This window comes from Megalobrama amblycephala, linkage group LG1, assembly GCF_018812025.1.
Source record: "Megalobrama amblycephala isolate DHTTF-2021 linkage group LG1, ASM1881202v1, whole genome shotgun sequence".
Classification (NCBI taxonomy): domain Eukaryota; kingdom Metazoa; phylum Chordata; class Actinopteri; order Cypriniformes; family Xenocyprididae; genus Megalobrama; species Megalobrama amblycephala.
Window position 1 is genome coordinate 67,451,011 of NC_063044.1, and position 64,917 is coordinate 67,515,927.

Genomic DNA, 64,917 nt, shown 5'->3' on the forward strand with positions numbered 1-64,917 from the left:
ATTTTTCTAATCTGTAATACAATTTAATGTTGTAAATACATTGAATTTTAAGCTTCTTATAATGCCTTTAAATGCATATAATATGATTTATACATTTGTGTGTGTATATATTATATATATAGCTGTAGATTAAATTATTATTATTGTTATTACTATGATTATTTTATATTTTTCTTGTGCACATTTAAGGTGGCCGTATACACACACACACACACTGTTACGATACACAGGAGGTCGGAGACACAGGTAAGTTTACAATGTTTATTGAGACAACCAGAGCGGTGAACAGGTGAGTATTTCAGATTAAGTTTCCAGACAGAATATATATCAAGACAGTGATACTTGACTTGATCTTCACACCAGGTTCGATGAAGGCAGAGACACGAGGAGCCAGACAGAGGACATATCAAGACAGGAACACTGAACTTGATCTTCACACCAGATTCAACGATGACGAGGAGACTTGGAACAGAGAGAGCACAATGACACTCATGGAGGACTGGAGAACACAGAGGATCTAGGAGACACACTGGAGACAGGTAAGGAGTCCATAAGGTAAGCATTCAGGTTAGTATGCATTAACAAGACCGGACAATGACTGAGTGACTGTGAGTGTCTTTTATAGAAAACTCTTAAAGTTTTCACAGATCAGAATAGTGATGTTAGTGACCCAGGGAAGGGTCAGCTGACCCGTACTGAACTGTGAAAGTTTTCACAGATCAGAATAGTGATGTTAGTGACCCAGGGAAGGGTCAGCTGACCAAAACTCAACTGTGAAAGTTTTCACAGATCAGAAAAGCGATGTTAGTGACCCAGGGAAGGGTCAGCTGACCCGTACTGAACTGTGAAAGTTTTCACAGATCAGAATAGAGATGTTAGTGACCCAGGGAAGGGTCAGCTGACCCGTACTGAACTGTGAAAGTTTTCACAGATCAGAATAGAGATGTTAGTGACCCAGGGAAGGGTCAGCTGACCAAAACTCAACTGTGAAAGTTTTCACAGATCAGAAAAGCGATGTTAGTGACCCAGGGAAGGGTCAGCTGACCCGTACTGAACTGTGAAAGTTTTCACAGATCAGAATAGAGATGTTAGTGACCCAGGGAAGGGTCAGCTGACCCGTACTGAACTGTGAAAGTTTTCACAGATCAGAATAGAGATGTTAGTGACCCAGGGAAGGGTCAGCTGACCAAAACTCAACTGTGAAAGTTTTCACAGATCAGAATAGCGATGTTAGTGACCCAAGGAAGGGTCAGCTGACCAAAACTCAACTGTGAAAGTTTTCACAGATCAGAAAAGCGATTTTAGTGACCCAAGGAAGGGTCAGCTGACCAAAACTCAACTGTGAAAGTTTTCACAGATCAGAATAGCGATGTTAGTGACCCAAGGAAGGGTCAGCTGACCCTTACTGAACTGTGAAAGTTTTCACAGATCAGAAAAGTGATGTTAGTGACCCAGGGAAGGGTCAGCTGACCAAAACTCAACTGTGAAAGTTTTCACAGATCAGAATAGCGATGTTAGTGACCCAAGGAAGGGTCAGCTGACCAAAACTCAACTGTGAAAGTTTTCACAGATCAGAAAAGCGATGTTAGTGACCCAGGGAAGGGTCAGCTGACCAAAACTCAACTGTGAAAGTTTTCACAGATCAGAATAGCGATGTTAGTGACCCAGGGAAGGGTCAGCTGACCAAAACTCAACTGTGAAAGTTTTCACAGATCAGAAAAGCGATGTTAGTGACCCAGGGAAGGGTCAGCTGACCCGTACTGAACTGTGAAAGTTTTCACAGATCAGAATAGAGATGTTAGTGACCCAGGGAAGGGTCAGCTGACCAAAACTCAACTGTGAAAGTTTTCACAGATCAGAAAAGCGATGTTAGTGACCCAGGGAAGGGTCAGCTGACCCGTACTGAACTGTGAAAGTTTTCACAGATCAGAATAGAGATGTTAGTGACCCAGGGAAGGGTCAGCTGACCCGTACTGAACTGTGAAAGTTTTCACAGATCAGAATAGAGATGTTAGTGACCCAGGGAAGGGTCAGCTGACCAAAACTCAACTGTGAAAGTTTTCACAGATCAGAATAGCGATGTTAGTGACCCAAGGAAGGGTCAGCTGACCAAAACTCAACTGTGAAAGTTTTCACAGATCAGAAAAGCGATTTTAGTGACCCAAGGAAGGGTCAGCTGACCAAAACTCAACTGTGAAAGTTTTCACAGATCAGAATAGCGATGTTAGTGACCCAAGGAAGGGTCAGCTGACCCTTACTGAACTGTGAAAGTTTTCACAGATCAGAAAAGTGATGTTAGTGACCCAGGGAAGGGTCAGCTGACCAAAACTCAACTGTGAAAGTTTTCACAGATCAGAATAGCGATGTTAGTGACCCAAGGAAGGGTCAGCTGACCAAAACTCAACTGTGAAAGTTTTCACAGATCAGAAAAGCGATGTTAGTGACCCAGGGAAGGGTCAGCTGACCAAAACTCAACTGTGAAAGTTTTCACAGATCAGAATAGCGATGTTAGTGACCCAGGGAAGGGTCAGCTGACCAAAACTCAACTGTGAAAGTTTTCACAGATCAGAAAAGCGATGTTAGTGACCCAGGGAAGGGTCAGCTGACCCGTACTGAACTGTGAAAGTTTTCACAGATCAGAATAGAGATGTTAGTGACCCAGGGAAGGGTCAGCTGACCCTTACTGAACTGTGAAAGTTTTCACAGATCAGAATAGAGATGTTAGTGACCCAGGGAAGGGTCAGCTGACCCTTACTGAACTGTGAAAGTTTTCACAGATCAGAATAGAGATGTTAGTGACCCAGGGAAGGGTCAGCTGACCCGTACTGAACTGTGAAAGTTTTCACAGATCAGAAAAGCGATGTTAGTGACCCAGGGAAGGGTCAGCTGACCCGTACTGAACTGTGAAAGTTTTCACAGATCAGAATAGCGATGTTAGTGACCCAGGGATGGGTCAGCTGACCCGTACTGAACTGTGAAAGTTTTCACAGATCAGAAAAGTGATGTACATTATCTGTACAAGGTCATATATATATATATATATATATATATATATATATATATATATATATATATATATATATATGTATATTTGTATATATATGTATATATGTATATGTATATGTTTTTTGTATATATATATATATATATATATATATATATATATATATATATATATCATATTAAACAAAAAACAGGGGGCAGAGCAAAGAGAAACACGGCCACGAGATAAAATGCTATTGTGAAAGTTTTCACAAATCGAGCTCTACCTAAAACAATGTTATTTTATTCCAGCAGTCTGCGTGTTCATTGGTAATAGACGTTAAACATGAAGAACGCCTTTCTTTCACATTCCTTACTGGCGGACTTACCAAGGGGTTTACGGACAAGAGCTTTGCTGTGAAAAAATTCACAGATCAAGCTGGTGAAGATGACACCAGTTTCATTCCTCTAAGTGTCCAACATTTGGAGCTATAGCCATTATAAAATTAAGAGTCGCTACGAAAAAAAACCCTGATTTCGGCCCAAAGGACAGCGTCACCTTAATTCACAAATCATGGAGAACGATATTTGGTATTATTTGCATGTCTATGACAGCGCACTGCGTAATTATAGCCAAAAGAAATCTGAATATCAAACCGCAAACTATCTTTACTGCGGTGTAAAACGTGGCTTATACTTATTTATTTATTTATTTATTTATATATTTTTTTTTTTTTTACTAAATAGTGACAAAATAAAATGGTAAGAATGAATGAATTTCACAGACAGGAGAACAATACAACAGGGAAACAGATCAAAACATGGTAAAACGTGGCTTATACTTATTTATTTATTTATTTTTACTAAATAGTGACAAAATAAAATGGTAAGAATGAATGAATTTCACAGACAGGAGAACAATACAACAGGGAAACAGATCAAAACATGGTAAAACGTGGCTTATACTTATTTATTTATTTATTTATTTATTTAACTAAATAGTGACAAAATAAAATGGTAAGAATGAATGAATTTCACAGACAGGAGAACAATACAACAGGGAAACAGATCAAAACATGGTAAATTCAGTAAGAAAAAAAGAGGAAATATGACAAAGATGTTTCTGCTTTCATTTCACACACAAATGCACAAACCACAACAGGCGAAACTTTGTCCAAAAAAAAGAATGACAATAATAATCATGCACTTACCTTCGTGTTGCACTTTACTTCAAACAGAACAATCCATGGTTTGAGAATCACTCTCCCAGTCTTTGCTGTAGCTTCAACTTATATTCATGCAACTGTGGCATAGCCTATTAATCACTTTAATGTAGATACAAGTTCATTATCTGATCTTTTATCTCACTAAAAAAAATGCCACTCATGAATCATCATGTCTGTTAATTTTGATTGGCTGAAAGTGTGGTGTAAAGTTTGGAAGTGAGTTGGTTCATGACTATGATGGTGTGTCCATTCAAACAGTTCTCAATCCATGATCTTTATTCATCAATAGAGGCATGATGCTCAGGATTCAAAACAATAAAAAACAAACACTTTTTAAATTTAATAAAATTAAAATGGAAAAATCAAACAATGATTTACAAATCATATAATCCAATTAATTCAATACCAAACACCTTAACAAATAGGAACACTGATACATATCACATGGAACATTTCACAGTTAAACCCAAACAAACAGTGTTCCAGCAGGCCATTCATCTCAAGGATAAAACCGCGGCGCTCACAGATGTCTGGAGCTTCAATTTAATGAGGAGATGTGCTGCCAGAGAGATCAGCAATTTTGACAGTGTCCTTCAGTGTTCATGGACTATGGAAGCTTGAAAACATCAACTATCATAAGTTCCTCTTCATGAGTAATTTGCAAGATTGGCATCAGAGTACACTGAAAAAAATGATACTTTGGACCAACTTAAAAAAATTGCTGTAATTTGTTACAGCTAAATTTATTAGTTTTTCTCAAACTATATTTTTAATTTGGTTAAAACTTTAAATTTTATTTTAATATCAATCAAAATAGTTCTTCAGCCCAAGGTAAAAAAATTGTTTTTTATGGAGACCAAATCATTATTTTTACCATAACATCCAAGTATAATTTTTACTTTGGACTAAACTAAAAAAATTGCTGTAATTTTGTTACAAGGAATTTTATTAAGTTTACTCAAGTTAAATTTCTGATTCAGTACAAACTAGATTTTTAATAACACCTAAATCAATTTATTCTCTTTAGTCACAAGACAAAATGTTACTTAAATAAAGACATGAATATTCTATTCAATAGACCTGTTTTTATTGTGATGTCTTTAAAATATGCATCAGTTTCTCAGTCAAAAAAAAGAAAAAGAAAAAGAAATAAATAATAAAAACATACAGTAATAAATACAAAAATAAAAATAAATAAAGCCAAATGACTTTTGCTGCCAGTTAGACTAGCCTTTATAAACAATAGATGGAAAAACATTAAAATAAAATGGTTTTAAAAAGTTTTTTTTTTTTTTTTTTTAAAACATTGTCAACTTGAACCACATTAATGTAAAACTGTTTTGTACACCTCTCCTTGAAAACTCAACCTTTCTGTAACCTTTACCACATTAAAGTGGTATGTTAAACTTTTCAACAACTTTACTTTAGTAAAATAAGTGATAAATTGAGAGAAATGACGAGGATTTAACAATGGCCTCTTCCATTATTCATGGAATGTATTTGAATACAAGATCTAACACAATAAAACATCCTGTATCCAAATTTCTCCAATATTTAGAGCTTCACACTTAGACTGAACACAATAAAGCACAATAAAACATCTAACATCAGATATTGGGATGACCTTGACAGTTGCCAAATCCTCAAGTTCCACAGTAGATGTCAAGTTCACTAGTGCATCTCCAAAGTCTCTGTCTTGGTACTGCAGTCTTAAATTGCCATTTAACCCACACACTTTCCTAACTTCATCCATAAGCTGCTCCATTGACTCTGGAATTCCACCAGGCAAAACTAGCTTCCTGGTGTCATCAGGATTCAGAATAACACGCAACTTAGCTGGCCTTTTGACTGCCATGTCTGCCCATCCAAAAGGATCTAGTCAAAACAAGAAAACAATAGTATTAGTTGCAGTACAAAATTGGTCATAACTTACATTAAATTCATATTCACAAATTAAATGATTAACAACACTGTCTTTTGACAATTCTGGTTAAAAAAAAGAAAAGAAATTTCACAGTCAATATTATTTAGTAAATTCTGAATATTTGTTTAAGTCAAATTGATAAGGCCTTATGCTGTCCTAGCAGTTTTTTTTAACCAGAATTGTCAAAATAGAGTTGTTAATGAATTTGTGAATATGAATTTAAATTTGTTTAAAATAAACACGCACGTCTTTTACCCCTGTTGAAAAAACGAGCATATGCTGGTAAAGTAGGTTTTGAAGCTGGTATGCTGGTTTGAGCTGGTTTATGCTGGTCCAGGACCAGCTTAGGACTAGTATGGACCAGCAGGACCAGTTTAGGACCAGCATTTGACCAGCATACAGCTTCAAAACCTACCTTTCCAGCATATGCTGGTTTTTTCAACAGTACACAATGGATGTTTGAGCATTTATTTATTTATTTATTTATTTATTTATATTTCAAAATTTATTTCATTGAGATAGCCAAATCATATTTAATGTTTTTAAAATAGGCTATATAAAATAGTAAAATAGTTCCAACAGATTTTACTGTGGTACCGAAATTGGTACCGAGAACCATAAAATTTTCATGGTATCGGTACCGACTACTGGAATTTTGGTACCGTGACAACACTACTCTGTGGTAATTTAAAAGCTATTCTCTAGTGTTAGTGATTCCTATTTAAAACATAAAAATAATGTTCACAGATGTTTACGTTGGTACTCACCAAATTCAGCAATTAGGGCAAAATTCTGGAATTTCCAGGGAACAAAATCCAACCTGTAAAACAAAGGAAAAGGTGAGATTTCACATCTTAGTTTTTTGTTGGGGCAATTAGCACTATCCATAATCACTAGACTGTAATTATTAATTAGTCCCTACTTTTGTAGTGATATTGTACTAAACTGCATTATGCTGACAGGAGAAACAATGGAATATGAATTCTTCCTTGTCAATCAGAACTCATTTTCTAATTCAGTAAGTTTTATTAATAACTTTCATTTTTCTTAGTCATTTTGCTTTCCAGATTCAATCTCTTAATGTTACTTGCATACTAGAGCACGTACACACATGCACACTCTTCAAAAACGGTGCTTAAAATCTCTTGACAAACTAAAATATGTAAATTACATTTGTATATATTCAAAATAAAAGATATACATTGCAGACATCCCAACCTGCAAAAAGTCATTTCAGGGAGGTAAAAGAAGGAGCTATAAGCTATAGGCATATGCAATTATTCGTTAATTATGTTTAAATATGTAGATTACTTTTACTATTTATATAAGCTGCTTATACTATTTATGTAAACTGCTTTTATTTATTTTCCATTGCAACTTTAAACAGGTCTAAGGAGTTTGTTGTTTTCATGTAGCCTTGGCAACTAGCCTGAATAATATGCACATGAAATGAAACTTGTCAACTCACCTCACTGATAATTGATTGGTTGATTTGCCGAAAAAGGCCATTCGGGATGCTATCTGTCTTACATGCGCTTCGCACACACGCACACACACACACACACACACACACACACACACACGCGCAAGGTCTCTCTCTCGCTCCCTCTCCCTCTCTGCCGTGCGCGCGCTGGTTTGAAACACAGTCTCTATGCGCGCTCTTGCTCGCTCGCTCTAGATTCCGGGAGATTTTAACTAATTTGCGGGCATCAGGGAGCCGCTATCAATATGCGGGAGACTCCCGGAACTTCCGGGAGACTTGGGATGTCTGACATTGTACTTAATGAGAGCTTGCTTATTTTGCTCAAGATAATGATTAAGTCCACATGTCGTAAAAAACAAGAATGCTGTCGTTCCAACCACACAAGTTTGCGATGCTTTTTGTGAATGTTCGTTTTAACTATGGTTTCGGGAAACACCGAATCATTTAACTATGTTAGTAACGACAGAACTTGCGATGTCAGTTGGATAACGATGTTTTTTGGAAACGCACCTCCAACAACTGGCACCGCTTCAGCCGTTTTCCTATGTGAAATCCGAATAATTGTAGTCCGTTTTAAAAAAAAACAATTACCGACTCTATACACAAATAGGCTCAAACGAACATTAACTGATTCCGACATTATCATTAACGTCTCATATAACGTTACAGCTCCCGCGGTCAATGTTTAACCAACGTTAGATTATTTGACGGCTGCAGTGTATGTGAGAAAGCCGTTGTAGTTTATTCGAGCACTAACTTTGTTAGAGACAAACGAGCCTTATCACACTAAATTACCATTATATTTTCCTTACATCACAGTGAAATAATAACTAAATGAACCCTGCCCACATGGAAAGAACCTATATGTGGATATATGCGCATATATGAAACCTATATGCAGTGTATATGCACATATATGCTGCATATATGCACATATATGATAATATATATGCTGCATATATGCGTATATATACTGCATATATGCTGCATATATGCCGTATATATACTGCATATATGCTGCATATATGCATATATATGCCACATATAGGCAAAATTGAGGTGCATATATGTACATATACAGGAAATATAGGTCTCCTGTATTGCTTCTTCATATCCACATATAAGTCCTATACATACAAGATATGTCTTCTATATAGCTAATGGCAGGATCTGGTTATTTTGTAGCTCATATCTCATTTATGACTGTCATACATGATGCCTAGCTCATATTTTCTATTATCAAGGCAAAAACTAAGAATTAACGAAAAAAATTATGCAAGAACTTATGTATGTGCGAACACGTGAAATTGGTATCACATGTAATTGGCATGTTATGGAATTTAACTACCCACATGGAAAAAACCTATAAACATATATGTTTCGATATAGGTTTTGATATAGGTTTTTAATATATGTGACATATATAAAATTGGCCGTTTTCCTATATTATATGTACATATATGTACATATATGCACACATATATATATATATATGTACACATATATGTACATATAATATAGGAAAACGGCCAATTTTATATATGTCACATATATTAAAAACCTATATCAAAACCTATATTGAAACATATATGTTTATATAGGTTTTTTCCATGTGGGTGTATTTGTCACACTGAGGCAACTTGCGTATTGCGATAGCATGGTTTGGTTTGGCTAGCTTTAGCTAACATGTGCACAAACACAGTTGTCTGTAAAGTAATAACCTAATTGTCCATCCTGCCACTAACCATAAATGTGAATGAAAAACACTTATTTTCGTTAAAATAACACATTTTCGAATGCTTACCTTGTCTAAAAAGATTTCCTGGGCAACGGACCGTCTTCACACTCGAAGCGATAATGGCGGATGGCAAAATGCTGGCTGGTGGCGCGGGCAGTTAGTTAATGTGACGTCATGTGGTCACGTGACATGAAAACATCTGGTTTAAAGTAAAAATACTACTTAAGTCAAATTGTTGTTTTTAATTTGTTCTAGGGGCTTCGTTATTTGCTTTAAGGCAAACTGAAAAAAACAGGTTTAAACCAGAAACCATGATTTTCACTTAGTCCAATGTAAAAATGCACTTTAAATGAACAACACAGTAGTTTCACTTTTTTTCAGTGTAGGATACAAGTCCGATAAAAATCATTTGCTCATTTGCATGGTGGTCACTGGGCCATTGTTAAAACGTTTTCTTTGCAGACACTGGGCCATTGCTGAGCATCATCTGGAAGCACAGATTAGTCTCAATGCCATAAAATGAGGAGAATAAGAAACACAACATGGACAATTTACATGACATGCCATAGATAGCTGTCCTGCTAACTGTAGTGGTCAACATTTGAAGCGGATCAAAACCTTTCATCAAAGTTGCCCTAAAACCTTCTTCTTCAACAAATGATCACCTTCCAAGTGCTTCCGCCAAAACCGCACTTTCGTATTCTTCAAAAAGCTTACGCTGTATGTCCTACACCTTCCCTATTCTTACGGAAAAAAAGTAACTGGCGCTGAGTCATTTTGTAAGAAGTTCCAATCATTGGGTGTCGCGTACTGAAAGGCTTGTTTTCCAAATTCTGTTCGTATAGATGGAACTGAAAGGATGTACAAATCTTGTGAACGTTGAATAGGGAAGGCGTAGGACATACAGTGTAAGCTTTTTGTCCTTGAAGAATATGAACGTGTGGTTTTGGTGGAACCACTTGGAAGGCGATCATTTGTTTATATAAAGCATATACATTTACATTTTTTTCTCTTTTTTCATTTACCCTTATTCCTCTCTTGTATCGTTTAAAGCTCTTTGAAGCTGCACTGAAACTGTAACCGTCTGGAGGCCATTGAAGTCCACTATAAGGAGAATAATCCTGGAATGTTTTCATCAAAAACCTTAATTTCTTTTCGACTGAAGAAAGAAAGACATGAACATCTTGGATGACATGGGGGTGAGTAAATTATCAGGAAAATTTTATTTGAAAGTGGACTAATCCTTTAATAGTAATGTTTTGTTCTTTGTAGTTTCCATCATTGTCCTCCTGAGGGCAGAAACGAGCTGATAAAGAACTACTGGGTTTCAGTATCTTGAGTATTTCATATTTATTATATAGTATCAAATCAGAACATTGCAGTTGCTTATTCTGTCCCACAACTTATTTACATTATGAACTGTTTTGCAGCAGCTGTCTGTATTTGTGTTCATACAAGTAAAAATAAGTCAAGTCATCTTCATTTAGAGCTTTTCACAATACAGATTGTTTCAAAGCAGCTTCACAGTGACAATAGGAAAAATATTTGACAGAGACTGTTTTGGATTTACAGCAGTGCTAAAAAAGGGCTTGTTTAGTTTTGAAATATGCAGCTCTGTAAGGAATATACAGTACAGTAAGTGCACTGCAGAGCTTAGAAACAAAGTAATTGTGGTTTGAACGTGGTCAACAATGAAGGTGTTTATTTCTGTTTCTCACAGGCCTTGACACAAGATGGTTATGAGTATGAAACACACACTAACACGCCCACGCTGAGGTGCTCAGGCTTCACTGCCAAACGAGGAACTGCATCTCCAGTTGTTTAGAGACAGGTTTCTCAGAGAGGTGTGGAACTGGATTATGGACACAGAGTTGGATGTTCAGACTTGTGGAGAGTTATTATCTTAGTAATCTGTGAACGGTTGAAGAAAATGTCTCTCAAATTTGTTTTTTTCTGTTTGTGTCTGTGGCACCTGCTTGGTAAGTTCAGTTTTTAATATGACAACATTGAAAATGACTACTAAATAAATATACAATGATATCTATGAAATTATTGTATAAAAACGACGTACTAACAATGTGTTTCCGCATGTTCTCAAGGTGTGTCTGCTGTTAAGATGGATGAGATGAAGTCAGCAGAAGTGATGGAGGGAGATTCGGTCACTCTACACACGGATGTTACTGAAATACGGAGCAACGATCTGATTCTCTGGACTTTTGGACCTAAAGACACGCACTTAGCTAAAATCAGCAGAGCACATCATGAGATCTTTCATGACAGTGTTGATGGGAGATTCAGAGACAGACTGCATCTGGACAGTCAGACTGCATCTCTGACCATCTCAAACACCAGCACAGAACACTCTGGACCGTATAAAATAGAAATCGTCTCTGAAAACAGGGTCTCAAGCAAGACTTTCAGTGTCACTGTATATGGTGAGTACAGCATAACACTGGAATTACCTGCAATAATATTTGAAGTTTCTTTATCTGTCTGAGGTGGAGTAATATGAACCTCCCACTATAGAGGGTGTATGTAATGTATTTTTTAATGTGTTATTTAAAGGTGCCCTAGAACTTTTTTTTAAAAAGATGTAATATAAGTCTAAGGTGTCCCCTGAATGTGTCTGTGAAGTTTCAGCTCAAAATACCCCATAGATTTTTTTAAGTTGATTTTTTTAACTGCCTACTGTATTTTGCGGCATCATTAAATATGAGCCGATTTAGGCTGTGCTGCCCCTTTAAATGCTGACGCTCCCCGCCCACGCAGCTCACGCTTGCCTTAAACAGCATAAACAAAGTTCACACAGCTACTATAACCCTCAAAATGGATCTTTACAAAGTGTTCGTCGTGTAGCATGTCTAATCGTGTAAGTACAGTGTTTATTTGGATGTTTACATTTGATTCTGAATGAGTTTGATGGTGCTCCGTGGCTAAAGCTAACATTACACTCTGTTGGAGAGATTTATAAAGAATGAAGTTGTGTTTAACGAAACATTTAGAAAGACAGTTTACAAATATCACTAAAAATATCATGATATCATGGATAATGTCAGTTATTATTGCTCCATCTGCCATTTTTCGCTATTGTCCTTGCTTGCTTACCTAGTCTGATGATTCAGCTGTGCACAGATCCAGACGTTACTGCCTGCCCTTGTCTAATGCCTTTCATAATGTTGGGAACATGGGCTGGCATATGCAAATATTGGGGGCGTACACCCCGACTGTTACGTAACAGTCTGTGTTATGTTGAGATTCGCCTGTTCTTCGGAGGTCTTTTAAACAAATGAGATTTATATAAGAAAGGAGGAAACAATGGAGTTTGAGACTCACTGTATGTCTTTTCCATGTACTGAACTCTTGTTATTCAACTATGCCAAGGTAAATTCAATTTTCAATTCGATGGCACCTTTAATGAAAATCCTGAGCTAATTGGACTGTTCTTTTTGCTACTCCTACAATTTTCCACAATTCTCATCAGATTTCACTCAAATGATCTGCCAGATAAAACCTAAGATGATTGGAAACCAAACTGGCCGTAGCAGCAACACAATTCTATCAATAATCTTTTGTGTGCAGACATTGAACTCTGGATGTCTCTTTGGCAAAATCTTAAATGCATTTTAAAGGAAATCTGTCATTAATTACAACACCCGTAAGACCTTCATTCATCTTCAGAACACAGATGAAGATACTTTTGATAAAATCTGAGATCTTTCTGTCCCTCCATAGGCAGCTACACAACTTAGATATTCAATATCCAGAAAAGTAGTAAAGACATCATTAAAGTAATCCATAGGTTTCACCTCAGTTTTTTGAAGTGACACAAATGCTTTTTTTTTTTTTTTTTTTTACACAATTCCCACTTTATCTACAAAACAATATCATCCAAACCGAGTTGACCTCTGTGGCCTGTTGCACAAAGCCGGTTTCAGTTGCTACCCCGGTAAGTTCAAGATTAGTTTGAACAAACTCTGGTTTTTCGGGGTTATGAAGGTGGATTGGTTTTTAGCAGGGTTCATTGCTATGGTAACTTATGGACACTACACAGCTAACCCGCTCCGGAGCAGGATTTATTCTGAGTTAGAGATCACAAACCCAATCAGCTGTGAGTAAAGTGACATGTGTCTGATGCAATAAAGCCACTCCCCCTGTATCTCTTGCTCCAAATTAAATCTGTTTATAGTGAAAACATTTTAGAGACAAAATTGCTTAACATTTGCTGTTAATTATTCATTATATTTATATTAAATAAATTATAATTATGTATAATTCATGACATATTCATATAATTAGGCCTATTATATTAATTGACAATATTAAACTACTAAACATTTAAATTAAAATAAATATAATACATGCATAATATATAAAGCTTATAAACAGATTAAGCTGACATGTATTCTTTTGAGCTCTTTTGTGAAACTATATTAATTATTCAGTCTGTTTGATTCACATGCATTGATATAGTCAGATATTTTCTTTCAGCTGCCTTCTCAAACTTTCACTGCAGCAGTGTTTATTCCTGCTTTGGAAATTTGTTTAATTTCATATTTTTCATGACAATCTCTTAATCTTCGGAAGAGATGTGAATTGCGCGGATCTCTCTAGAAGTGAATCAAACTGATGTTCTCCTTGTTTCGTGTGATTGGCTGTTTGCCGCACGTGTCAGTCTTTCAGGTGCACGCGCTTTGCAAACTCTGGATTAAACTTGAGTTGACAGAGAAGGTTTATACTGAGCGTTGAGCAACAGTTGATCCTGATCTAAACCAGGTTGGATTTATCTGGATTTGTCAACTCCAAACCTATTCTGAAACTCAGAGTTTGTTCAGCTATCTTCATACAACAGGCCACTGCTCTTGAATCATTACAACACGTTGTGTCGAGGTTCTCCCCCTACTGAACTTCAGGTCATTATTTTAGTAAATAAATGATAAATTATGTTTTTTTTTTTAGTCAAACTAACCCACTTACTTTTTTCTTTCTTTTTTTTAGCAAAGTCATCATTGAGTTTTACATTCTGTCTCGTTTCTCCTTTCCTAGATGACAGCTGAAGTGAAAACAGGCTCACCTCACCCCCACGCTCTCCTTCATTTCAGATGCTGTTCATTTCTTTTTATTAACAATTTACCCTCTTTGAAAGGAATTTGTTGCACAGAAACGTCTTAAATTTGATCGAAGGTAGAACAAAGGTACGCACAAAAAAAGCACATTCGCCTCTCTTCCAGATGTGAAATGTACAAAAATGAATTGAAATTGTCTGAGCCTAATGGTTTCAGATCTACACACTGTAAATGCCTCCTAATTAATTAATGTCATGAAAGAGCACCAATCAACATCCAAATCCTTTACTCTAGAATGACGAGCTACAAGAATTACTTAAATTTCCAAATACCTACATTACTCTGACTCTCTGAATGCCATAAGGAAAAGTGTGTACGTTTGCTTACAACCTGATGTAGTACTAAGAATTTTTTCCAAATCAAAGACAGTTTTTATAAATATGAACGAGGCCCTTGGATTGTCAGTATCAGTGCTGATTTCGATGTGTGATGAGACAGAAAGATGCACTAAATTAATTCACAATCTCTCACTGAACACATTCAATCACAGACAATATCATTGTCTCTCTCTCATGTTCCAGCTTCTCTCTCCATTCCTGTCATCACCAGCTACTCTCCATCATCTGAAAGACCGTCAAGCTCCAAATGTGTGCTGCTGTGTTCAGTGGTGAATGTGACACAGGTGACTCTCTCCTGGTACAAAGAAAACAGTTTGCTCTCCTCCATCAGCATCCCAGAGCTCAACACCACCATCTCTTTACATCTGGAGGTGGAATATCAGGATAACAACACCTACAGCTGTGTGATCAACAATCCCATCAGTGACCAGGCTCAACATCTCAACATTTCTGATTTCTGTCAGCCACAGAAAAGTTCTTGTATTCGTAAGTGTGAACGATTATTTGTTTCCTTCTCAGATCATTCATTGGTTTATAGACACAACTCACCTCAGGTACATATAACTCACTAAGACCACACAGCAAAATCTCCAGAGTTAAATCAACTCTGCTCAGAGTAGATATGGTCCCTCTCTAAATAGTGTTAAAGTAACACTGAAGCAGAGTTAAAGTTAATGAGATAATTAACCCTTTCAAGCGTGAGTTTAAAATATTCTAATCTCCCCCCAGAGTGAGTTTTTTTAAGGCGACCGTTATTTTAGAACGTTTGCCTTTAATGTTTCCATAGCGACGCGCCATGCGTGTCACGAGCGCTGAACGCAGCCACAATAACACTGTATGACAGATGGATCGCTATTATTTTGTTTTTCCTTGTTTATTTAAAATATTCACAAACTTGCTTACCATGTTATCAACTATCTGATATTCCGATCCTCAAATATGTGTAAGGGAGTGTGTTTTGTTGTTTAAAAGCCTTTATAAATTATCTTTATCTTGATCTATAACGCGAGATGGGCGGCGCCATCTTAGTTTGCCCCGAAGTTCGCAGAGTCCTGTCAGTCGGATTTACAGCAGGTGAATTCATCCATTTCTCCCGAAATATATGCAAGTAAGTGGCTGATGGTGAACTGGAAGAATAATAGAGTAAACTTTATAGTTACTTGGGCCCATTATGTGTGTCTGATATGAATAAATGTCGGCAAATTGTATATGAATGGATTGTTATTGCTCCTTCCACTGATGTCTGACATCAGTGTATATTTTATAAACTCTAAATATATTGTTTTAATGGTGCTTATGCATATTTAAATGTCTGAAACCTTAAAAGAGACGTTATGTGGCTGAAAACACTGCATAGTTGTGATATATGACAAGAGCTGCGCGCGTCCGTCTCACAGTAAAAGCGCGAAAGCACAGTTTGAATCTGGCAGTTATGTGATGTCGCTGAACGTTCGAAATCCCATATGTGGGACCGTACGCCCAGGGGCACTGAAATAAAAATCCCATATGTGGGACCGTACCGCTCAAAGGGTTAAGCAATTAATAAGGTGATGATTGAGCATTAGTGATGAACACCTGCTGTTAACAAGCAGAATCACTGAAGAAAAGAGAAACACAAGAACTACAGTACAACTGACTTCAGTCACAGCCTTATTAATTGCTTAATTATCTCATTAACTTTCATTCTGCTTCAGTGTTACTTTAACACTATTTAGAGAGGAACCGTATATACTCTGAGCAGAGTTGATTTAACTCTGGAGATTTTACTGTGTAGTAACATATTTTGTGCAAATGCAGATGATTGCAATGCTTCTATTACTCAGGCAGGGAAAAAAAAACGTTTACTAAATTGAACTGAATTTCCACAAAAAATCTATGCAAACACACACAACTTCCATAGACTTGTATTGGAATAGACCAAAAGTTTGGTACTGTAAAGGGACTGATATACTTTAAGTGAAATCATAGAACAAACTGGTGTGATATCATTAAAACAAACTTTAAATTCCTCTGGATGTTTGCTAACAGTATATCGCTGATTATATATCTTAAACTTCTTTAAGCAAAGATTGAAAATGAACTTCGCTGTGAGTATACCATGCCTTTATATTTCAGTAGCGTTTTATGGTGAGGCTTAGAGAAGCGCTCTTAATCTTCATATGTGCATAACCATACAAAGCACTTGATATGGACTTGCAGCCTTGTGGACTTGATGATCATCTGCACAGCAAACTACTACCTAATAGTCTATGTGGCATTACATTAATGTGCCAGGGGATTTGAGTTCCTATAACTCTTAGCAGAAGTAGCTGGTTTTTGCTATGTGTTCATACCGCAGGAACTGGGAATGATTTTAGTTACAGAAACACCTTTTGGGGAACTAAATTAGCTCCTACTTCAGAGTAGGGTTTTACAACCCGGCTCAGTCACAACATAAAGACACTTCACAAAATGGGTTTCAATGAAGGAAATAGTTTATTTTAAACAGCAGTCCGTAAGTTTTGCCTCTTTGTCACCTTTTCTGTTTGAAATCTGCAATTGCAGTTATTTGCGGTATTATTATTTACATGGGTTGAAAGGTTTCATGCTCTCATTTATGTCATGTTTTGGCCAGTAACTTCATAAAATAAATGGTGCTCCACTGGAATTCATGCTGTTCCAAACCCTTTCATTCATCTTCGTGGTGTATCCGCAAAGGACTCTGGCATTCAAAACTTTAGCTCAATATCACAAAGCTGCTCAGGATGCAGATAGTGGCGCATTTATGAAACCAAAAGTCATAAGTCACTGACAGAAAGTCAAATGATTAATTTCATTTTTTTTTTTTTCTTTTCTTTTCTTTTGGAACCATTAACAACACTTTTTTGTTTTGGGTAACTGGAGTACTAAGTCTTAAAGTATGTGTAAAAATCAGTTAGAGTAAAAAAAAAATAAGACTAAGAAGTTTGTCTTCTCTACTTAGACCGTGTCCACAGTTTTACTGAAGATGTGATCCGATTGGTCATCTCTGTCCTGGTGGGTGTGGCTACTGTTACTGTACTGATTTATGACATCAAATCCAGAAGAGTGTGACAGGACAGGAGAGCAAATACATCACAAAAGCTCCTCTGATTAGTCCTATTCTTCTTCTTACAGTTGTTTTTATGTAATTATAGCTTATAATGGTTCCCATGTTTTATTGAATTTGTATAGTTTACTGTATTACATAACATTGCATTAGGTCAAATAAAAAAAAAATGTTTTATATATGTTCTTTTTAAATATGTTTAAGTTATCACAGAGCTGATTTGCACATAAGTTGTTCATAAATGTGTAACTTACTGATTTGTCCTTGCAGAACAGTAGCTACCTGAATATAGATTTTTGTTGTCTTTACTGTATTATTACATTTATTTTTATTAAAATATAAACAGAGCCGAATATTGCTACATTGTGTAGTTCAGTGGTAATAAATCTAATGCTAGCTTTGGCGAGTTATAATTCAATTGAATGTATTCCGTAATATATAATATCTGTCAATAAATTTCTTCATTAAAAAAAAATTATATTAATTATATTGTGTTGCATTCATTATACGTGATTAACTGAGTGATGATTGAGCATTAGTGATGAACACCTGCTGTTAACAAGCATAATGGAAAGAGAAACAACAAGAACAGAAAAAAAAGAGAAACACAAGAATTACAACTGACTCACAGCCATATCCATAGATGAAAATCAACTGAAGATAATAGAATACAAGTCTCTCAAGATCTCAGCAGAGGAGGATTAAACAACTCGACAAACAGCATTAACAGCTTTATTACTAACCAGTTTAACTTTATTTTATTGTCTTTGCTCTTGGCTGGCAAGTGGCATTGTGACAATAAATAAGCAAACAGTGATTTATTTAATGATAATGTTTTTAAGTTTTATGATATGTTTTGGGGAAATTATGCATCCAGTGTTGCCAGCTCATTTTCCTGTGAAGTTGCTATAGGGACATTAATTTGTTGCTAAAAACTGCAAAATGATGTTGTAAAACTTTTTCTAATCAACAATTGTACTCTGAACTGAATGTGTTTAAATGATTTGATTTAATTAGCTGCATCACATGAGTACTTGTCTGTATGTAGATAAGTACTGTGATGGAATTTTTGAACTAATTAATAATGAACTAACATTTCTTTTCTTCTACAGGCCTAATAATAATAATCTAACTTTGAAATAGAGAAATAGTCACTAGGACTGAGTGTTGTGATTCAGAAAAAATTCTGCTGTGATGGCTAGACAGCATCCTTTTGAGGATAAAAAATAGTCTTTGAGGAATTGTTCTAACCTATTGAGTAATCTGAACTATTAACCCTGAGACATTTTTTTATGATCTTGTGATTCAGTTGTTCTAATCTAAATTTATGCGGGACGGAGGAACTGAGATGTTTTCCTTAAATCTGAACCAATTGTATTAAGACTGATGATAATGAGTAATAGATCATGCCATACTGACTGAAAGTGTACCTGAAATCCTATAAAACCTGCTGTATTCCTTTGTTCGGAGAGAGATTCTCTGGAATGATGAGAACTCTCCCGGCCGTGATTAAAGCATATTCTGAGGCATAGACTGGAGTCTGTCTGGTTTTTAGGCTGCAGCAAACCTCAGCACTAGAGATCTTTTTCTATACTATAGTGATAGTGTTTAGTGGAGGTGAGGAGCACTAAAGAGCTTAGTATCAGGTGATAGTGCCCCAAAATAGGCCGAGACGTCGGCCGACTCGAACAGGTATTAAAAGGACGCTCAGTAGACTATAAATTTATAGGTTTATGGGTGTTTGGGACACCCGGGTTTAACTAAGTCAGGTGCGTAGGAAAAATATACCACAGTTTTGGCGAGCTTCCAGGAGCCCAAGGGATCCTCCCTCCGTCCGTCGGTGGGGGTCAGATAGTTTTAAATTTGAGTAAGAGGAACTTGATTATTATTTTTCCTATTTCTGCATTCTGCCAACTTTCAATTTGAAGAAAAGACCCCGAGACCCCGATCGACGGAGGGATCCATCCGAGACGGGCTGAAAGGACTTAAGGTTTGAGGTAGGGTACACAGACTCCAGTTCTTTTCCTTTGATTTGCTTATTATTATTATTGGGACAAACAAGATGCAGTTTTGCAATTTCTAAAGTTTTGAGGAAAGATGAATTGAATTGGATTGGAGCAAATTCTGTGAAATTCTGTCTGATGTTGGATGTTGTTTGTTTGTTTATGTTCTTTGTTTGCATGTTGTGTTGTGTTGTGTTGAGCTGTGAATAAGTAAGAGAGACACTGGCTAGTCCCAGTTTTAAGAGGTGTATCCCATTAGCCTATAGGGATGATGAAATTCAACTGAATTTGCCACAGCGATATCCTTTCAATTTAACAAGATATACTTATGTAAGACGTCGTGTAGGATTGAGATTGAGTGGCCAAGTTGAACAAATATTTGAGCAAGATTTTGCAGTTTTGGGGATTGGTTTTACTAAAGCATGGTATTATGATTACAATCTAGACCCATATTTAATGGTAGGTCAAACATCCTTGTATTTGCTGACTAGACCTAATTTAAGACCATACATAGATAGAAGCACAGGAGAATTGGGAATGAATCCTGTTCCTCCGATTCCAGGAAATCCCATGATTTGGGCTTGGAGATATAGCTCAGATATTTATCCAGTAAACTGAATTTATAAGATTGTCTTTTCCTATTTCTCTCCTTCTAGCAACGAAGAATTTGCTTATTCTGTCTGCCCTCTTTTTGCTGTTGCTATTACTCTCGTTGAAATAAGAGAAGAAAATATATAGGAAGAATATCTTGCTTTTGCTATTGTTTCTGCAAAGACGTACTTGCTTGCTTAATTAACAATAGGGAATTGCTGCGGTAAAATAAAAACTGAAAAAACTGAGATCCGGGGTCCTTTCCGAGAATTGGTTAGAAAGTGGAATTTGCGAGAAGAGCAAATTGCTCAAATTCAGTTGTGGTCAAAGTTCACAAAAGGACAATTTGAGAAAAACTGTGGTACTTTGAGTGTGTCAGTTTTAGGAGAATCAAGGCGTATCTTGGAGAATCTATCCCCAAAGAAGCGGAGACGGATTGACTGGACGCTGTTCAATAGATGGGAGTGGGAAGCGGAGGCTCGATACGAGAGGCAAAGAAAAGGTGAGGAGGAAAAGGTTGCTCTTATTGCCTTACAGACCAAGAAGCAGAAGCAAGAGCTCGATGATATGCAGGCAGTGAGTGGGTGCAGGCGGCCCCCGCCATACAATGCTGCGGGAGAAGAGGAAGTTGGACAAGTGCCAGTGGCTGGGGGCTCTGCAGAGCCGTGCTCCAGGAAAGGGGAAGTGAAGACAGAGGGTGAGAGCTCAGATGATGATGAGGATGAGAGGGATGCAGGGGTTTATCAGGAAGTTCGAAGACTCCTGAACGAGGCGATGACACCTGAGTTGCATGAGCCCCTAAGCCGCGTATTCAAGGGGGTGAAAAGAAAAGCTGGAAAACCACCTCTCACACACCCAATGAAAACTCAGTCGGTCTCTGTGATTGGGAAAAAGACTGAGAAAACTTGTAATTTGCCTATGCTTCAGTTTCCAGGTGCTGAAGGGCCAGTGTGGGTGGAGAGACCTTGGGATTTGGAAGAGCTTCGAAATGTGACAGCTGCACTCCCAGATCCAGAAAAAGGGGTAGAACGGTTCATAAGTGCAGTTACAAATGTTGATGTAACTTATAAACCCACAGGTCGAGACTGGTCAGCAATATTCAGTGCAAGACTGGGATTGAAGTGGACAGAAGTGCGTGAAGCAGGTGAAGACGCTTTCAACCCCGCCCTGCAGCGTCTGGATGAAGGAGGAACTGAAACTCAGGAGTGGAGAGTTCAATGGACAGCAATGCTTGAGAGACTGAGACTGGCTTACCCACTATGGCCAGACTGGGCAGCAATTGCCAACACGAAGCAGTTGAAAGGTGAGACTGTCACTGCTTATCTTGCGAGACTAAAGACTGTTGTTGATGAATGTGCAGGTCTTCCAGAAGGAACCGACAACACAGGAGTTCTGAAACACCATTTTGTAAATGGCCTGCTTCCAAACATACAGAAAGCTGTCAAATTGACCTGCATTGGAAGGGAAGCTCAGAATCTGGAAGTGGTGATGCAACATGCCAAACAAGCTGAGCAGAATGATGAAAAGAGGAACACAGAGAAACAGCAGAAGTTGGAGAATGCTCAGTACATGTTTTACCAGTCCCAGTCCCAGTCCAACAACCAAATGCCAAGAGATGACAACTATCAAGAGGCAAGAAGAGGAAGAGGAAGAGGCAGAGGCCGTGGCAGGTGGAATGCACAGAATGGCAGGATTGGGGACAGAGACAGGTGTAGAATCTGCGGCCAGAGAGGTCATTGGGCCAGGGAGTGTCCAGAAAATCCGAACAACTTCCCCCAACAGCAGCAGTACCAAAATAACTTCCGACAGCAGCCACAGCAGAGCTATCCGCAGCAGAGGCAGAACTACAGAGAGCAACAACACACTTCTTCTTTTCCTCCCCCTCCGCCAACGGCAAGCTCCACAGCATAGGATGAGGAGGGAGACACTCAAACCCGAACAACTCAGCTTATTCAACTGACTAAAGACCCAAGCTCAAATCCAATGATGACGATACTTGTACAAGGACTTCCAATCTCCATGTTATTGGACACTGGGGCCACGAGGTCAACACTTACGGTAGAGACTGCATCTAAATTTGATAAATTGCCACTTTCTAACCAAACTTGTACTACTTATGGTATATCAGGGATAGCACAGATTGATAAAGTGTCAATGCCATTAGCAGTAGTTAATGGGGAGAAAAAGTGTACACATTCATTTCTGATTTCTCAAACATGTCCTTTAAATTTGATGGGCAGGGATCTAATTTCTAAATTAGGATTAACAATCAATGTTTCCTTGAGGGGAGTTGAAGTGACAACTATGAGTGCTAATTTTGCTCAGATATTACCAAACTGGTATTATAATTGGGCTATAACTCCTTCATTTGATCCGTATTCAGAATATAGTTTTATACCTGCTGATTATGAAAAACCATCTCATTTCCATTGCACTTCATGGTTTGTGGGTCATGAAAGAAATAGCGAGTATGAAGAAAGTTGGTTCGATGGATCTCTGGGTGAGACATTAAATCTTGAGTATCTATTAATATCGCAGCATTTCTCAGCATTCACTGTAAAACTAACACCATCTCAATCTACTCTTTTCCAACAGATGCAAGTCCAGCCTCACGTCTCAGTGGGGAAAAGAGGAAGCTCCTGGGCGGAAGTAGGAGTGTGGCTCACAGAGCAAGTGGAGAAGGGGGGCTGGACTTGGCATGATGATGGGTATTATACAAATGAAGCAGGGGTAAGAGCATATCCAGCAATGCAGACAGTGACGGTTCACAGGTTGTGCAGTGAAGAGAGAAATAATATTTCTAGTACTCCAATTGAAAATGATTTAGATTTATCAGGGGTTCCAGAGACTCTTTGGGCAAAAGATAAATTTGATATTGGTCGGCTAAAGAATGCAACGCCTCTTGTAATCACGCCTAAAACTCAGTACAGGCCATATAGGCCTCAATATCCTCTCAGCAAAGAAGCTGTAGAAGGAATTTCTAAAGTTCATGCAGCGCTCGTCGAAAAGGGGGCTATTGTGCCTTGTCCAGATTCACCCATCAATTCACCGATACTCCCTGTAAGAAAGGCATGCGTTTTGTGCAGGATTTGCGATTGGTGAATGCAGCTGTTCAGCCTCGTTCTCCAATCGTACCTAATCCTTCTATAATTCTATCCGAGATTCCAAATAATGCCACTTACTTCTCAGTAGTTGATTTGGCAAATGCATTTTTCTCGATCCCAGTCCACCCAGAGAGTAGATTCTGGTTCTCATTCCAATTCCAGAATAAGCGCTGGACTTGGACTGTAATGCCGCAGGGATATACAGAATCTCCCACTGTGTTTACTGAAGAACTTTCCCGAAATTTAGAAAGTTTCATCCCACCTAAAGGAAGTACATTAATTCAGTATGTGGATGATTTGTTGATTTGCTCCCCAGACAAAGCCTCCTGTGAAGCCGACACACGTGCATTGTTGAATTTCTTAGCAGAAAATGGACATAAGGTGTCCAAAAATAAGTTGCAGTTAGTAAAACAGGAAGTAAGGTATCTTGGCCATCTAATCTCAGCAAATGGCCGAGCTTTAGGCCTAGATCAAATTGAAGCGATCCGAAAAATTCCGAAACCAGTTACAAAATTGCAGATGATGACATTTCTAGGGATGACGGGATACTGTAGACCATGGATCCAAGATTATGCTGAGATCTCAAATCCCCTTCTCATGGCAGCTCATGAGGTCAAAAAAATGACAGATCTGATCACTTGGACAGACGAACGTCAAATTGCATTTGAGAAATTAAAATTATCATTGACCACTGCACCCAGCTTAGGGCTGGCTGATTATACAAAGGTTTTTGAATTATTTGTCTCTGAGAAAAAAGGGTTCATGTCTGCTGTTTTAACTCAGTCCCATGGTGACCGTCGATGCCCGATCGCATATTATTCCAAACGATTAGACACTGTCGCAAGAGGAATGCCACAGTGCCTACGTTCTGTAGCCGCCACGGTCAAAGCTGTATTAGCATGTTCGGATTTGGTGGCTTTCCATCAATTAACTGTTTATGTTCCTCATGCAGTACACGCTTTGTTATTGCAGTCAAGGACAGCTCATCTGACAGCTGCACGTTCACTGCACTGGCAAAATGTCCTGCTCACAATGTCAAATGTCACATTGAAAAGATGCACCATGTTAAACCCATCGACACTACTTCCCACAGAGGAAGATGGGGAACCCCACGACTGTACACAGGTAGTAGAGATAATGACGAAACCATGACTTGATTTACAAGATACACCTTTATCCAATCTTGAACTGATTTATTATGTGGATGGGTCGTGTCTCCGGAATCCACATACGGGATTGCTTTCAACTGCATATGCCATTTGTACTAAATTCGAGATAGTTGAAACCCAATGTTTACCTCAACATCATTCAGCTCAAGCAGCAGAACTTGTTGCACTCTCGCGTGCATGTGAATTAGCTAAAGGCCGTTCTGTCACAATATATACTGACTCACGTTATGCTTTTGGTGTCTGCCATGACCATGGAGCAGTATGGAAGAACCGAGGTTTCCTTACTGCTAATGGAAAACCCGTGGCACATTCAAAATTGATTGATAAGTTACTGGAGAATTTATTGTTGCCAAAAGAAATCGCTATTTGTAAATGCGCGGCTCATATGAAAAGTTCTGACGAAATATCGAAAGGTAATAATTTTGCCGATTCCATAGCAAAAAACACTGCACTGACGGGATGCGTGCCAACTGAATTTATAGGTTTTACATCCCTCGCTACCGATAGCACCCAGCTACCACCATCATTAAGCGAGGTTCAGAAACTGGGTACTGACCGTGAGTTGAAAATTTGGTCAGAGAGGGGTGTAAAAGATGATGAAGGTGTCTGGAGAGATAACGAAACAGGTAAGCCATTTCTGCCTAAACAGCTATATTCAAACTTTGCAAATTGGGCTCATGGGGTAGATCATGCCTCAAAATTGGCTATGAATGATTTATCAGTACTTCCTGGGTGGCTCCAGGATTTACAGCAGTGGCAGAGAAGTTTTGCCAGAAATGCCACATCTGCGCCGCGAATAATGTGGGAAAGCAGAGTAAACGGATTGATCCCTCTGCTCACCCTGTACCAGAATTTCCCTTCGAGCACGTCATGATGGATTTCATTGAATTGACACCATGTCAAGGGTATAAGTATTGTCTTGTAATTATTGATATGTTTTCAAAGTGGGTTGAGTGTTTCCCAAGCAGAAAAGCTGATGCTGCGGCTGTAGCAAAAGCTCTAATACGAGAAGTAGTTCCTAGATGGGGAGTGCCTGGAAAATTGTCTAGTGACAATGGAACACATTTTGTAAATAAAGTTATAACTGAATTGGCAAGAGGATTAAGAATAAATTTGAGAAAACATTGCTCCTACAGGCCGGAAAGCGCAGGTGCAGCTGAGAGAGCTAACCAGACGATAAAGAATAAATTGTGTAAAGTTATGGCAGAAACTGGAATGACATGGGTCCAAGCCTTACCCATTGTTATGATGGCCATGAGAGCCCGAAAAGGGGCAAGAACAGCCCTCAGCCCACATTAAATTCTTACAGGTCGTCCCATGCGAGTAGGAATTGAACCTCCTCCCCAGGAGGGTTTGGCGGGTGTGGATGAACAAATGAGAAAATATATGTTATCCTTAACCAAAACGATCAAAACAATCCATTCGCAGGTTAAAGCTGCTCTGCCAGTTCCAGGTGTTGGACCCCAGCACTCTTACGAGCCAGGACAGTGGGTCTGGATCAGAGATCTCAGGCGAAAGGCGTGGAACAACCCAAGGTGGCTAGGGCCATACGAGATCATTCTAACAACAAACACCGCAATCAAGGTCGCTGAACGTGACACCTGGGTTCACATGTCACATTGTAAGCCCCACCAACACGCAGATTCAAGCCAAAAGTAGAGGGAATCAGGGCGTACTAGTGACGATCCCTCCTCTGCCAACGAAGGAAAGACCTTGCTACGGCTCGCAAAGAGTCATCAAGGTGAAGATGGAACGCTTCAGACGTCTGTGGGGCCAACGGGATGATCAGCGCACATGGGAGCGGCTCTGGGCCGACAAATTGTTTAAGTGTAGCATATGTGTTATTGCATTCATAAGTGTGGTGATTTTGGTTGTGCTTTTGCTTCTCTTTGAATTTTCTACAGGGAGTGTTGCAAGTAGAGGGAAAAGGGAGGTGATGTCAGTTCCTGTTCATCATGACCACTCATCCAATGTGAACCAGCACCATTTTGGGTTGAATATGTTTTGGAAATATGCTAATTACACAGCCAAACAGCATGCACCTAACAAAAATTGCTATGTTTGTGCACAGGCCTCCTTCTCTGCCGCATACCCATATCCATTGTCTCCAGAGCCGGTAGAAGATCATGAATTAAGGTGTATTATGATTCGTATAGCTGGACCGGGATCGGAGTGTTCTCAAAAGATTTTCCGAAGGGGAGAGCCCCTTGAGTGTGGGAATGTAACCTCTGCTTCGCCAATCCTCTCACTTAGCAGTGGAGGAAAGAAAAAGATTTGGCCTAACCCTGGACAAAAATTTAAAGAATGCTACCAATCTCGAAAGGGGGTTAATTTTATGGGGATTCTTGAGGGGTGTAAGGTAATCCATAATGTAAATTGCGACAGTCCCACTGGGATGAGTGATCATATAGCGGGAGGGGCTTTCCTTCTGTATGATTATTACTGGTTATGTGGCCATACTGCTTACCCAAGTCTGCCTGTGTCATGGAGAGGTGTCTGTGCTTTAGTTAAGCTCAGAGCACGAATTAGAATTGGATATGTGAGTAAGAAAAGAAGGCAGAAGCGGAATTTGGGTAAGAAGGATGGCGATACCTGGTGGAGACATGATATTTCTGATATTCCGACTGAACACAGGGTGATTGCCAAGACGGCTCAATTTTGGAAGGCCTTTTTGATTCACAATGCTGTAACTGACTCCATGAATTGGATTAACAGAATTCATTATGAACTATTCCGATTTGCAAATGACACTCAATTGGCTTTGACATTTTTGAAAACTGAAGTAGGAGCTCTGAGACAAATGACTCTAGAAAATAGGATGGCTCTGGATGCGATCCTAGCAGAGGAGGGGGGAGTTTGTGTGAAAATTGGTAAGGAATGTTGTACTTTTGTTCCAGCTTATGATGCTGATGATGGTAGCATTTCAAAGGTGCTGACTGACATGACAAAGGTTCGGGATGATTTGTGGCAAGATGAACAGGCCAAGAATAAGGGGATAGGATGGAGTTTAGATTGGATCTCTGATGCCTTCCGCAATGCTTTTGGCAATATCTTCGGACCCATACTAAAGTTTTTGGCAATGATATTCGCAACCTTGCTTGTTGCAATGATGATAATTGGGTGTTTGATGAAGTGCATTCGAGTTGTGTTGGGAAGATTTGTCCAAAGCATTGTGGAAGCAAGGGAAGAAAGAGAGTATGTGGAGTTGTTGCCATCTAACAGGAAGGAATACCAAAATCTGCAGGATAATAATGTGCATCGATTTTAATCAAATTTGATCATTTTTGATTGAAGTAAAATATGATCAAGAGAGGGGAATGTGATGGAATTTTTGAACTAATTAATAATGAACTAACATTTCTTTTCTTCTACAGGCCTAATAATAATAATCTAACTTTGAAATAGAGAAATAGTCACTAGGACTCTAATTCTGCTGTGCTGGCTAGACAGCATCCTTTTGAGGATAAAAAATAGTCTTTGAGGAATTGTTCTAACCTATTGAGTAATCTGAACTATTAACCCTGAGACATTTTTTGATGATCTTGTGATTCAGTTGTTCTAAATCTAAATTTATGCGGGACGGAGGAACTGAGATGTTTTCCTTAAATCTGAACCAATTGTATTGAGACTGATGATAATGAGTAATAGATCATGCCATACTGACAGCGAAGTGTACCTGAAATCCTATAAAACCTGCTGTATTCCTTTGTTCGGAGAGAGATTCTCTGGAATGATGAGAACTCTCCCGGCCGTGATTAAAGCATATTCTGAGGCATAGACTGGAGTCTGTCTGGTTTTTAGGCTGCAGCAAACCTAAGCACTAGAGATCTTTTTCTATACTATAGTGATAGTGTTTAGTGGAGGTGAGGAGCACTAAAGTGCTTAGTATCAGGTGATAGTGCCCCAAAATAGGCCGAGACGTCGGCCGACTCGAACAGGTATTAAAAGTACGCTCAGTAGAGTATAAATTTATAGGTTTATGGGTGTTTGGGACACCCGGGTTTAACTAAGTCAGGTGCGTAGGAAAAATCTACCACAGTACTCAAAGCCGAAAAGTAAAAGTAGTTAGTAAAAAGCAAAACGCATCCATTGAGTATCACTCACAATAAACTCTTGCAACCTGGAAAAAACTACTACTATATATTACTATATGCATTACTTTTTTTGTGCGCTTCTTGGTCCATCCGCCCCCCCCAAACGCCTCAGGTTTGTGCATGTCACTGCTGAGAAACCGTGTAGCTTTGTATAGTCTGAAACATGCTTCTTACAGGATGTGGCTTAACAATGAGAGATGCATATTTAAAACGAGTTCACTTATGCAGAGAACAAATAGAAGATGATACACCTTTAACTACCTATACTTACACCACTCTTCAGTAGCTATGGAATTATATTAGTAAAGAATATTATGTGAGAATTAAAGTGGTTTTGTGTTTAGAGCGTGTATTTGAATTTCTTTTTTAATTTCTTTTCTTTTTTTAAATTAAATGTGACAAGACACAATCGACCTTGGCTACTGCGATCTAGGCTTACAGTGCTTTTGGGAAATGCGGCCCAGATTAGTTTTGATTTTATGGTGCTTCAGCAGTTTTTCAGCAAACTATTCCCCCTCTGTGAAAACCACACTGACATTCAAAAGTCATGCTTCTGCTTTTTGTCATATTAGAGAAGTGCAAACCTTTTGGAAACAAAGAGAGCAAGAACAGACCCTGGGGTCAGGTTGTTTCTTTGAACTGTGAGAGATCAGAAACCCCCCACACCATAGAAGAAAAAACCCCTCACCTCTTGATGGTCATAAACCAGCTGAGATTTGTGATATGAATCAGATATTCTCACATCAATAACCACTAGCTCCCAACAATCAAATCTAACCATGTTCTTGTAAGCTGCATTGGGAAGAATGTGAAGTCAGGGAAAATACACTTTAAATGTAATATAAGCGTATGTGATGGTTATTACCTGTATGTGGAAAAAAGTTCTTACAAGGCCAGCCAGCTTTTTGCTTTTTTTAACTATAGTTTTAATATATATTTCACAAAACAATCTGTAAAAGTGAAAATTGTTCATATTTTGAAAACAAGGAAAATGTATGATTTATGTGTGATCTTGGAGAGTCTGACTTTTATTGCATTCTACTAAACAGACCTACAGCAGTTTCCAGTGTGTTTCAAGAGTAAAATATGGTCCAGTCAGTTCACAGTGATTCTAACACCTCTGTTTGTGAGTCAAAGTGAAACTGCTGCTGTGGTTTGAGTTACACAGATCTAGAAGGAAAGTGGTTTATTCTGATGGGTGGACAAACAGTTTGTGCATAAGACAGTGTCTATTATTACATGTTTGTTCTGTGTGCGTAATGTGTAAAGACTTTATTTCCTCTCCTACACTGTGTGCAGAATTATTATGCATGCTGATTTTATGATCATACTTTTTTTCCAAGAACATTTTACCAATTCCAAACCACATCAACCTTAATAACAACTACTATTAATTTTGTATTTAATCATTTATAAGTGATATATAATTGTTCATGAAGGGTAGAAGTGAAAAACGTTGTATATTCAGCTCTGCAGAATTATTAGGTATGTTTACTTTTACAGATAAAATGAGCCAAAAAAGAGATTTAATTCAAATATTATTAAATGCCTATGAGAAGGATGCAATACTAATGCAATACTAGAAATTGCAGTTAAGGCATGACCATTGGACAGTGAAATGCTCATTGGGTCAGCAGGGTCAGACAAAAACAGCTGGAGAGGAAAAGACATGTTAACTGCAAAAGAATTAAGAATTAAGGTGAAGAAGTATGTGTGAAACCATCAGGGACACTTTAGTCTCCAGCGCCACCATTTTCCAGAACTGCAACCTACCTGGAGTCTCCAGAAGTCCAAGGTGTCAGGATCTCAGAGACTTAGGTTAGGTAAAGATTAATATGTTCATGTTTTTTTTTTTTTTTTTTTTTTTTTTGTGTTCCAAGTCTGTTACATCTTTGTTTATTATGCGTTTTTAATGGATTATGTTTGATGAATAAACTGCTCTTGAGTTCATTCAGCTTTCCTCCAATGGACATTTATTACAGAAAGCTAGACCAGAAAGATGAACCCAGCAGCAGAGATGAACAAATGAAGCCTCGTGAAGCACTGATTATTCCAGGAAAAGATTCAAAGTTTTGAGAGTGTTGAAACAGTGCCATCTGGTGTTTAGTAAAAAAAAAATAATAATAAATAAAATAAATAAAGCAGCCAAAAACGAAGAAAGACGTTTCTTCAGACAAAGCAGACACCACACATAGTAATTAAAGGTAGTATAGTGTAGGGGAATATAATGTACAGTTTGTACAGTATAAAAACCATTACGCCTGTGGAATGTCCCCTTTTAGATAGCTAAGTAAACGTGTGTGTGTGTGTGTGTGTGTGTGTGTGTGTGTGTGTGTGTGTGTGTGTGTGTGTGTGTGTATGTATGTATGTATGTTCTGTGATAAATTAATTTACCCTTTAAACTGTGGCATTTAATGCCAGTACGAATATCAATATTATGTAATAGACAGTGATTGAAGTGGGAAAAATAAAGTGCAGGTTCTCACCAAAGGAGGCAGGGCTTTGTTAGGGAGTGGCGGGGTTATGAGTCACAACCTCAATTATAAAAATATAAAAATGGCAAGTAAAGAAAAGGAAGAGTTCAGACAGTGTGTGCATCCCTACCCTAGATTCTTGAGGGGTGGGGACACACATCAGCTCTGTGTGCACTGTTTGGGAGTGTAGCACACTTGGGCAGCCCTTGAGGGGGCTGCTTGCGGTGAGTGCGAGAAACTCCCACTGAGAGTAATGCATTCTCGTTTGGCCATGTTCAATGAAGCCAGCCAGGCACACGCTCCCCAGGGTTCTGTTCCCACATCTGCTGAGGTGGTGCATTGTCTCAGATCCTGTGGTTCGCATACAGTGTTGGCAGATGAGATCGAGACTGCTGAGGCACGTTCTTGGCACGCTCTTCCTCCTCGTACAGAAGCCCATCCGAGGGCGGCCTTTTTGCGTGCAGAGCCCTATGCATGAGATATCTGCCTCTAAGGAGGTGGATGATGTTCTCAGCATTGAAGCAGAGGACGTTGAAGCAAACTCGCCACTTCATGTCACCAATTATGAGGAGCTTGTTGAGGTTGTGACTTAACATCAGCTGGCCACGTGAAAGACAAGAAGCGCAAACAAAAAGCAAGTTGGACGAGTGTTTCCTGACGCATAGAGCACAGCCGCATCACCGGGGCTTGCCAATGAGTTGTTTAAATTGTGGAACAGACCCTATTCCTCTCGTGTGTCCAACATTCCTGTGATTGATTACAGTAATATCGTGAGGGTGAGAGAGAACCACTATGGGGTGACGCCATGATTGGAAGAGGCTTTGGCCAATTATCTTTCACCTGATGCTGCATCATCTCCTAAAGCCCCTATTTGGCTGCGGGTCGGGCTGGTGCGTGCTTGCACACCACATCTATTTTGCAAGTGTTCCAGGTTGATCTTCTTAAAGATCTTGATTAGGGCAAAGGGCCAACAGTTGAAGATATTGCGGAGCTTCGTGAGGCTGCAATGTTACCAGGCAATGCCTGTACGCTTTTCTCCCAATCTCTCTGCTCCCGGGAGTTCTGGAGAGAGTCCGGAGAGAAGGGGCTGATTTATTATCAGTAGCTCCATTCTGGCTGGCCCGAGTATGGTTTGCGGACATTATAACACCCCTTGAAGTAGTTGAAACCATACTCAGTTCCAGAGCTCCATCCATGAGGAGATTGTATGGCTTAAAGTGGAATGTTAGCTATGATAGCAATCCGGTCGATTGTGTTTTCGACTACCTCTAGAAGTTGGATCAAAAGTTCAAAATGTTTTACACCTTGTTTACTCCTGTATTTAGCGTCATCCACTTGTGATCCAATTGACCAAAACACATCTTAATACGAGGTGGAAGCATTGCCAGTGTTAGTTTTGAACACTCAGTGTAACCTATGAGACACTGAGCAGTGATAATTTAACACTGGGGGTTTTGCTGTGTTATTTGTTCCTTATTCAAACTTCCTTATTTACATACCATTGCAGCTTCTGTATGTCTTATTCAGACTTCCTTATTCACATACAATAATAATTTAAAATACTTGTAGGATGATGCAGTTTTTAATATTTTTTTGTCAACACTCTCAAAAACTTGCTTATTTAGCAAGTTACCTCGAAAGAAAATATGAATAATTAATTACAAGTTATAATTAATGATACAAATTTTGATCAGTTAATAGCTTTAACTTGTAACAGAATTAATATCATTATAATTAACCTATTTGTCCAGTGAACACTTACTTTTAATCATCTATAAACTCAGAAATTATATTTTATTTTTTTTTTTTGTGGCCACAGAAAAATAACTCTCTCTTACTGGGTGCAGTATTACTCAAGCATGTAGCTGTCAAGCAGGATCACTTACACTAGATAACATAAAACACCATCAATTTCTTGCACCTTTTTTAATACTTCAGAATATATGATTTTCACAACATTTTTGGATCTCTGCTGTGAAACATTTCTGTACTTTCAAACCTTCTCAACCTGGTTTTGAACTCAACAAGCATTAGGTTTACATTACTTTGTATGATATACCTTTCAAAATCATCGCAATTAACTGTCCATTATTCAGACTCTCTTCAGCATTTCAGAGTGCTGTGATTGCGGTTTCAGCTTGTATAATCTGTGATGCTCTCATTTACCAGTTTCTGCAGTGACATTAACTCTGTGTACAGGCTAATTATTTGTGGTTTTCCTTTACCAGCATAATAGTTCCTCAAAATCTGTAGAGCTTTCCTACCATCCTCTGCTGCACCTCTCATTACAAGAGACTTCCGTGGATGACCTGGACATCTCTGTGAGATGGTTGCAGTTCCATCTTTTTAAAATGTTTGTACCACTTTTGCTACAATATTCTTCAATGATCTACAATAATCTTCTTGTAAGCCTTCACCTTTCTGGTGTAAAAAAAATATTTTCTTTCTCAGGTCTTGTGACATTTTTTCTTCCATGTGGTGTCATTGCTGACAGCATGAAATGGGTTTTAACACCCTTTTATAGTCAACTGTCTGCTGGACACCTGTGTAATGAATAATTAGACTCACCTGCAGTTGAATTCTTGTTAAATTAGACATTTGTAGTCTAAAATTTAGCTTTTCTCCAGAAACAGTGGGGTGTACTAATTTGAGTAAAACTGATGGACTGAAGTTAAACGGATGTTATATAAAACTTAGTCTTGTCAACATTTTGGAAATGTTTTTGTGTTCATTTATTATATTGTTTAAAATGTTACTTTTCAAAGGGGCTGTACTCATTTACGCTGAGCACTGTATGAACCATGCCAGAACATTAGCCAAAGTTATGAGAACGTCAGTGTTTTCAGTGTTTTTCAGTGTGACATCAGTGTTTTTCTGCAGAGCTGCTTTATAGACCAAATGAACCAATTATTTGATGATCTTTACAATGGAACTGAATCAACACTGAACTGACTTCAGCTGAACAAGGACACTATCTTCTTTTAGAGCTGCTGCCATTATTTTCCTCTTATCACTGTAAAGCTGCTTTAAAACAACCTGTATTGAACAAAGCATTTTATACATAAAAGTGACTTGACTAGATACTGACAGATTTTACTCATTTACTCTTTATTTTAGTTGTTGAAAGTATGTATTGTTATCTGCTGTTGTCTTTGTCATTTTGAACTTTTACCTGCACTTCCTGCATGTCAGACTAGACTGAAAGAAACAGGGTTTATTACTTTTTAATGTGACTGACTCCACCCACATACTTACTTTTTTCCCCCTGCTTGTCCAAAAAGAAACAGCATACAACCATAATGAACCTCGGCATACAGGTATGACATTTCCTTATAAACACTCTCTTTATTTTTGTTAAATGTAATTGTGAGATACAACACTTCAGTGAGTTTCACTATTATTCTTTGTCAAATCCAAATCAAAAATACATCTGTGTTCAACGCTAAGGTGTATAAATTAGTACTTTAATTTATATTTAGTTCTCATCAGACAAATGTAAAATTTTAACTGCTTTAAATAATTCAAATCCTTCTCTTCAGTCATTTGGTTTTATGTATTTCAGGAAAGCAGCACATTTATTTAGGCTGATATGATTGTTTTTAATGGGGAAATAAATATCCAGAGAACTAACTGAACATAACTTTGTGTTTGACTAATTCCATCAGTTAATTTACACATTTACGTTTTAATTTAGATCTCTAGAAAGGGCTATTACTGTCATATAGGAAAAAAAAATTGCTTTATGGAGTCATTAAGTTTTATTTCACATCTCGTTTTGTGTCACGATCTTTTACTCACAGCACACACAGAAAAATGTCCTCCAGCAAGACAAACAAGTATGGTCTGTATATTAAAGGTGCACAGTACAATCCTAGTTGTTAATCCAAGGTGCTAAAAGTAACACAGAAGCAGTGTTAGAGTTAATTAGGTACGTTAAAGGATAGTTCACCCCATAATTTACTCGCCCTCAAGCCATCCTATAGGTGTATATGACTTTCTTCTATCAGCCAAACAAAATTAGTTATATTAAACATATCCTGGCTCTTCCAATCTTTATAATGAGAGTGATTGGAGGATGCGATTTTGAAGCAAATTGATACATTTGTGTAAGAAAAATATGCTTATTTAAAATTTATTTTTTAATTTATTTTTATTTATTTAAAATATGCTTAAAGTAAGTAAGCTTCTGGCATATCAGCCATACATACACATTCGGCTAGTGTTTAAAAAACGTTAACTTCTGCGACGTTGTATACAATGCCATGACGTTCTACGCTACGCCATAGCGTCCTATGTTATGTCTTATGTTATAACACGTAGTACATCATGTCATTGTGTAATACGTCGTGGAAGTTAAAGGGGTCTTGATTATGATTTCGCTTTTTTAACTTTAGTTAGTGTGTAATGTTGCTGTTTGAGCATAAACAACATCTGCAAAGTTATGACGCTCAAAGTTCAATGCAAAGGGAGATATTTTCTTTAAATTAATTATCTGTTTAAGGACTAACAAATGGCTGGTAGGGAATACACCAAAATTCTTCCCAGGTTAGTGACATCACTCACCCTAAAATTTACATAAACCCCGCCCCCGAGAACGCACAACAAAGGGGGCGGGGCCATGTTGGGCTGCTTTAGAGAAGAGGAAGTGTTGTTTTAGTAGAGTGTTGTTGTCATGCCGTCATTTTACGCCGGACTGCTTCACAAACGAGGGTCAATTCAACACAAAAGATTAACATGACGGCACATGCTAGTGGATGAGTTGAATCAACTCCACAGCAACTACATAAATGTATCCACTAACCATTCAGAAACGTCCAGTTTCATTCTAAAAGTTGTAACTTCTTCCTGAGTCTCTCCATCAGTGTCGACTCCGGTTTGAACAATGTAAGGCTGAACACCGTTACTGACAATCCTCATTTTGGCTGCGTGAGATTCTCCAGCTTTGTTGTTGTTGAGAAACCGAAGCGCGAGCTGTTAAAGCTCCACCCTCTTCTGGAAAGTGGCCGGCCGCATGTTTTTGCTCACACCCAAATTTGACAAGCTATAATAAATGATTTGTGGGGTATTTTGAGCTCAATCTTCACAGACACATTCTGGGGACACCAGAGACTTATATTTCATCTACAGTAGTAAATCTATAGGGCATTATAGGTCAAATATTTATGGCTGTCGCACCGGAAGCTCGGTATTATACTTTATAAAGTTTTAAACAAGGATATTTTTCTAATTGTGTTTGGCTGAACAGTGTTTCCCACAGGATTTTGTGAGACTGTGGTGGGTGGACACCTCTAGGGGGGTCCGGGGGCATGTCCCCCCGGAGGACAATTTTGTACATTTTATTAAATGCATAAATCTGGTGCATTCTGAGAGCAAAATTGATGACTAGATCAATGAAGAAATTTGTTCTCTTGTAAACAATTTTGTGCTCTAAAAGTAATTTATTTATTTGTGATGGTAGGGCACATTAGTCACGTACACAACATATAGTAGGCTAAATGATAGTTCATAAGTGGTCAAACATGTAGAGTATACATTTAAACCATTAAAAATATGTAGCAAAAGAGGTTATCTTTGTTGAATTAATTTATTAGTGGGAGCCTGTATCTGTATTTGTGGAACTAATGGTCACTCTTTGATTTGTTAATCCAGAATGCAAACACACCACTTCATTATAGATAAAAATAACAAATGAATACAAATATATAATCATAAGCTGACCAATAAATAAATAAGTAAACTAGGTGAGTATATAATTCAGCAGCAAGAAATATTGTAGCCTAATTCTTGGGAAAAAAAACCCAAAAAAACTTTGCACAGTAATTTTACAAATTCAAATGTTAATAAAAAGTTTAAAATTACTATTTGTATTATGAAATGAAAAAACTATATTAGATTTATATGTAAATAATTATTATTTTAAATGTATTGTGCAGCTTTTTAATGCGCAACAAGATATGATAGATACGACAGAACAAAATAGGCTATTAATAATCTTTCAGTGTGCAAAACCATGATAATATGAAACGCTTCAAAACAGCAGCACAAACCGCTTATGCGCATCCCGGGTGCAGAATGATGTGCTTGAAGCAATATTGAGTCAGAGCGCACAGTTGCGCTGCGCGTTGAAAAGTTCACGGTACAAAGAGAATCCATGTATGTATCTGCATCTAACAGTTTATGAATCATATGTTTCTTCTCACTTTTTTAAATTCCATTTATTGTGCGTGTGACGCCAATTCATAGTCCTTGTGTTGTGCGATCTAACAGACATCCTATAGCCAATATGATGAACAGCTTTCAGAAACAGCAATAAACTCCAGCAGGATAAAGACATTTTATGTAAATCCACAGCCCTTTATCTACATATCAAGTATAATGGGAATATATCATATTGGAGAGTTTTACCGTGCTGACTGTCGTTACCGAACGCGACGCGCTGTTTGAGTGCTGAATGATACACAGCTGTAGCAGGGGGAAGACGAGTTTCTGACCGTGAACTTAACGATTTACATATCCTTCTGTCCCTCACATGAAGCTATGGAGTGGCTTCAGATGACTTTGAATATAGTGCAGGAAACCTTAATTGGTGCTAGTCTTCTTATTTTGCTCTATGACTCCCACTTTTGCCATATAAAAGAGCGCAATTATCAGACGGTAATTTAAATATCGCGACAAACCTATTTCCGTTTCATTTTGAGACTGTGGCGGGACAAATTAGAATGTGGCGGGCCGCCACAGTCTATTCAATGTATGGGAAACACTGCTGAAAGAATAAATTCATATACACCTAGGATGGCTTGATGGTGAGTAAATTAAATGATTAATTGCGTGTTGATTGTTCGATTATTGAAGACACCTGCTGATAACGAGCAGAATCACTGAGGGAAAGAGAAGAGAAAGAACTCCTTAGATTAAATAAACTGAAAAGACATTAAATCTCCATTATTACAAACCAGACTAACTTTATTTCTGTCATTTGTCTATATTGCTTTTTGAGAATTGACAGAGATTTAGATGTTGATGGTTGATGGCAGTTTGACTATTGGCTTTTTATGTCAGTTTGTGGTCCTTGTGACAATTTTCTCCAAAACTCTTAATTTTTTGTGAAGTAAGCCATAAAGAAAGCCATTTCATCATCATAAAGAAAAATTACTAATCTCATCACTGACCAAAGGTGTTTATTTGTTATTAATAGATAAAATATTAAAATATAAAACACAAACAATATTCTATTTTCACAGATCACACATTCATAATTTTGATTTTTGAATACATTGAATACATTGTGGGGTGTAAATATTAGACACACACAGACATCAAGTATCAGCATATGAATCTCAACAATGGTAGCATATTTCATGCCTCAATGGATGCTGGGAGCCAGGATTTTTATCATCAGTAAGTAACCAACATCACCTTGTCACATTTTCTCTGGCTGTTCTTGCCATAACCAAAACAGTTACAGCAGCCAGGAAAAATAAATAAATAAAAAAACTAACGAGTCAAACTGTCGAACTAAAGCAACACTGATTTTCAATAAAACATCAACATTTAAACCTCTCTTAATTCTTAACTGGTTAGTAATAAGTGAAGCTGGTAATGCTGTTTTTGGAGTTGTTTGCATGTCTTGATTTTGCAGAGTTAGACGCGTTCTGGGGTCAACATGTTTTGTTGATCCTGGAACAACATCCTGTCTGAAAATTTAATCCTAAATATAACTACCCCTAAACCTAACCCTACCTACAATGTATCTATATTATCCCTAATATAGGGAAATGATAGGTGAATAACACTGATGTAGAGGCACCTAACCCTGGTTGTAAGCCTAAACTTGACATAAAATGTCCCTCAAATCTGATTTATTGGAATGTTGTTCCAGCAACAACAAAGATGTTGACCCAGGACCATGTTGCACTTGACGAAATCAGGTTCTGCAAGTTGTTTAATTCTCCTCTGCTGAGATCTTGAGAGATTTATTGTCTTTTTTTAATCTTTCTTTGATTTTATCTAAGGCTGTGGGTGGAAGTCAGTTGTACTTCTTGTCTTTCTCTTTCCTTCAGTGATTCTGATTGTTATCATCTGGGGCCTGTTTCAATAAGGAGGTTCAACCAACTCTGAGTTTAAACTTGAACTCTGAGTTGACTTACTCTGAGATGGGAAACTCTGGGTTTTCTGTTTCAGAACAGCTGAATTGAGTTAGTTCAGTCGACTCTGAGTAGGTTGACTCTGAGTTGAGCGTGTGCACCACGACTATCAAAAGCCATCATCAATGGAGCTCCGATATTACGATTCACCATGGCAACAGCACATGACAAAATGATGTCCGCATACTTCTGAGTGAATGCAAGTTTAATTCTCATCACTGTTATAATATCAAAGGTGAAATCTGGTAGAACTGTAAGTTATTGAAATAATATTAATGTTCATGGTATCCCACATGCAAAAAAAGAAGAAGAAAAAAATAATGCAGGTTGCAATAATAAGAGTGTAAGTGATTGTATCATTATTAAACACTCGTTAGGCAATTTACTTCCACTTTTAGAAAATTTTCTTCATTTTTATTAAAAATAAATGCCTTTCTGATGTGATATGTGACAGGAAAAGGGAGAATAGCGAGCTCGGCAAAAGGTGGATTCGAACCCAGTCGATCACATTACAAGTTAATTCTGCACACCCATCACACTACTGCCTACACCACTGCAGCCACTAGAATGTGTGGCAATTTTAACCTGGTGTGACACTGGTGGGTGGAGCTACTGTGAATTTGCACTTAGTAATACCCAGGTGGAAAAAAAGTATATTGAGTGCATTAAACAAATACTTAAATACAAGCAAGTACATTTGTATTACATTATTTATTTTGGTGCTAAATAAAAGTGTCAAAGTTATACACTAAATACACTAATTCAATGTATATTTGTACTTCAGTAGTACTTCACTGCACTTGGAAAAGTATACTAAATACTTCACCGCAGTTTTTGTGTTTTATTAGTGTATTTGTTAAAAATATGCTTTCATTGCTTTAAAATTAGTTCAATCTTAATAGACTTTTATATAGTAATCCTAAATTTAAATGACATTGATTTTCTTACAAATATATTACTAATATACTAGTTATAAGTACATTTTCCCCCAGGTGAAAAAAGTGCAGGAGAATACACTTTATTTTAGTACACAGTACACTTCTATACTTAAAGTGCTCTATTTCCATGCACTTATTTTTTAATATACTAAAAGCTGTACTTTAGTACTTCTTAAGATCATCTTAAGAACATCTAAGTGTACTCAACTGTGCTATTCTGAGACACCATGAATTTGAACTAAAATGTGCTTTTAACATAATATCTCTGTATTTAAAAAAAAGTATTTAGTTACCACTTGTAGTACACTTGAACCCACCTTTCATACACCTTTAAATGTACTCATCAGACATAGAAAATACACTTATGAAGTACTTAAAATATATGAATAATATATGATAAATATATACAAAACGTATTCATAATGTTGTAGGCAATAAATTATAAATACATTTTGTATATATTCATTATATATTAGTCTTATATTTGAAATACATCATAAGTCTATTTTAAAAGTGTTTGAAAGATGGGTTCAAGTGTACTACAAGTGGTAACTTAATACATTTTTTTTTAAATACAGAGATATTAGTATATTAAAAGCACACTTTAGATCAAATTCATGGTGTCTCAGAATAGCACAGTTGAGTACACTTAGATGTTCTTAAGATGATCTTAAGTACTAAAGAAGAGCTTTTAGTATAAAAATAAGTGCATGGAAAAGAGCACTTTAAGTACATTATGGAAGAGTACTAAAATAAAGTGTATTTTACTGCACTTTTTTCACCTGGGTAGACACTCCGACACTTTCCGTTTGCATTAAGTTTATTTTTATTACCACACTGGCAGATATTGATCATTTTACTTAAGTAAAATGCACTTAATTTAGATTCCCCCAGAAAACAAGACTAAATATCTTATATTATTTTCTTATATAAAAAAATCCATCTTGATTTAAGAATTTTTAGATATTTGTACTTGAAATAGGATGAAAAATACTCAGTACGAAAAGCATTTTTGCAGTGTGAATGAATGAGTGAACTATTTAAATATCACTTGCACTTTAAAAAGGGGGAGGAGATCGAAGGAAACTCTGGGTTTACTGAAGAAAACCTGCTCCCGACCAGTTTAGGTTCACAGAGTAAGTTACCATGGTAACTGACTCTGAGTAGACGTTACCTCTCTTTCAGAAACGGGCTTGACTTACCCTGCTTTCTCGGGTTTGACATACCTCCCATTCTGAAACAGAAAACCCAGAGTTTCCCTCATTTCAGGGTTAACATACTCAGAGTTTTCACTTAACCTCCTTTCTGAAACGGGCCCCTGGTGTCTTGAATAATGCTCAGTCATCACTCACTCAATTAATTACTTAATTGTGTAATTAACTCTAACACTGCTTCAGTGTTACTTTTAACACCCTACTGGTGGTTCCCATAGAAACACAAATCAGTGTTAATTTGACACCAAGGATTTTACTGTTTTCTAAGATTTTGATCAATTTAAACTTTTCTTTTGTCTTGATTTGATTTAATCTAAAGCTGTGGCTGGAAGTCAGTTGTAGTTGCTGTGTCTATAGTAATGTATACCTTTTTAGTTATCACTGAACAAACATGGCTTGTGTAACACATAAAATAATTATTTTGTATTATGATAACATTTATTTAAATATCTTTAAAATAACAAATCCGATAGCCTCGTAGGCAGTGCTTTAAGATGTAGTTTTGTTGAGCTTCAGACGACCTGAGTTTGATTCCCAGTTCATAAATAAATATGTCAGGACCAGTGTTGGGAGTAACACATTTCAAGAAACGTAATCAATTACTTTTTTGAATTAACTAGTAAAGTAACACATTACTTTTACATTTACAACAAAATATTTGAGTTCATTTGTTTTCCGATGTATTGACTGACAGCTCTTCGTCCCCATAAGGGATTAGACACTGGGTGAGGCCTTCTGAAGGGAAGTAATGCATTTGTGTAAGAAAAATATCCATATTTATTTTCCGCTAAACCTCCTTCCGTATTCAACTTAGGAAGAAAGCGTAACTGACGTTGCATCAGTTAAACTTTTTCCGTAAGTTGAATATGGAAGGCAGTCTGGCGGAAGCTAGATATTCGACTTTATAACTTGTTAAATATGAATAGTTGTCTTACAAAAATGCATCACTTCACTTCAGAAGGCCTTTATTAATCCCCTGAAGCCACGTGGAGTATGTTTATGATGGATGGATGCACTTTGAGATTTGTAATCATCGGTCCCATTCACTGCCCTTATAAAGCTGGGATGTGTCAGGATGTTTATTAATATATCTCTGATTGTGTTCATCAGAAAGAAGAAAGTCATATACACCTAGGATGGCTTGAGGGTGAGTAAAGCTTAAGGTAATTTTCATTTTAAAGTGAACTAATCTTGTTAATGGTCAAGAGCTCAAATAAAGCAAACACTAATCACTATAATGGTAACTTCAAGCCAAACATGTTTAATTAAACATCAATATCAAAACATCTGGTAATTCTCAATAAGTGCTTCTGTAGACATATGACAGAAATAAGGTCAAACTGGTTAATTATGAGTGTAATTATGTGTAGTGGCTGGAAGTGACAGTTGTAGTTCTTGTGTTTCTGCTCTTCTCTTTTTTTCTGTTTTTGTTGTTTCTCTTTCCTTCAGTGATCCTGCTTGTTAACAGCAGGTGCTCATCATAACTTAAATATTCACTTAATTATCTCAGTGGATTTTCCTGTGGGATTGAAATGGTTAAAGGTGTAAGATAAAAAGACACATCCACAAACTGTAGAAAAAACAGTAATATACTGACAACATTGTTGCCAGTAGTTTACCGTAAAATCAAGAGGAAAAAAAAATACTAAATGCACTTAGTAGAAAAAAGTTATATGAACTTAATAAAAGGAGAGTAAAAGCTGAACTGAAGTGTTATTTTATGTTTTTTTTTTTTTTTTTTTTTGCACATAATGATTACTAGCACATTATAAATATTAGTTTATAAACTTAAATGTTACTTGGCCCAATTAGGGCAGTTAGTTTCTGCAAATGAAATGAGTTAACTTGACTTTTAATTTATTGCAGGGTATATTTACAGTAACATATTATAAAGTAGATTATGGTAAAGAACTGTACAATCAACAGTAAATCAATGGCAACAGTGTTGACAATTTTTACAGTGTATGAAAAAAAAAACTTTTTGAATGATCAGTCATTCTTTTGTTTGTTTTGTTTTATTTGTTTTTAATTTTTTTAATTCAGCCAGGAAAGAGAGAGAGAGAGAACACATTCATCCTGTCATATCTGTTTTATGATTATTGATGCTATTATTAGTAAAAAAAAAAAAATAATACATTTTTTTCTAATTATAACAGAACTGAAGTCAAAATGTGTTTCTGTATAAAAAAAACATACCACTCACCACTGCTATGTTCAACAATATACAAGTATGTATTCAGCAGATATCTAAGTCTTTTATCTAAAGTGACTTGCAGTGAATTAAAGCTGACCGTTTGATCAGTGTGTGTGTGGAATCAAACTTGTGAGCAGGCTTGCAGATCCATACAACACGATCTGATGAAATGAACAGAGTCTCGGTGTAATCTCTTGCAGGACAATGAACAAACAGTTGTCAGGAATCACAGATCATCTAAAAACTAAAGAAAGAGACGGAGAGAACAGAATACAAACATGTCCAGCGCAGACAACAAAGGTGACAAACACAAAGCAGTGTTTCGAATGATTGTTCTAGAACTTTGTCATTTAATTCTGTCAATAGAATTTTAAAAAGTATTTAGTATATTATATTATAATATATAATAAGGAAATTTCAACATGAAGTTTAATTTAAGGTTCAGGAGTTACCTTACCAATGTGACCTTTTTTTCCAGGACTCCGCTACCCTCTTCCCTTTCTCTCATCTCATTACAATCTTATTTTTACATTTACAAGGATGCTTTTTCTGTGCTCCAGTCAAGTCATAAGCTTGAGACCTACATCTTGGACAGCAAGTCCAATATTTATTATGCTCAAGGATATGAACATGTGAATTTGTGAAACTATTTCTTTATTACTTAGTGAAAGCTCAAATTTGTTAATTTCCTGAAGGCAACAAAACTGACAAACTCTGAACTGACTGTTTTGTAATCTGATCTCACACTTTCCCTTTGACTGATGTTTTCTGTTGAATGTGAATCTTTTGTTTCATACAGTGATTGTTGCCCAGAATCCTGCTAACAGGAAAAGATGGAGCAGAGACCATCCTCCTGCGAGTAAGTCTTTATATTGATAAACAAATACATGAAGTGGTGATAACAACAGTATGAGGGACCGTCCTTGAGAGCCCCAATCACCTGAAAAGGCCAATGGAATGCGAGTGATATTGGTGTGCAAAATTTGCATGCGAGGCCATACCCATGCATATGGGTATTTAAGGCCAGCCGCATGTAAAATGCACTTCAGTTTTGTTATGAGGAGCCACATCACTGATCAGTGTAGAGTTGAGACCTGATGGACACACGTCTCTGTTCTGTTCCCTCCATCAGGGAACGTGGTTTACCATCTGTCGTTCATAGTTGTCATGTCATGGTTATACTATCTGTCATTCACTACGACGTGGCATAAACACAGTATGGGGGTCCCCATACTAAACGCCACAGCTACTGTGCCATGTAACGAGGCAAAGCGGTGCAAATGCGGGCAAGCGACTGTGTGCGATATCAAGGTTACCCTTAGGAAGGAGACTGCAGCGAGATGGGGCAAGGTCCATCATGTTGGGAGTCTCTGCATCCCAAAAAACCTGTGACTTGTGGGGCACTTGAGCATTGACCTTAGTCGGAGGGCCCACAGTGGCTGTGTATGGTGGTGTGTAAAACACTTACCGGAGTGTTGGCCTGGAGCATCAGGCCATAGGGAGGCAAGGGAGTCGGGTCCACCGAGGTCCTGATGCAGACTTTCAGTGTGTTGCTGTTGTGAGAATGAGGGCAAAGCACACCAAGAGAAGGAACTTGACCCAGGGAAAGAGGAAACTGTTATTTTTATATTTTCCTCTATTTTTTTTTTAGAGGAGGAGACGGAGGGAGACGGGGAGGAGGAGGGTTGCCGGGAAAATTTGTCAATGGAATGACGCGTTGTTTGCAGCTTATATAGTATGCATGTAATGATGATTGACAGAACTGAATGTTTAGGCTCCTCCCGAACCTATGTTTGGAACTTGATTTAGTTCCAGATCATGTCAATGTTCAATTCACTTAATTTTACAGTGGATTCATTTTTAAACAAGACACAGTTTGGTGCAGATTATTACTTCTAAATTAGGATGTTTTTGATGTAAAAACCTTGTTGACATTGTAAGTTATTACATGCCATACCAGAAGTCTAAAAACATGTTTTATGCTGCAGTGAGGATTGTTCTGCTGGGGAAGAGTGTGTCAGAAAACAGTGGAGTGGGAAACTTCCTGTTGGGACGAGAAGCGTTTGACAGTGAAGCTCCTCCAGATGTTGTAGAGAGAGTCGGAGGAAGATTGAAGGACAGACACGTGATGGTCATCAACAGCCCTCAGCTGTTCCAGACAAACATCTCAGATCATCAGATCACACAGACAGTGAGAGAGTGTGTGAATCTGTCTCATCCAGGACCTCATGTGATCGTTCTGCTCCTCAAACATGATCAGTGTTCAGCAGAAGATCAGGAGTGTGTGGAGAAGGTACTGAAATCTTTCTCTGAGCAGGTTTATCAACACACCTTGGTGCTCACCACACAAGAGCCCACTGAAACCAATGACATCCTACATAAAATCATTCGGAAATGCTTCTACAGACACTTCAGTCTTCAGAGAAGCAGCTCTCCTGATGATCTTCTGCAGATGTTTGAGGACATTGTGCAAAACAATGATGGACAGCACCTAGATTGTGCTGAAGATGAAGCTTCACAGTATTTCACAATGAAGCAACAGGACACAGAAAGATGTAAGTGTACTGATATTTGATGTTTCTAATGATAAATGAACATTTTTTAATTTTCTTCTATTAGTTTCAGAGGGTGTGAAGCTTAATCTGGTTGTGTGTGGGAGTGACGGGACATTAAAATCCTCCATATCAGAGCTGATCCTGCAGCAGACAGAAAGAGACGTGAAGCTTCATGGATGTTTGATCAGTCTGGTGGAGCTTCCAGCTCTCAGTCGGCTCTCAGAGGAGGAAGTGATGCGTCAGACTCTCCGCTGTGTGTCTCTCTGTCATCCTGGAGTTCATGTTTTCCTCCTAGTTATTCCTGATGCTCCACTCAATAATGAAGATAAAGCAGAAATGGGGGAGATCCAGAGGATATTCAGCTCCAGAATCAACAAACACATGATGATCCTCATAATACAGAATTCAGAGCATCAGACAGCAGAACTCTGTGAAGAAACACAGTCTGTCATTGAATGTTTTGAAGGAAGACATAATTTCTTTGGTCCCAACACACAAGTGTCCACATTGATGGAGAACATTGAGCAGATGATGGGAGAAAACAGAGGAGAGTTTTTCTCCACAGAGACATTTCTGGAAGCACAGATGAAAAAACTGCTGCAATTTGAAGAGATGAAGAAGAAGATCGACTTACTAGAGACAAATTTACTGTCACAAGGTAATGACCAGAAAATCAGTTTACCACTAGAAAAATGACAAAAAGACACACACACAAAAACAAACAAACAAAAAAACTAGATGTGACATTTACAAATGGTTTTTGTGACCAATCACAAAACTACTAGATGCAAAGGTTAAGGATGCAAAAATGGGTAATAGGTCAAAAGCACAGAGTAGACAGTCCAAAAAATTATAAAGTCCAGAGTACAGGCAAACAGAGAAATACAGGGAACAAATAGAATCCAAAAAGCAAGACACTGGAGTACAATGGCTCAGAAATGCAGTTATAACAAGTACAAGTCTTAGTTAGCAATGATTGACAGAATTGACCAGGCTTTTATAGGGTGAGCTAACAAGGTTAATGAGACACAGGTGGATGTAATCAGGAATGATGAGTCCAGGCAGTGAGTTAAGGGAAATATAGTCTGTGATAGAGAGGCAATAGTCTGGGGTGGAGTGCCCTCTGGTGGCAATCAAGCACACTCCAGCTGGAGATTGTGACACCTGTAAGTTGTCTTTGTTTTGTCTCAAGATCCACACCAGTAATGTTTTTCAGTATAATTCCAGTCCCCATATACTATCAATTAACAACCTAGGATGCAGGGGCGTTTCTAGAGTTTGATCAGTACTGGGGCACAGGCACCCCAAGAATTTTCCCAAAAATGTATTTAAAAAAAAAAAAGAAAAACAGTCTTGTTTTTACAGACTTGCAGGTCTTCAGAGTCGAGAACAGTGGAAACCCACCTGTAGATGGTGGCAATTCACATTTTACTGGGTCATTGAACCATTCATTCAAATCATTCTATTCGAAAATGTTAAATAAGGAATGAAACACGTTGCTCGAAGAAGCGCAACGATTCTGATGTGCCTTTTTTTTTTTAAGCTTTTTTTTCCGTTTTTTTTTTTTACTGTGCATAAAATGTAAGTTTCTTAATATGATTGTTTGTTGCACTGTTCAATAATATAACACATTTGCAATATATTCAGGGATAATCAGCACTCTTGCTCATGTGGTGTTGCTTAATTATCATTAAAATAAATAAAAAAATCAGGAACTGATTATTTTTTGTCCTCATAATTTGAATTTTGAGGACATTATTTTCAAATCCTGGTGTGCATCAATTTAGAGTTTATTAATAGAATAATCCCATTTTGAGAAAGAAAACAGTGGAAAATTAAAACAATTTGATAAGAATAGTGGTTTGTAACACATACAGTTTACAGTTAAATTAATTATTGAAGGTTTTCTAAATTAAAAATTTGTTTTTTCTTGATATAAAAACTTTTGTGTTTATAACCTGTCAAAATAGTACCCTCACCCCTGTCAAATTAGAGCAGAGATCAACAAGCATTATTTTAGCAGTTAACAAGCACAAATCTATCGATTAAATCTGTGCCATGTAAATTGGATCTGGAAAATGGGATGTCCTTATTCAACTACAAATTCATATACTATTCTTTATCGCCGCGTTAAGCTGGCAGTTACCTCTTCACAGCCACAATCCCATATCGTCTAACTGCAAGTTGAGGATTCTGCAGCAAAAAGTGAAGGAAGGAGGAAGGGCACAGTGAGGGCGTGAGGCATTCAATGAATCAGAAAGCCTATTTTCAGACATATCTTCTGTACACTAACTCAGAAAACATTTATTAGTTTCAGTTATGAGTTGTTTTTTATTTGATTTATTCTAGATAGTTTTCATCATATGATCTTTGGTGATCGAGATCTGTCAGCAATAGCACGTTTCCGCTTGGCGAGCAATTTGCGGACAGATTTCCCTGCACATTAAATCCCCCATATGCCTGCAAACCAATGAGAACGGGGGACAGTAGTGGTGATACATAACAACAGAGTGTAGGTGCTAAACCTGTTGTGGATCCGCTTGCCTGAAACTTGAAAAATGATGGATAGTTACATGTGTATTACCAAATTTATCATGTAAGCTTTATGGTATACATCAGACAAGGGAATGTCTGGTGGCATAAATACTAATTTTTCATGATACACCAATTGTGTTAAAATGAGAGCTTTAAACTTTGCAAATTACATGTTGCTATGTAATTGCCCAGAGATGGTGTGTTACTGAACTGCTATTGTTGTTATTGCTTCAGAGGCTCCATTATCATCCCAGTCCCCAAAATAAACAATCACTGGACTTTATACAGACCTGTCAGTCTCACGTCTGTGGTCAGGTCATATAATTGTTTGAAAGACAGATGTTGGCCTACCTGAAAAACATCACAGGACCTTTGCTGAACCCCCTGCAGTTTGCCTACAGAGCAAACAGGTCTGTGGATGATGCAGCCAACATGGGACTGCATTATATCCAGCAACATCTGGACATAGACCTAGGACTTACACAAGGATCTTATTTGTGGACTTCAGTTTGGCCTTCAATACCATCATGCCTAAACTTCTCACAGCCAAACTGACCCAGCTCTCCATGCCTATGTAACGATCTTTAGTGATATTACAAGTATTTATTCAATTCATGGGTGAAATATATGAATATAATAAATCATAAATCCTTATGATTAATTATGATACATATATCGACCCAAGAGATAATTATGCACATATATTGTTAATTAATTACAACAGAGTATAATCAATTAAATATATGATTAGTTCTAGTTTAATAGTTGTTTAGAGAAACTATCCTAGTTTGTCCAGCAAACCATTAAGTTTCTCATAGACTATTATGAAAGAAATTTCATTCTCTCACCACAAGAATAAATTCCTATTATAGCATCAAAGCGTAAAGCAGTGTTGCGGAAATGAACGTAGAAGTGACTTGTTTTTTCTGAATGAGCAGCAGAACAATCGAGCATGAATATACACAAGTACTACACATATAGATAGAAAACGAAAGTAAAGTCAAGAAAAAAGAGGTGATCAAAACAGTGGCAAATTACAAACAGTTAAACCTTTGAGAGCCAGCAGAGAAATCAGTTTAAACTAATTTTAACAGGTTACCTGCATGAGTTCAGTAAGTGTGCTGTAGTTCGTAGAGTATCAGCGCGCTTGGCTTGGAGCAATTGGTCCTTTCCGGGAGGGCGTTCTCCAGCGGGTTTTCCAAAGTAAGGTTTAACTTGAGCGTAAGATAACCGGAAAAAGAAGACAAGAGTCAGTCTCCTAGGTGATGGAGGATGACGATGGCTTGACAACAGGAAAATTTGTGCAACGAGGAGACGCGTGTCATTGTGTTTTAAGGACAACAACCAGAACGCCTCCTTGGGACCGTCCGCCACTGATACGGGTGTAAGGTTTGGCGGGCAAAACTTTTCTTTGTCTTGTCTTGCGGCTTGATTTGCATAATTTATAAAGTATCAGATCAGAGTGTATTTTCTTCACAGTACCATTAAAAATAGAACAATGCATTTTACAGTAATGTGACATACATTGTTGAATGAGGCATAAAGAGAGCTTTACCAAGAAACCAAAACTGTCAGGTGGGAAAGGCATACAAGGGAAGTTATAGTTTATACTCCAATTTTATTGTTAAAATGACACTAACACAACTACAGTTAACCCACGAACTAGGGATACATATATGCAATTTGAAATACAACGGCAGGTACACTTAGGCACAGTCATATTTGTGCATACAATCTTCATGCATGTTTGTGTGTGTGTCTCTGTGTGTGCGTGTATGTGTATTCGATTTTAGTGCTGTCTGGTATGCGGACACATGGCTTGCAATAATCCAATCTGAGTTGGCCGCGGTCGTTTGAAGTCACGAGGGAGATGTTCAGAATCAGGAATCTATCGAAATAGCCATAAAACGTGTCCCGTGAGCTGTTAGTGTCCACCAGGCCAGAGCTAATGTGAGATTTACAAACAAAAGTTCAAGGAGTTGAGGCTTAAACACAGTTTATGGTGGGCCTGCTAAATTTTGATCCTGTGCAGACCTTACACCTACCCCAATCTGTCAGTGGATCACCAGCTTTCTAACAGCACAGGTGCCCTCTAGGGTTTTGTCCACTCTTTACTGCTGTTCTCCCTGTATATGAATGACTGCACTGTAAAAGACCACTCTATCAAGCTCCTGAAATTTGCAGATCACACAACAGTCATCAGACTTATCCAAAATGTTGAACTGCTGGCTGTCCGTTGTAGTCACAACAACCTGAAGTTGAACATGCTCAAAACAGTGGAGATGATTGTGGACTTCAGGAGAAACCCCCCTGCTCTCCCCCTCTCACCATCATGGACAGCACTGTGGAAGCAGTGGAGTCATTCAGGTTCCTGGGCACCACCATCTCTTAAGGCAAGAACACACCAAGTCGATGGTCGGCCGTCTGGCAGTTTTTGTTCGTCGGCCGAATTAGTTTTCTCAGTGTGTTCTGCACTGTCGGCTGAAGTTGGTCCTTGATGGCTTTTTTTCGGCTGATTCGACATGTTGAATCGGCGTCTGAACTCGTCAGTCCATCGGCTATCTGATTATTCTGATTGGCTATTCAGCTACTGCCACCTGCTGGTTTGGAAAGGAATTTCATCTTACACAGGCTCAGAACAGACTTGCTACTTGGCCATCGGCTGTCGAGCGTCGGTTTGGTGTGTCAGGGCAACTTTGGACACAGACGCTGCTGACGTGAGCCAACCCCGTAGTCTGCTTTTGTCGCCACTAGTTCGTCGACTTGGTGTTAGTGTTCCTGCCTTTAGGACCAGAAGTGGCACACTCACATAGACTCCATTGTGAAAAAGGCCCAGCAGAGGTTGTACTTCCTTCAAGGAAGTTCAACCTGCCACAGGATGTGCTGAAACAGTTCTACTTGCCATCAAGTCTTTCCTGTGTTCATCTATAACTGTCTGGTTTGGTTCAGCTACCAAATCTGACATCAGGTGACTATGATGTACAGTAAGAACAGCTGAGAAGATTATTGGTTCCTCCCTGCCTATCCTACAAGATCTTTACCCTACTAGATCTTTTATCCTGCAGACTATATTCATCCTGAACAATTAAACTCTCATGACTGTACGTTGTCTACCATAATCGTATATTTGTACACAACATCTAAAATTGTACATCTGTAAATTACATCATAATCTGTACACTTGTAAATAACATATTCATTAAATCAATTAATGTAATAATTTCTGTGTAATTTCTATGTATGTCTGCACTATGTCAATACTTTCTCCTGCACTGGAAGCTCCTGTCACCAGGACACATTCCTTGTGTGTGTAAACATACTTGGCAATAAAGCTCTTTCTTATTCTGAATCAAACACACCTGACTTGACTAAGCTCATTAGTAAAGATTCCAAGACCTCAGATGGATGTGTCGGACAAGAGAGACATTCAAAATGTGCCTAAAGCCGGGTGCACACTGTACTGCGATATATAATAGTCCTTTACGATTGTTGCCTGTCAGACTGTACCAACATGATCCTCGTGTCACACTGTGGGATCTCAGCAGTCCTATATGACAGACTGTACGACAGTTAAGACACGTTAAAAACGGATGAGCCTAGGATTATAGGAATCTTTTAGGATTCTCAAAGTTTGTCTCAGACCTCCAAATCGTGGCCAAAATTGCACATACATACCATATAACACACCTCTTAACACAACATCTGTTAAACTTGCATCCTCCCAATGCTTTAGCTGTTCATACAAAACTATATACATGCTACATAAGCAGACCTCTCACAAATACTGGGTTATGTAGAGATGAAATGATCACCCTACAAATTACATATTCAGAATATTTACTCTTTTTTTTTTAGGCTTTAAAACTGATGCACTTCCTCTTTTACAGATTCAACAGAGTGTGAAGATCTGAGGATTGTGCTGCTGGGAAAAACCGGAGTTGGGAAGAGTGCAACAGGAAATACCATCTTAGGAAGAAATGTATTTAAAGTGGAGCAGTCTTTTGAATCAGTTACTAAAGAGAATCAGAGAGAAACATCTGAAATCAATGGCCGACACGTTACTGTGATCGACACTCCAGGACTGTTTGATACTGAACTGAGTAATGAGGAGATCCAGAGAGAAATCAGCAACTGCATCTCCATGATACTGCCTGGACCACATGTCATTCTCCTGCTGATATCACTGGGACGCTTTACTAAAGAAGAAACAACATCAGTAAAGATCATCCAAGAGACGTTTGGTGAGAAATCTTTAATGTACACCATGGTGCTCTTCACCAGAGGAGATAATCTGAAGGACAAAACTATTGAGGAGTGTTTGGGAAAACCTGGATCTGCTTTGATGAACCTGATTGGAGCGTGTGGAAACAGATTCCATGTGTTCAATAATAATAATAATCAGACTGGAGACCGAACACAGGTGTTTGATCTACTGAAGAAGATAGACGCTATGGTAAAAGCAAACGGAGGGAGTTTCTATTCATGTAAGATGTTCAGAGAGATGGAAAGAGAAAAACAAGAACAACAAATGAAGATCCTGATGGACAGAGTCAGAGAAAGAGAGGAACTGATGGACAAACTAGAAGAAGAGAAAGAGAGAATGAAGATGGTGATGGAGGAAGAACGACAGAATCAAGATAAAGAGAGAAATAGAAGAGACGCTGAGGATAAGAATAGGTGGGAGAGAGAGAAACAGATTTGTGATGAACAGTTTCATAGACTGAAGAGTGAAATGGAGGGAATAATCAGAGTGAAAGAGAGAATAGAAAGAGAGAGACAAGAACAACTAGAGGATTTAGAGAAGAGACTGAAAGAAGAACGAAATGTGAGAGAAGATCAACAAAAGTATTTTGAAGAGAAACTGAAACTCCTTGAAGAACAGCATGAAGAAGAACTGAGAAGACGACGAGTGGAGTGGAGACAGCAATATGAACGAGAGAAAGAGAAGATGAAGAAGAAGTTCTGCTCTGAAATTGGTCATTCACTACAGGTGAGTGTTCAAAGAAACCTGGAGTGGACTTATTTTGTTATGTGTCAGTAATATTCTTAAAAATCGTTGCAATGCAGACAGTCATGCTGAGCTGAACTGAAGATCTGTTATGATTGAGTACAAAAGAAAAAGCTTTGATTTATTTTTATGGATTTGTCAGTGCCTTTTCTCATTATAAATACTGATGATTAAATGATTTTAAAATGTAAGGACAGTCAGATGACATGACAGTTTGTCACACCTGGCTCAACGGTGTGACATTAAGGGGAGATGACACAGCAGAGTAAACTCAAATAAAAGAATTTATTACATCCAAATTAACACAAGAACATAATCAAAACGTCAGTCAACAGGAATATCAGTCAGTATGAAATGCAAGTGATTGTCAGGACAAGTGCATGGTTGCAAAACAAAAATAATTATTGCTTTTAATAATGATAACAATAAATGTTTTAAATTATGTGTTTTAGTTTACTGTATTGTTGTCTTTTAAACAGGGAGAAATCAAAGACATTGGAACTGCAGAAGTCAGAGCAGAAAGAATACAGCATCTATTGCAAAGACTTCATCTTGACAGGCACCACAATAAACTGAGAGCTGCAGATGTTCTTCAGATAACTAAACATTCATTACAGTCTCATGAGTCTTGTGCTGAAGAAGAGCTGATTCAGACATTCATACAAAAGCTACTGATGATGAACTACAGAGCAAGATGCATTCATGCTAAAGAGAACAATGACTCATTTGAAGATGAGAGAGATATTTTTAAAGATTTATCTTTATCAAACACAGGAACGAGTCAATCTGTGCAAATCCACCCAATGGATGTTCAGATGGCATTATTTCATTGTGCTGATGGTTTCCTGAAGCAGCTGATGGTCACTAAACTGTCCCAGTGTCAGTATGCTCTGCCTCTGCTTGTTCCTGATCCATTCACACAACAGATTGAGTTTCCTCTCTGGACATTCAGACAAATCAACAAGAGCTGGAAGATGAGAATCACCAACAATCAAATCACCAGTCAAACCCAGCCGATCTACAAGGCAGAAACTCCAATGGTGTTTTTCTTCAGGTTTGGTTCTGTGTCTTCATCCAAGTCTCAGCTGATGAACAGTTTGATCAATGAGAAACACAACACGTTCTTCCACAGGAACTGCCCAGGCAGCAGCAGAACCAGAGTCCTGATGGATGGAGTGGTGGAGATCGCCTGGTTCTGCCCCTCTGGGAAAAACATGGATAAATTCACTGATTGTGTTGCATTCTGTAATCTTCATGGCGATGCAGGATACCATGAGAAACAGCTTCAGATCCTCACAGAAATGGCCTCAGTCAATGTTGTTATTCTGCCAAAACTTCAGAGGAATGACAAAAGCATGACAGAAGTAGAAAAACTCTACAAGGACTCAAAGCCACTCATTTGTCTTTTTACTGAGGATGTTTCAACTCTACCTGAGATGCAGAAAGGGAAATACAACATTGGTTTGAAAGACAGAAATCAGTCAGATGTATCTAAAGAACTCAGAAGAGCGATAAATGATTGTCTCTCAGAACCATCTTCCACTTTCAGACTTGAAGATATAACCAAACACTCAGACATCAGAGTAGATGAGGAAGACGATGATGACTGCAGGAGAGGTAGAGAAGCAGCACAGCAGATGATGAGTTTACTGAAGAAGAAAGATCTGATAAAAAATAAAGAATCAATTCTCCCCTGTCAGGGGAAACTGTGGCATCAGTGGAGTCAGAAGAACAAAGAACTACTTAAACTTCAAGGAGAAGAACAAGAAAATGAAAAGGAAACAAATAAAAAGAAAACAGAAATGAATAAAATCCGTGAACAGCAGAATAAATCTGACGTTAGTGAGATTGTAAAGTTCTTTATTACAGAAATTGACACTGGTGCTGAACATGAGATGATGTTTTTCCTTAAATGGCTTACAATCCTTCTGGATGAACAAACTTCAGGTGGACTCAAGTATAATGAAAAATGGGCATCAACTGTAAAACTAAAAGAGAAACCTGATAAATATGGACAACATCGCCCTAAACAAAATAAACATGTCAAAACATCTGAAGATCTTCAAGCTGCAGTGTTTGGTTTGGAGCACATCATGAGAGAGATTGGTCAGATCTATGAATCATGTTCATCTGTGAAGAAGCAAAAGAAAGGACTGCACTTTGACTTCTCATCTCTCCCAAGTATTGCAGCAGAGATGATGATCTCTGGATTTCCACTGGAGCTGATGGATGGAGAAGCTGATCATGTACCTATGATCTGGATCTCTGCTGTTCTAGATGAACTCATCCAGAAACTGGGAGACCAGAGAGTCTTTGTGCTGTCAGTTTTAGGGGTTCAGAGCTCTGGGAAATCCACTATGCTGAATGCCATGTTTGGACTCCAGTTTGACATCAGTGCTGGCAGGTGCACCAAAGGAGCTTTCATGCAGCTGGTCAGAGTTTCAGAAGAGATGAAACCACAGATGAACTGTGACTGTATTCTGGTCGTTGATACTGAGGGTCTACAACTGGCTGGAAGATCAACAAGACATCATGACAATGAATTGGCCACATTTGTTGTTGGTCTTGGAAACCTGACATTGATCAATATCTTTGGAGAAAACCCAACTGAACTGCAGGAGATTCTTCAGATTGTTTTTCAGGCGTTCCTGAGGATGAAGAAGGTCAGACTGAATCCCACCTGTGTGTTTGTGCATCAGAACTTTTCTGATGTCACAGCCAGAGAGAAAAACATGGAGGGAAGGAGACGACTGAAGGAGAAACTTGATGAGATGACAAAACTTGCTGCTAAGGATGAGGTCTATGATGCAGAATGTTTCAGTGATGTCACTGGATTTGATGTTCAGTATGATGTGAAGTATTTTGCTCAGCTCTGGGAGGGCAGCCCACCCATGGCACCACCAAACCCAAACTACTGTAACAACCTTCAAGAACTAAAGGAAACTATTATAACTCATGCCTCCAAATCACATAGAATGATGCTGACAGACTTAAAAGATTACATTAAAAATTTCTGGGAGGACATATTGAAGGAACTATTTGCCCCCAGCTAACAGGGAATGTTGTCGTAACTTTGGCTAACATTCTACAAGGTTCTCTCAAAGTTATGAACAAATGTTTTTCCAGTAACATTAATAGAACATTTGTTTTGAAAGTTTTGTATCTTGTCCCATAGTTATTGTTAACTATAGTTAACTTTTTTTTTTTTATTAATGTAAAGGTTATGCAAGTGTTATAATTAAACACTTTAAATGAAATCACAATATTTTCATTTGTGTTTGGTAAATGTTCTCATAATGTTGACAGAGAACATATTCTTTAAACAACATTCTTTGAATGTCCCTTAAATATTAAAGCTGCAGTAGGTAACTTTTGTAAAAATGTATTTTTTACATATTTGTTAAACCTGTCATTATGTCCTGACAGTAGAATATGAGACAGATAATCTGTGAAAAAAATCAAGCTCCTCTGGAGCTTGACAGATGACGATGATAAAAAAGCCAAAAAGAAAGAATTAGATAGAGCCCGAAATAAAACGAGGGTAAATATCGGAGCGGCTTTTCCGAGGTGGAGGGAGCTACGTGTCCTGAAAGGATTAAAAACCGATGCAGAGTTAGCCACATTTCTGCTTGACAAGTAAGTATCCCTGCTTGATTTGTTTCATTTTTTAAGAACTACACAACTAAGATAATTTCAAAACAGGCCTGCCCGTCCCCTGCCTGATGCTTCCTCTTCTCCCCGCCCGTTGACTCCTCGAAGGCGCTGTGAGTGTGAATTCCTCGTCGGAGCCCATTGACTCTGTGTCAAAACTCTAGCTGCATAACATACAGATAAAATGTCACGTGCTGTGCAAAGCAACTATTGAAACCTACTAATTCACTGGCTTGTCATGTTGCTGAAATAATGTACTAGCAAACCTTATTTAGCATTACATATCGATAGAATAATTACTTGCATACTGTAACGTTAGTTACCGTCATATTATCATACAAACTATTTATTACTTATAGAAATAGTGCATATACGTCATATAGTTACATTACATGTATTGCAAAATACGTAATGTTTTGAGGACCAAGTTTGTAGTCAAAGTATGGGCAGGCCATAGTCAATGTAAATCATATTGATGATGTTTCGTCTGTACCAGTGAATGTGCCATAACTGTTTATCCGCCTTACTAGCCTGCACGTTCACGGCAGTCTCCGTTGTGATGGGGGAGGAGCTGTGGAGGGAGGGCTGTAGCGCAGCATAGAGCAAGGGGGAGTGACCTGTGAGTTGTGCTTGTTCAAATTTTCAGGCTAAGTCAAGGTTTTCTAAAAACTCCCTACAGCAGCTTTAAGGATTACTAACTTTTTGAATGGCTAAAAATGGCTTAAGGTTGGATATTACAAAGCGAAATCCCCTGTGTTTCATTAATAACACTGTGTTCATGTGTCCACACCACAGAGTGTTAAACTGAAGCAGTGTTGGAGTTTTAGATAATTAGGTGATGACTGAGCATTAGTGATGGAACTCAAGGAAAGAAGAACAAAGTTTAAACAGAGTGGTATTGATCTTTCAGATCGGCAAGCAGGAAAGTGAAGGGCATAAGCAGTTAAATTGTCAGTCATACTTAACTGAAGAGTCTTTTCCTTTACAGGATCATTCGTGGAGCACAAAGATGATAAGAAGGATCAATGGTTTAAGGAAAACAATGTAGGTAAGGAGACACAGGTAGGTAGTCGGGTAGGTGCACTCTCTTGCAGAGAGTGACGAGACTGGACAACAGGTGAGTAGATACTGAGTGCTTTTAAAGTGTTATTAATGATGATGTGACAGGTGTGGTAGGTTAAAACTCTGGTGATTGTGAATGAGTGGGTGGAGCCGGAGGACCTGGTGCTGATGGCATGCTAGCTGAATATGTGACAGTACTTATTAATTTAAGTAATTTATATATCAGCACTGAATAAAAAGAGTGATGTCATCGTCCAGCTCAGTTCAGTTGACTTACAATGGTGTCAATGCAGGTTCCTCTCTAGTGCTGTAATCTGGTCATCCAGAGCCCACTGAATCGTGCAAAAAAAGAGGGTTGGAGGGAGAATTGTTTCAGGAGGTTGTTGAGGCAGGTCTGGAGAGTGAAGTCAGAAAAGGGCCTTGGCCTTTGTATTCTTGTCACCTGGAAGGTAAGTAACCTTAAAGTTAAAGTGTGTGAAGAACAGGGCCCACTGGGATTGATGAGGGTTCAGACAGAATGCAATCTGTAGTTATTCCAAGTTGAGGTGATCTTTGATTAATAGAAATGGATGTTTTGCTTCCTTCAACCAATGTCTCCATTCGTCCAGGGCTTGCTTCATAATGAAGAGCTCTCAGTCGCTGATGTTGTAGTCACTCCCACATCACTGGGGGATGCATCTTCTTCTATAATGGAGGGTATGCCTGGATTAGGATGTTTTAGGATGGAAGTGGTGCAAAAGGCTTCCTTCAGGTGTTCAAATGCTTCTGTGACAGCTGAATTCCAGGAGACTTGGGCCGATTATGAAGTAATGAGTTCATAGCAATCTGGCTGAAATTGGTAATGAATTTATGGTAGAAGTTAGCAAAGCCTAGGAAATGTTGAAGTTCTTTGTATAGGGTTGTGGCCAGTTTCTGACTGCTTGAACTTTCCCTTGCTCCATTTGAATTCCACTTCTGTCGATGATGTAACTTCGGGTGATGAAACTCGCATTTCTCCAGCTTCAAGTAGAGATGTTAATGTCTGAGACATGGAAGGACCTGTGCAACATGTTGGTGATGTTCTGCCAGGTCCCGGGAATAGATAAGAATATCATGACGAATGCATATGACGACAAATCTATGGAGCATGTCCCGCAACACCTCATTCATGAAGCCTTGGAACACGGAAGGTGAGTTTGCAAGCCCATACGGCATAACCTGGTACTCATAGTACCCTGATGGTGTGATGAAGGTGGTTTTCCACTCATCACCCTTCCATATTTGGATGAGGTTGTAAGCACTGTGCAGGTCCAGCTTGGAGAAGGACCAGGGGAAGAGGATAACAATACTAGCCAGTAGCCAGGGGCATCCTAGGATGATGTCCGCAGTTGAGCCTTCCAGCATCAGAAGTAAGATTTCCACCCTATGCAGGTTTCCAATACTGAATGTGATGGGTGGTGTGCAGTGAGAAATGGTTCCTCAACAGCTGCTTACCCAGGATAGAATGGATGTTCAGGGTTTGTGAACAGGGAAGTTTCTTGATCTTGAGAGATGTTTGAAAAGTTACTTTGAAATTAATTTCCCTCTGGAGCCCCAGTTAATGAGGGCTTTAAATTGTAATGAAGCATCGAGGAGAAGTCACTGATGCTTTAGTGCGTGTAATGTGTACATAAGCAAGGTAAGTTGAACTGCACTCACCACTGGTCGAACACAAAAGATGATACCTGATTGGTCAGAACTCCTCAAAGAGATGGGACAAACACCTAAGTTTTAATAGTCAGATCAGAATGACACATTCAGTATAGTATAAGCATAAGACAGAAGCTGGAACAAAGAAGATGACGGAGACAAAGAACAGACGAAGCAGTTTAATTCAAGCCATTCAACATATTCTCGTATCAATTTTCCTTTCTTTAACTTTCTTCTCTTTGTTATCTGTTGAAAGTCTCATGTTCTAAGTTAAGTTTTGCTGCAATTTTAATCAAGGACCCTACAGTCTTTTGCCACCTTATCTTTAAACTTTAGCCATGAGGGAGACTCCATTCATTTGCCAGCACACCAGAACGTCTTTGGCTTTCCCCCAACATCTATCCAGACCCAAAAGGGTCATATACGCTACAGAGCTTGTTACGGCTTGTGCAAATGAACGCTGGACGATTCATTTGCTCAGTCATAAACTAAGTGTCTCTTTTAAAATTCCTTATTAAATTAATTAATTAATTTATAATTTAATTTGTATAATTTTAAATTTTTTTCCCCTTAAAATTCTACCAACAATACCCCATAATGACCAACATGAATTTTTTTTTTAAACATTTGCAAATTTATTAAAAATAAACAATTTTAAAAAATGACATATACATAAGTATTCACAGCCTTTGCCATGACATTTAAAATTGAGCTCAGGTGCATCTTGTTTCCACTGATCATCCTTGAGATGTTTCTACAACTTGATTGGAGCCCACCTGTGGTAAATTCAGTTGATTGGACATTATTTGGCACACACCTGTTTATATAAGGTCCCACACTTAACAGTGCCTTTCAGAGCACAAACCAAGCCAAGACAAGATTGTATCGAGGCACAAATCTGGGGAAGGGTACAGAAAAAATTCTGCAGCATTGAAAGTCCCAATAAGCACAGAGGCCTCCATCATCTGTAAATGGAATAAGTTTGGAACCACCAGTTCTCTTCCTAGAGCGGGCTGCCCCTTCAAACTGAGCGGCCAGGGGAGAAGGGCCTTAGTCAGGGTGGTGACCAAGAACCCGATGGTCACTCTGACAGAGCTCCAGCGTTTCTCTGTGGAGAGAGGAGAACCTTCCAGAAGAACAACCATCTTTGCAGAATTCCACCAATCAGGCCTGTATGGTAGAGTGGCCAGATGGAAGCCACTAAATTTTCCTCAGTAAAAGGCACGACAGCCCGCCTGGAGTTTGCCAAAACTCACCTGAGGTACTCTCAGACCATGAGATCAACAAAGATTGAACTCTTTGGCCTGAATAGCAAGCATCATGTCTGGAGGAAACCAGGCACCACTCATCACCTGGCCAATACCATCCCTACAGCGAAACATGGTGGTGGCAGCATCATGCTGTGGGGATGTTTTCAGCGGCAGGAACTGGGAGACTAGTCAGGATCGGGGGAAAGATGAATGCAGCAATGTACAGAGACATCCTTGATGAAAAACTGCTCCAGAGCACTCTGGATCTCAGACTGGGGCAAAGGTTCATCTTCAACAGGACAACAACCAAGCCAAGATAACAAATGAGTTGCTGCGGGACAACTCTGTGAATGTCCTTGAGTGGCCCAGCCAAAGCCCAGGCTTGAAACCGATTGAACATCTCTGGAGAGATCTGAAAATAGCTGTGCACTGACGCTCCCCATCCAACCTGATAGAGCTTGAGAGGTCCTGCAAAGAACAATGGAAGAAATTACCCAAAAATAGGTGTGCCAAGTTTGTAGCATCATACTTAAAAAGACTTGAGGCTGTAATTGGTGCCAAATGTGCTTCAAAGTATTGAGCAAATTCTATCACAAAACAATCACCAAATATGGAACCTTGAGACTCAGACCTTTCCAACGATATGTTTGTCAAGATTGTAATATGAAATCTGACACCACCCACAAGGGGAGGATTCGCTAAAAGAATATAGAATTTCAAAATGCTTTTCACAGGATGAATTTTGAGTTTGTAAGCTTTCAAATGATACATAATTGTTAAAATAAAATTAGTCTCAGTCATCAGTTTAGAAACAGGCACCCCCTGTGATGTGTGGCAGCAGCAGTGCGAGATCTCGGGAGAATGACCGAGCAGACACAGATCAAGTGTGGTACAAAGCATTCTCAGATTTATTCAGGAAGGGTCATATTTATAGACAGGTCAAATGACAATCTCCAGGACGGCTTGAGCATGCCTCATGTCTTCAACTTCTGACTACGTGTAAGAGTGTCAGTGTGTCCAAGGACTACTACTTCTTGTTTTGTCTAGGTAGGTACATGATGTGCACAATAGAAAAGAAAGTAAAAAAGTGAAGCCCAAGAAATAAGAAATTATTTAACTCATTTATGATGTTTACTAAAATATGTGATATGAAAAAATACAATAAATAAAAAGAGTGCCGAGCACTAAGCGAAGCGGTGACAGTTAAGGTTTTAAAATGGTATCAAAAACCCATTTTACCTTTTCTGATAACATTTTACAATGCCTGAATAGGCTACTATGGTTTTGTTTTTAACAATCTTCATCACTTTAAAGTTGTATGTGGAAGTGTTACATGTAGGGTTGTTCCGATTCCGATACTAGTATCGGAAATACCACCGATACCACAAAAATTTCTGGCATCGGTATCGGCAAGTATTTAAACTCACGAACTGATCCGATACCATTTTCTTAAACAATACCTAGTTGTGCCCGCTATCTTTGCTTAACGCAGCAAATCAGAAATCAATTCTTCTTCGCGGCTCAGAATGCAAACACAGGAAGTTGTGCTGTGTTGCCACAAGCAACCACTGTTTAGAGCAGCGGAGAAGTGAAAACGCGCTAGCAGTATGTCTGCTGTTTGGCAGTATTTCAGACCAGTAAAACGGCGACATGTCTCATATGCAATGCTGCAATTTCGAGTGGCACAAGTATTGGCAACTTTAACACAAATAACTTAATAAAGCATTTGAAGACGCGTCACCCCGCGCAACACGATGGTTACATAAAGGCTAATGCTGTGTTCACACCAGCCGCGAATGAAGCGATAAGCGCGAGTGATTTACATGTTAAGTCAATGCAAAGACGCGAATTGACTCCCTGCGGCGCGATTCGCTGAAGATGGAGAAGGATGAGGCGTGCCAGCTTCATTCAAACAAAGAGAAAAGTTTTCAAAAGACAAAGATAACCAACAAAATTGTCGGGTTTATTGTTCTGGATGACCAGCTGCTGTCAGTCGTCGAAAACATGAGATTTTTATTTAACAAAATTGTTTCTGGACTTCAAGTTTTAAAGAGATTATTTTCTTATATAGCCTAATTATATTACTAGATTTATTTGTTGCACTGTTTTTATAATTATATTGTAAAACTAATATACCTTTTTCAGTTTACAGTGTTAGATTTGTGGCTGCATTTGAAGTTCTTTTTCACTTAAAATAAATAAATAATATAACTGAAAAATGTATGTCAGATAATAAAAATACTCTAGTTCACTGTATGTTTTTGTTCTTGTTTTATTAAGGGATAAGTCTGAAGCACACCATAAATAATTCTATCAATTCATACAGGGCTAGTAGTATATATATATATATATATATATATATATATATATATATATATATACAGATACACATCCAGGTATCGGATCGGTACTCTGTATCGGCCGTTGTTCAGTTTTTATAATTGCTTTATTAAAATCTACTTAAATTTATGTATCTGTGTTGTTCAAATACCTAAATTTAACCAGTTAAGCAATAACAATTCTATAGACCATTAACAATCTTTTTTTTTTTAACCACAGGGTTCCCACGGGTCATTGAAATCCTTGAAAGTTTGTGAATCTGAAAAAAATAAATAAAATTAAATTAAAGGCCCTGGAAAGTTTTTGAAAATAAACATACATAAACATACAGTTCCTTAAAAGTGCTTGAATTTATTTTGTGCAAGAAGTTTTCTGGAAAACTTTCCATATTATTCCCTCCAGTCCGCTAATGTGTTATTTCGGCAACACTTCATGGCCTATGCATATTAGCTTGTTTAATTTATGTTAGTTTCGGGCATTTACATGTTACGTTAAGTGTTTCCCGCATGTGGTACTTTGTGTTATACATTGCCATGACATTCACACGTGCACGAAACTACTACAATGGTACCTCAAAGTTTCACAGATGTAAAGACATGAGGCAAGAAATATTTATTCATATACCTTAAAACTTGGTTGCATGAACCTAAGCTCTTTTCAATAAAATCCATGCAAAAGTCAGATCATTTTAGAATACAGTATAGTATGTACCATATATTCTTCAGTTTTATGCAAATACAGCATATATCAATGGACGTATTTTCTTCTCACATCAGTTAAATTTGTGTAGTTGTTGAGAGCCACCTGAAGTGAGGTGGTGTAAAAATCAGACTACTACATTTGATCAGAAACTCTTCCATGTCCTGTGCATCCATATTGGAGATGTCACATATTTCTGTACGATAGACTTGCTCAGGCGGGAATTTCCGATGGTCATGTCATGTCAACCTCACTGCTTTTCATTTGAAATGTTAGCACACTGCCACATTTGGTTGTTTATCTTGTCAACAAACTAAACAAGCTAAAACGATCAAATCTTGTG

General features: G+C 38.1%; 2 protein-coding genes and 1 long non-coding RNA gene across 7 annotated transcripts; 2 read left to right on the forward strand and 1 right to left on the reverse strand.

Annotated features, from left to right (window-relative positions):
• Positions 1 to 5,423: 5,423 nt before the first annotated feature.
• Positions 5,424 to 9,961, reverse strand: LOC125280836. Its single transcript, XR_007187761.1, has 3 exons — positions 9,420 to 9,961; positions 6,900 to 6,952; positions 5,424 to 6,083 (listed from the first exon to the last, which is right to left on the reverse strand). It is a non-coding gene; the product is annotated as an uncharacterized LOC125280836 (long non-coding RNA).
• A 711-nt stretch (positions 9,962 to 10,672) lies between these two features.
• Positions 10,673 to 28,525, forward strand: LOC125280631 (CD48 antigen-like). 5 transcript variants are annotated; one of them, XM_048211345.1, is made up of 5 exons: positions 10,673 to 11,332; positions 11,453 to 11,788; positions 14,998 to 15,300; positions 17,777 to 19,878; positions 26,177 to 28,525. In XM_048211345.1, the coding sequence occupies exons 1-4, from the start codon at positions 11,284 to 11,286 to the stop codon at positions 17,884 to 17,886; spliced, it is 798 nt and encodes a 265-aa protein (XP_048067302.1). In that variant the 5' UTR covers positions 10,673 to 11,283; the 3' UTR covers positions 17,887 to 19,878; positions 26,177 to 28,525. The 5 variants fall into 5 exon arrangements, with proteins under 5 accessions (XP_048067302.1, XP_048067287.1, XP_048067279.1 ...); XM_048211330.1 differs by lacking the exons at positions 10,673 to 11,332; positions 11,453 to 11,788; positions 14,998 to 15,300 and having other exon boundaries at positions 19,316 to 19,878; XM_048211322.1 differs by lacking the exons at positions 10,673 to 11,332; positions 11,453 to 11,788; positions 14,998 to 15,300; positions 17,777 to 19,878 and adding an exon at positions 22,397 to 22,533.
• Positions 28,526 to 42,719: 14,194 nt separating this feature from the next.
• Positions 42,720 to 57,290, forward strand: LOC125280548 (interferon-induced very large GTPase 1-like). The gene is made up of 7 exons (XM_048211148.1): positions 42,720 to 42,759; positions 44,007 to 44,106; positions 44,606 to 44,665; positions 45,795 to 46,361; positions 46,426 to 47,019; positions 52,784 to 53,886; positions 54,384 to 57,290. Exons 2-7 carry the CDS (start codon positions 44,085 to 44,087, stop codon positions 56,955 to 56,957), a joined length of 4,920 nt encoding a protein of 1,639 aa, XP_048067105.1. The 5' UTR covers positions 42,720 to 42,759; positions 44,007 to 44,084; the 3' UTR covers positions 56,958 to 57,290.
• The last annotated feature ends 7,627 nt before the right edge of the window (positions 57,291 to 64,917 follow it).

Coding starts and splice junctions, on each gene's coding strand:
- LOC125280631 (XM_048211330.1), top strand. CDS start 26,496: ATGGAACGCTTCAGACGTCTGTGGGGCCAACGGGATGATCAGCGCACA.
- LOC125280548 (XM_048211148.1), top strand. CDS start 44,085: ATGTCCAGCGCAGACAACAAAG. Junction 46,362..46,425: donor GCAACAGGACACAGAAAGAT/GTAAGTGTACTG, acceptor TTCTTCTATTAG/TTTCAGAGGGTGTGAAGCTT. Junction 53,887..54,383: donor AAATTGGTCATTCACTACAG/GTGAGTGTTCAA, acceptor TCTTTTAAACAG/GGAGAAATCAAAGACATTGG.